This window comes from Chlamydotis macqueenii, unplaced genomic scaffold (genome assembly GCF_036417535.1).
Source record: "Chlamydotis macqueenii isolate bChlMac1 unplaced genomic scaffold, bChlMac1.mat HAP1_SCAFFOLD_210, whole genome shotgun sequence".
In the NCBI taxonomy this organism is placed as follows: Eukaryota; Metazoa; Chordata; class Aves; order Otidiformes; family Otididae; genus Chlamydotis; species Chlamydotis macqueenii.
This window is the reverse complement of record NW_028239103.1, coordinates 74625-142719: the sequence shown is the minus strand read 5'-3', so window position 1 is coordinate 142719 and position 68095 is coordinate 74625.

The window sequence follows — 68095 nt, the reverse complement described above, 5'->3', positions numbered from 1 at the left end:
CGAAGCCCTGTTGGTCAGGGAAAGCCCGGAGCTCCGATGTCTGTGGTGCTGTAGATGAGCTGCCAGTGGCCGGTGAGGAACTGCAAGAGCTTGACTGGCTGGCACTTTCGGTGTGGGATCAATTGTCCGACGTTTTTGATTTTTCAGGGTTTTTTTTCAGTGACCAACTAGGTGCAGCTGGTGGTAAATGTCGAAGGCCTGTTGGTCAGGGAAAGCCCAGAGCCGCGATGTCTGTGGTGCTGTAGATGCACTGGGAATGGCCGGTGAGGAGCAGCAAGAGCTTGAGTTGCTGGCACTTTCAGTGTGGGACGAATCGTCTGACGTTTTTGATTTTTCAGGGTTTTATTTCAGTGGGCGCCCAGGTGCAGCTGGTGGTAAATGTCGAAGCCCTGTTGGTCAGGGAAAGCCCAGAGCCCCGATGTCTGTTGTGCTGTAGATGCGCTGGGAATGGCCGGTGTTCAGCAGCTAGAGCTTGACTGTCTGGCACTTTTGGTCTGGGAGCAATCGTCCGACGTTCGTCATTTTTCAGGGTTTTTTTTCAGTGGGCGCCCAGGTGCAGCTGGTGGTAAACGTTGAAGCCCTGTTGGTCAGGGAAAGCCCGGAGCCCCGATGTCTGTGGTGCTGTAGATGCGCTGGGAATGGCCGGTGTTCAGCAGCTAGAGCTTGACTGTCTGGCACTTCTGGTGTGGGAGCAATCGTCGGACGTTCGTGATTTTTCGGGGTTCTTTTCAGTGGGAGCCCAGGTGCAGCTGGTGGTAAATGTCGAAGCCCTGATGGTCAGGGAAAGCCCGGAGCCCCGATGTCTGTGGTGCTGTAGATGCACTGCCACTGTCCGGTGAGGAGCAGCAAGAGCTTCACTGGCTGGCACTTTTGGTGTGGGAGCAATCGTCCGACGTTCGTCATTTTTCAGGGTTTTTTTTCAGGGGGCGCCCCGGTTCAGCTAGTGGTAAACGTCGAAGCCCTGTTGGTCAGGGAAAGCGCAGAACCCCGATGTCTGTGGTGCTGTAGATGCGCTGCCAAAGTCCGGTCAGGAGCAGCAAGAGCTTGACTGGCTGGCACTTTCGGTGTGGGAGCAATCGTCCGACGTTCGTGATTTTTCGGGGTTTTATTTCAGTGGGCGCCCAGGTTCAGCTGGTGGTAAACGTCGAAGCCCTGTTGGTCAGGGAAAGCCCGGAGCCACGATGTCTGTGGTGCTGTAGATGCGCTGGGAATGGCCGCTGAGGAGCAGCAAGAGCTTGTGTTGCTGGCACTTTTGGTGTGGGAGCAATTGTCCGACGTTCGTGATTTTTCGGGGTTTTATTTCAGTGGGCGCCCAGGTGCAGCGGGTGGTAAACATCGAAGCCCTGTTGGTCAGGGAAAGCGTAGAGCCCCGATGTCTGTGGTGCTGTAGATGCGCTGGGAATGGCCGCTGAGGAGCAGCAAGAGCTTGAGTTGCTGGCACTTTCGGTGTGGGAGCAATTGTCCGACGTTCGTGATTTTTCGGGGTTCTTTTCAGTGGGCGCCCAGGTTCAGCTGGTGGTAAATGTCGAAGCCCTGTTGGTCAGGGAAAGTCCAGAGCCCTGATGTCTGTGGTGCTGTAGATGCGCTGGGAATGGGCGGTGAGGAGCAGCAAGAGCTTGACAGGCTGGCATTTAAGGTGTGGGAGCAATCGTCCGACGTTCGTGATTTTTCGGGGTTTTATTTCAGTGGGCGCCCAGGTTCAGCTGGTGGTAAACGTCGAAGCCCTGTTGGTCAGGGAAAGCTCGGAGCCCCGATACCTGTGGTGCTGTAGATGCGCTGCCAATGGGCGGTGAGTAGCAGCAAGAGCTTGGCTGGCTGGCACTTTTGGTGTGGGAGCAATCGTCCGACGTTCGTGATTTTTCAGGGTTTTTTTTCAGTGGGTAACCAGGTTCAGCTGGTGGTAAATGTCGAAGCCCTGTTCGTCAGGGAAAGTCCAGAGCCCTGATGTCTGTGGTGCTGTAGATGCGCTGGGAATGGCCGGTAAGTAGCAGCAAGAGCTTGACAGGCTGGCATTTAAGGTGTGGCAGGAATCGTCTGACATTTGTGATTTTTGGGGTTTTTTTTTCAGGGGGCACCCAGGTGCAGCTGGTGGTAAATGTCGAAGCCCTGTTGTTCATGGAAAGCGCAGAACCCCGATGTCTGTGGTGCTGTAGATGCGCTGGGAATGGCCGGTGAGTAGTAGCAAGAGCTTGAGTTGCTGGCACTTTCGGTGTGGGAGGAATCGTCCGACGTTCGTGATTTTTCGGGGTTTTATTTCAGTGGGCGCCCAGGTGCAGCTGGTGGTAAACGTTGAAGCCCTGTCGGTCAGGGAAAGCTCGGAGCCCCGATATCTGTGGTGCTGTAGATGCCCTGCCAATGGCCGGTGAGGAGCAGCAAGAGCTTGACTGGCTGGCACTTTGGGTGTGGGAGCAATCGTCGGACGTTCGTGATTTTTCGGGGTTTTATTTCAGTGGGCGCCCAGGTGCAGCGAGTGGTAAACGTCGAAGCCCTGTTGGTCAGGGAAAGCCCGGAGCCCCGATGTCTGTGGTGATGTAGATGCGCTGGGAATGGCCGGTGTTCAGCAGCTAGAGCTTGACTGTCTGGCACTTTTGGTGTGGGAGCAATCGTCCGACGTTCGTGATTTTTCGGGGTTCTTTTCAGTGGGCGCCCAGGTTCAGCGAGTGGTAAACGTCGAAGCCCTGTTGGTCAGGGAAAGCCCGGAGCCCCGATGTCTGTGGTGCTGTAGATGCACTGCCACTCTCCGGTGAGGAGCAGCAAGAGCTTGACTGGCTGGCACTTTTGGTGTGGGAACAATCGTCCGACGTTCGTGATTTTTCGGGGTTTTACTTTCAGTGGGCGCACAGGTGCAGCTGGTGGTAAATGTCGAAGCCGTGTTGGTCAGGGAAAGCCCGGAGCCCCGATGTCTGTGGTGCTGTAGATGCGCTGGGAATGGGCGGTGAGGAGCAGCAGGAGCTTGAGTTGCTGGCACTTTCAGTGTGGGAGCAATCGTCGGACGTTTGTGATTTTTGGGGATTTTTATTCACTGGGCGCCCAGGTTCAGTAGGTGGTAAACATCGAAGGCCTGTTGGTCAGGGAAAGCCCAGAGCCCCGATGTCTGTGGTGCTGTAGATGCGCTGGGAATGGCCGGTGAGGAGCAGCAAGAGCTTGACAGGCTGGCATTTAAGGTGTGGCAGGAATCGTCCGACGTTCGTGATTTTTGGGGTTTTTTTTTCAGGGGGCACCCAGGTGCAGCTGGTGGTAAATGTCGAAGCCCTGTTGGTCAGGGAAAGCCCGGAGCCCCGATGTCTGTGGTGCTGTAGATGCACTGCCAAAGTCCGGTGAGGAGCAGCAAGAGCTTGACAGGCTGGCACTTTCGGTGTGGGAGCAATCGTCCGACGTTCGTGATTTTTCGGGGTTCTTTTCAGTGGGAGCCCAGCTGCAGCGAGTGGTAAACGTCGAAGCCCTGTTGGTCAGGGAAAGCCCGGAGCCCCGATGTCTGTGGTGCTGTAGATGCGCTGGGAATGGGCGGTGAGGAGCAGCAAGAGCTTGACAGGCTGGCACTTTCGGTGTGGGAGCAATCGTCCGACGTTTTTGATTTTTCAGGGTTTTTTTTCAGTGGGAGCCCAGGTGCAGCTGGTGGTAAATGTCGAAGCCCTGTTCGTCAGGGAAAGTCCAGAGCCCTGATGTCTGTGGTGCTGTAGATGCGCTGGGAATGGCCGGTGAGTAGCAGCAAGAGCTTGACAGGCTGGCATTTAAGGTGTGGCAGGAATCGTCCGACATTTGTGTTTTTTGGGGTTTTTTTTTCAGGGGGCACCCAGGTGCAGCTGGTGGTAAATGTCGAAGCCCGGTTCGTCAGGGAAAGCCCGGAGCCCCGATGTCTGTGGTGCTGTAGATGCGCTGCCAATGGGCGATGAGGAGCAGCAAGAGCTTGACTTGCTGGCACTTTCGGTGTGGGAGCAATCGTCCGACGTTCGTGATTTTTCGTTTATTTTTTTCAGTGGGCGCCCAGGTTCAACTGGTGGTAAACGTCGAAGGCCTGTTGGTCAGGGAAAGCGCAGAGCCCCGATGTCTGTGGTGCTGTAGATGCACTGCCAATAGCCGGTGAGGAGCAGCAAGAGGCTCACATGCTGGCACTTTCGTTGTGGGTGCAATCGTCCGACGTTCGTGATTTTTGCGGGTTTTTTTTCAGTGGGCGCCCAGGTGCAGCTGGTGGTAAACGTCGAAGCCCTGTTGGTCAGGGAAAGCCCGGAGCCCCGATGTCTGTGGTGCTGTAGATGCACTGGGAATGGCCGGTGAGGAGCAGCAAGAGCTTGACAGGCTGGCATTTAAGGTGTGGCAGGAATCGTCCGACATTTGTGATTTTTGGAGTTTTTTTTTCAGGCGGCACCCAGGTGCAGCTGGTGGTAAACGTCGAAGCCCTGTTGGTCAGGGAAAGCCCGGAGCCCCGATGTCTGTGGTGCTGTAGATGCGCTGGGAATGGCCGGTGATGAGCAGCAAGAGCTTGACTGGCTGGCACTTTCGGTGTGGGAGCAATCGTGCGATGTTCGTGATTTTTCGTTTATTTTTTTCAGTGGGCGCCCAGTTGCAGCTGGTGGTAAACGTGGAAGCCCTGTTGGTCAGGGAAAGCCCGGAGCCCCGATGTCTGTGGTGCTGTAGATGCACTGCCACTGTCCGGTGAGGAGCAGCAAGAGCTTGACTGGCTGGCACTTTTGGTGTGGGAGCAATCGTCCGACGTTCGAGATTTTTCGGGGTTTTATTTCAGTGGGCGCCCAGGTGCAGCTGGTGGTAAATGTCGAAGCCCTGTTGGTCAGGGAAAGCCCGGAGCCCCGATGTCTGTGGTGCTGTAGATGCGCTGGGAATGGCCGGTGATGAGCAGCAAGAGCTTGAGTTGCTGGCACTTTCGGTGTGGGAGCAATCGTCCGACGTTTGTGATTTTTCGTTTATTTTTTTCAGTGGGCGCCCAGGTGCAGCGGGTGGTAAACGTCGAAGGCCTGTTGGTCAGGGAAAGCCCGGAGCCCCGATGTCTGTGGTGCTGTAGATGCGTTCGGAATGGGCGGTGAGGAGCAGCAAGAGCTTGACTGGCTGGCACTTTCAGTGTGGGAGTAACAGTCCGACGTTCGTGATTTTTCGGGGTTTTATTTCAGTGGGCGCCCAGGTTCAGCTGGTGGTAAACGTCGAAGCCCAGTTGGTCAGGGAAAGCCCGGAGCCCCGATGTCTGTGGTGTTGTAGATGCGCTGGGAATGGGAGGTGAGTAGCAGCAAGAGCTTGAGTTGCTGGCACTTTCAGTGTGGGAGCAATCGTCCGACGTTCGTGATTTTTCGGGGTTTTATTTCAGTGGGCGCCCAGGTGCAGCTGGTGCTAAACGTTGAAGCCCTGTTGGTCAGGGAAAGCTCGGAGCCCCGATGTCTGTGGTGCTGTAGATTCCCTGCCAATGGCCGGTGAGTAGCAGCAAGAGCTTGACAGGCTGGCACTTTTGGTGTGGGAGCAATCGTCCGATGTTCGTGATTTTTCGTTTATTTTTTTCAGTGGGCGCCCAGGTGCAGCTGGTGGTAAACGTCGAAGCCCAGTTGGTCAGGGAAAGCCCGGAGTCCCGATGTCTGTGGTGCTGTAGATGCGCTGCCAATGGCCGGTGAGGAGCAGCAAGAGCTTGAGTTGCTGGCACTTTCAATGTGGGAACAATCGTCCGACGTTCGTGATTTTTTGGGTTTTTTTTCCAGTGGGCGCCCAGGTTCAGCTGGTGGTAAACGTCGAAGCCCTGTTGGTCAGGGAAAGCCCGGAGCCCCGATGTCTGTGGTGCTGTAGATGCACTGGGAATGGCCGGTGAGGAGCAGCAAGAGCTTGAGTTGCTGGCACTTTCAGTGTGGGACGAATCGTCTGACGTTTTTGATTTTTCAGGGTTTTTTTTCAGTGGGTAACCAGGTGCAGCTGGTGGTAAATGTCGAAGCCCTGTTGGTGAGGGAAAGCCCGGAGCCGCGATGTCTGTGGTGCTGTAGATGCGCTGGGAATGGGCGGTGAGGAGCAGCAAGAGCTTGTGTTGCTGGCACTTTCGGTGTGGGAGCAATCGTCCGATGTTTGTGATTTTTCGGGGCTTTACTTTCAGTGGGCGCCCAGGTGCAGCTGGTGGTAAACGTTGAAGCCCTGTTGGTCAGGGAAAGCCCGGAGCCCCGATGTCTGTGGTGCTGTAGATGCCCTGCCAATGGGCGGTGAGTAGCAGCAAGAGCTTGAGTTGCTCCCAGTTTCGGTGTGGGAGCAATCGTCCGATATTCATGATTTTTCGTTTATTTTTTTCAGTGGGCGCCCAGGTGCAGCTGGTGGTAAACGTCGAAGCCCTGTTGGTCAGGGAAAGCCCGGAGCCCCGATGTCTGTGGTGCTGTAGATGCACTGCCAAAGTCCGGTGAGGAGCAGCAAGAGCTTGAGTTGCTGGCACTTTCGTTGTGGGAGCAATCGTCCGACGTTCGTGATTTTTCGGGGTTTTATTTCAGTGGGAGCCCAGGTGCAGCTGGTGGTAAATGTCGAAGCCCTGTTGGTCAGGGAAAGCCCGGAGCCCCGATGTCTGTGGTGCTGTAGATGCGCTGCCACTCTCCGGTGAGGAGCAGCAAGAGCTTGAGTTGCTGGCACTTTCGTTGTGGGAGCAATCGTCCGACGTTTGTGATTTTTCGGGGTTTTATTTCAGTGGGCGCCCAGGTGCAGCTGGTGGTAAATGTCGAAGCCCTGATGGTCAGGGAAAGCCCGGAGCCGCGATGTCTGTGGTGCTGTAGATGCGCTGCCAATGGCCGGTGAGGAGCAGCAAGAGCTTGACTGGCTGGCACTTTCAATGTGGGAACAATCGTCCGACGTTCGTGATTTTTCGGGTTTTTTTTCCAGTGGGCGCCCAGGTTCAGCTGGTGGTAAACGTCGAAGCCCTGTTGGTCAGGGAAAGCCCGGAGCCCCGATGTCTGTGGTGCTGTAGATGCGCTGGGAATGGGCGGTGAGGAGCAGCAAGAGCTTGACTGGCTGGCACTTTCGTTGTGGGAGCAATCGTCCGACGTTCGTGATTTTTTGGGCTTTTATTTCAGTGGGAGCCGAGGTGCAGCTGGTGGTAAATGTCGAAGCCCTGATGGTCAGGGAAAGCCCGGAGCCCCGATGTCTGTGGTGCTGTAGATGCACTGCCAAAGTCCGGTGAGCAGCAGCAAGAGCTTGACTGGCTGACACTTTGGGTGTGGGCGCAATCGTCGGACGTTCGTGATTTTTCGGGGTTTTATTTCAGTGGGCGCCCAGGTTCAGCTGGTGGTAAACTTCTAAGACCTGTTGGTCAGGGAAAGCCCGGAGCCCCGATGTCTGTGGTGATGTAGATGCGCTGGGAATGGCCGGTGTTCAGCAGCTAGAGCTTGACTGTCTGGCACTTTTGGTGTGGGAGCAATCGTCCGACGTTCGTGATTTTTCGGGGTTCTTTTCAGTGGGAGCCCAGGTTCAGCGAGTGGTAAACGTCGAAGGCCTGTTGGTCAGGGAAAGCCCGGAGCCCAATGTCTGTGGTGCTGTAGATGCACTGCCACTGTCCGGTGAGGAGCAGCAAGAGCTTGACTGGCTGGCACTTTTGGTGTGGGAGCAATCGTCCGACGTTCGTCATTTTTCAGGGTTTTTTTTCAGTGGGCGCCCAGGTGCAGCTGGTGGTAAATGTCGAAGGCCTGTTGGTCAGGGAAAGCCCGGAGCCACGATGTCTGTGGTGCTGTAGATGCGCTGCCAATGGCCGGTGAGGAGCAGCAAGAGCTTGGCTGGCTGGCACTTTCGTTGTGGGAGCAATCGTCCAACGTTCGTGATTTTTCGGGGTTTTACTTTCAGTGGGCGCACAGGTGCAGCTGGTGGTAAATGTCGAAGCCATGTTGGTCAGGGAAAGCCCGGAGCCCCGATGTCTGTGGTGCTGTAGATGCGTTGGGAATGGCCGGTGAGGAGCAGCAAGAGCATGACAGGCTGGCATTTAAGGTGTGGCAGGAATCGTCCGACGTTTGTGATTTTTGGGGTTTTTTTTTCAGGGGGCACCCAGGTGCAGCTGGTGGTAAATGTCGAAGCCCGGTTGGTCAGGGAAAGCCCGGAGCCCCGATGTCTGTGGTGCTGTAGATGCGCTGGGAATGGCTGGTGAGGAGCAGCATAGCTTGACAGGCTGGCACTTTCGGTGTGGGAGCAATCGTCCGATGTTCGTGATTTTTCGTTTATTTTTTTCAGTGGGCGCCCAGGTTCAACTGGTGGTAAACGTCGAAGCCCTGTTCGTCAGGGAAAGCTCAGAGCCCCGATGTCTGTGGTGCTGTAGATTCGCTGGGAATGGCCGGTGAGGAGCAGCAAGAGCTTGTGTTGCTGGCACTTTCGGTGTGGGAGCAATCGTCCGATGTTCGTGATTTTTCGGGGTTTTACTTTCAGTGGGCGCCCAGGTTCAGCTGGTGGTAAACGTCGAAGCCCTGTTGGTCACGGAAAGCCCGGAGCCCCGATATCTGTGATGCTGTAGATGCGCTGGGAATGGGCGGTGAGGAGCAGCAAGAGCTTGACTGTCTGGCACTTTCGGTGTGGGAGCAATCGTCCGATGTTCGTGATTTTTAGTTTATTTTTTTCAGTGGGCGCCCAGGTTCAGCTGGTGGTAAACGTCGAAGCCCTGTTGGTCAGGGAAAGCGCAGAACCCCAATGTATGTGGTGCTGTAGATGCACTGCCAAAGTCTGGTGAGTAGCAGCAAGAGCTTGAGTTGCTGGCACTTTCGGTGTGGGAGCAATCGTCCGACGTTCGTGATTTTTCGGAGTTTTATTTCAGTGGGCGCCCAGGTGCAGCTGGTGGTAAATGTCGAAGCCCTGTTGGTCAGGGAAAGCCCGGAGCCCCGATGTCTGTGGTGCTGTAGATGCGCTGCCAATGGTCGGTGAGGAGCAGCAAGAGGCTGACATGCTGGCACTTTCGGTGTGGGAGCAATCGTCCGACGTTCGTGATTTTTGGGGTTTTTTTCAGTGGGCGCCCAGGTGCAGCTGGTGGTAAACGTTGAAGCCCTGTTCGTCAGGGAAAGCCCAGAGCCCCGATGTCTGTGGTGCTGTAGATGCACTGGGAGTGGCCGGTGAGGAGCAGCAAGAGCTTGACTGGCTGGCACTTTCGTTGTGGGAGCAATCGTCTGACGTTCGTGATTTTTCGGGGTTTTATTTCAGTGGGCGCCCAGGTGCAGCTGGTGGTAAACGTTGAAGCCCTGTTGGTCAGGGAAAGCTCGGAGCCCCGATGTCTGTGGTGCTGTAGATGCCCTGCCAATGGGCGGTGAGTAGCAGCAAGAGCTTGACTGGCTGGCACTTTCGGTGTGGGAGCAATCGTCCGATGTTCGTGATTTTTCGTTTATTTTTTTCAGTGGGCGCCCAGGTGCAGCTGGTGGTAAACGTCGAAGCCCTGTTGGTCAGGGAAAGCCCGGAGCCCCGATGTCTGTGGTGCTGTAGATGCGCTGCCAAAGTCCGGTGAGGAGCAGCAAGAGCTTGAGTTGCTGGCACTTTCGGTGTGGGAGCAATCGTCTGACGTTCGTGATTTTTCGGGTTTTTTTTCCAGTGGGCAACCAGGTGCAGCTGGTGGTAAACGTCGAAGCCCTGTTTGTCAGGGAAAGCCCGGAGCCCCGATGTCTGTGGTGCTGTAGATGCGCTGGGAATGGCCGGTGAGGAACAGCAGGAGCTTGTGTTGCTGGCACTTTCGGTGTGGGTGCAATCGTCCGACGTTCGTGATTTTTCGGGGTTCTTTTCAGTGGGAGCCCAGGTGCAGCGAGTGGTAAACGTCGAAGCCCTGTTGGTCAGGGAAAGCCTGGAGCCCCGATGTCTGTGGTGCTGTAGATGCGCTGGGAATGGCCGGTGAGGAGCAGCAAGAGCTTGACTGGCTGGCACTTTTGGTGTGGGAGCAATTGTCCGATGTTCGTGATTTTTCTTTTATTTTTTTCAGTGGGCGCCCAGGTTCAGCTGGTGGTAAACGTCGAAGCCCTGTTGGTCAGGGAACGCGCAGAACCCCGATGTCTGTGGTGCTGTAGATGCGCTGCCAATGGCCGGTGAGGAGCAGCAAGAGCTTGACTGGCTGGCACTTTCAGTGTGGGAGCAATAGTCCGACGTTTGTGATTTTTCGGGGTTTTTTTCAGTGGGCACCCAGGTGCAGGTGATGGTAAATGTCGAAGCCCTCTTGGTCAGGGAAAGCGTAGAACCCCGATGTCTGTGGTGCTGTAGATGCACTGCCAAAGTCCGGTGAGTAGCAGCAAGAGCTTGACTGGCTGGCACTTTCGGTGTGGGAGGAATCGTCCGACGTTCGTGATTTTTCAGGGTTTTATTTCAGTGGGCGCCCAGGTGCAGCTGGTGGTAAACATCGAAGCCCTGTTGGTCAGGGAAAGCTCGGAGCCCCGATATTTGTGGTGGTGTAGATGCGCTGCCAATGGCCGGTGAGGAGCAGCAAGAGCTTGACTGTCTGGCACTTTTGGTGTGGGAGCAATCGTCCGACGTTCGTGATTTTTGGAGGTTTTATTTCAGTGGGCGCCCAGGTTCAGCTGGTCGTAAACGTTGAAGCCCAGTTGGTCAGGGAAAGCCCGGAGCCCCGATGTCTGTGGTGCTGTAGATGCGCTGGGAATGGCCGGTGAGGAGCAGCAAGAGCTTGTGTTGCTGGCACTTTCGGTGTGGGTGCAATCGTCCGACGTTCGTGATATTTCGGGGTTCTTTTCAGTGGGAGCCTAGGTGCAGCGAGTGGTAAACGTCGAAGCCCTGTTGGTCAGGGAAAGCCCGGAGCTCCGATGTCTGTAGTGCTGTACATGAGCTGCCAGTGGCCGGTGAGGAACTGCAAGAGCTTGACTGGCTGGCACTTTGGGTGTGGGATCAATTGTCCGACGTTTTCGATTTTTCAGGGTTTTTTTTCAGTGGCCAACTAGGTGCAGCTGGTGGTAAATGTCGAAGGCCTGTTGGTCAGGGAAAGCCCAGAGCCGCGATGTCTGTGGTGCTGTAGATGCGCTGCCAATGGCCGGTGAGGAGCAGCAAGAGCTTGACTGGCTGGCACTTTCAGTGTGGGAGCAATAGTCCGACGTTTGTGATTTTTCGCGTTTTTTTTCAGTGGGCACCCAGGTGCAGCTGGTGGTAAACGTCGAAGCCCTGTTGTTCAGGGAAAGCGCAGAACCCCGATGTCTGTGGTGCTGTAGATGCACTGCCAAAGTCCGGTGTGTAGCAGCAAGAGCTTGAGTTGCTGGCACTTTCGGTGTGGGAGGAATCGTCCGACGTTCGTGATTTTTCGGGGTTTTATTTCAGTTGGCGCCCAGTTGCAGCTGGTGGTAAACGTCGAAGCCCTGTTGGTCAGGGAAAGCCCGGAGCCCCGATGTCTGTGGTGCTGTAGATGCGCTGGGAATGGCCGGTGAGAAGCAGCAAGAACTTGTGTTGCTGGCACTTTCGGTGTGTGAGCAATCGACCGATGTTCGTGATTTTTTGGGGGTTCTTTTCAGTGGGCGCCCAGGTGCAGCTGGTGGTAAACGTCGAAGCCCTGTTCGTCAAGGAAAGTCCAGAGCCCCGATGTCAGTGGTGCTGTAGATGCGCTGGCAATGGCTGGTGAGGAGTAGCTACAGCTTGACAGGCTGGCACTTTCGGTGTTGGAGCAATCGTCCGACGTTCGTGATTTTTCGGGGTTTTTTTTCAGTGGGCGCCCAGGTTCAGCTGGTGGTAAACGTCGAAGCCCTGTTGGTCAGGGAAAGCCCGGAGCCCCGATGTCTGTGGTGCTGTAGATGCGCTGCCAATGGGCGGTGAGTAGCAGCAAGAGCTTGAGTTCCTGGCACTTTCGTTGTGGGAGCAATCGTCCGACGTTCGTGATTTTTCGGGGTTTTATTTCAGTGTGCGCCCAGGTGCAGCTGGTGGTAAATGTCGAAGCCCTGTTGGTCAGGGAAAGCCCGGAGCCCCGATGTCTGTGGTGCTGTAGATGCGCTGGGAATGGGCGGTGAGGAGCAGCAAGAGCTTGACTGGCTGGCACTTTCGTTGTGGGATCAATCGTCTGATCTTCGTGATTTTTCGTTTACTTTTTTCAGTGGGCGCCCAGGTTCAGCTGGTGGTAAACGTCGAAGCCCTGTTGGTCAGGGAAAGCCCGGAGCCCCGATGTCTGTGGTGCTGTAGATGCGCCTCCAATGGCCGGTGAGGAGCAGCAAGAGCTTGACAGGCTGGCATTTAAGGTGTGGCAGGAATCGTCCGACATTTGTGATTTTTGGGGTTTTTTTTTCAGGGGGCACCCAGGTGCAGCTGGTGGTAAATGTCGAAGCCCTGTTGGTCAGGGAAAGCCCGGAGCCACGATGTCTGTGGTGCTGTAGATGCGCTGCCCATGGCCCGTGAGTAGCAGCAAGAGCTTGACTGACTGGGACTTTTGGTGTGGGAGCAATCGTCCGACGTTCGTGATTTTTCGTGGTTTTAATTTCAGTGGGCGCCCAGGTGCAGCTGGTGATAAATGTCGAAGCCCTGTTGGTCTGGGAAAGCCCGGAGCCCCGATGTCTGTGGTGCTGTAGATGCGCTGCCAATGGCCGGTGAGGAGCGGCAAGAGCTTGACAGGCTGGCATTTAAGGTGTGGCAGAAATCGTCCGATATTTGTGATTTTTGGGGTTTTTTTTTTCAGGGGGCACCCAGGTGCAGCTGGTGGTAAATGTCGAAGCCCGGTTGGTCAGGGAAAGCCCGGAGCCCCGATGTCTGTGGTGCTGTAGATGCGCTGCCCATGGCCGGTGAGGAGCAGCAAGAGCTTGACTGGCTGGCACTTTTGGTGTGGGAGCAATCATGCGATGTTCGTGATTTTTCGTTTACTTTTTTCAGTGGGTGCCCAGGTGCAGCTGGTGGTAAACGTTGAAGCCCTGTTGATCAGGGAAAGCGCAGAACCCCGATGTCTGTGGTGCTGTAGATGCACTGCCAAAGTCCGGTGAGTAGCAGCAAGAGCTTGAGTTGCTGGCACTTTCGGTGTGGGAGCAATCGTCCGACGTTTGTGATTTTTCGGGGTTTTTTTCAGCGGGCTCCGAGGTGCAGCTGGTGGTAAACGTCGAAGCCCTGTTGGTCAGGGAAAGCCCGGAGCCCCGATGTCTGTGGTGCTGTAGATGCGCTGCCAATGGCCGGTGAGGAGCAGCAAGAGCTTGACTGGCTGGCACTTCAGGTGTGGGAGCAATCGTCCGACGTTCGTGATTTTTCGGAGTTTTATTTCAGTGGGCGCCCAGGTGCAGCTGGTGGTAAATGTCGAAGCCCTGTTGGTCAGGGAAAGCCCGGAGCCCCGATGTCTGTGGTGCTGTAGATTCACTGCCCATGGCCGGTGAGGAGCAGCAAGAGCTTGAGTTGCTGGCACTTTTGTTGTGGGAGCAATCGTCCAACGTTTTTGATTTTTCAGGGTTTTTTTTCAGTGGGTAACCAGGTGCAGCTGGTGGTAAATGTCGAAGCCCTGTTGGTCAGGGAAAGCCCGGAGCCGTGATGTCTGTGGTGCTGTAGATGCGCTGGGAATGGCCGGTGAGGAGCAGCAAGAGCTTGACTGACTGGGACTTTCGGTGTGGGAGCAATCGTCCGACGTTTGTGATATTTGGGGATTTTTTTTCCAGTGGGCGCCCAAGTTCAGCTGGTAGTAAACTTCTAAGCCCTGTTGGTCAGGGAAAGCCCGGAGCCCCGATGTCTGTGGTGCTGTAGATGCGCTGGGAATGGCCGGTGAGGAGCAGCAAGAGCTTGACTGGCTGGCACTTTCGTTGTGGGAGCAATCGTCCGACGTTCGTGATTCTTCGGGGTTTTACTTTCAGTGGGCGCCCAGGTTCAGCTGGTGGTAAACTTCTAAGCCCTGTTGGTCAGGGAAAGCCCGGAGCCCCGATGTCTGTGGTGCTGTAGATGCGCTGCCAATGGGCGGTGAGGAGCAGCAAGAGCTTGTGTTGCTGGCACTTTTGGTGTGGGAGCAATCGTCGGACGTTTGTGATTTTTGGGGATTTTTATTCACTGGGCGCCCAGGTTCAGCTGGTGGTAAACGTCTAAGCCCTGTTGGTCAGGGAAAGCCCGGAGCCCCGATGTCTGTGGTGCTGTAGATGCGCTGGGAACGGCCGGTGAGGAGCAGCAAGAGCTTGTGTTGCTGGCACTTTCGGTGTGGGAGCAATCGACCGACGTTCGTGATTTTTCGGGGTTCTTTTCAGTGGGAGCCCAGGTGCAGCTGGTGGTAAACGTCGAAGCCCTGTTGGTCAGGGAAAGCCCGGAGCCCCGATGTCTGTGGTGCTGTAGATGCGCTGGGAATGGGCGGTGAGGGGCAGCCAGAGCTTGACTGGCTGGCACTTTCGGTGTGGGAGCAATCGTCCGACGTTCGTGATTTTTTAGGGTCTTACTTTCAGTGGGCGCCCAGGTTCAGCTGGTGGTAAACGTCGAAGCCCTGTTGGTCACGGAAAGCCCGCAGCCCCGATATCTGTGATGCTGTAGATGAGCTGCCAATGGCCGGTGAGGAGCAGCAAGAGCTTGACTGTCTGGCACTTTCGGTGTGGGAGCAATCGTCCGACGTTCGTGATTTTTCGGGGTTTTTTTTCAGTGGGCGCCCAGGTTCAGCTGGTGGTAAACGTCGAAGCCCTGTTGTTCAGGGAAAGCGCAGAACCCCAATGTCTGTGGTGCTGTAGATGCACTGCCAAAGTCTGGTGAGGAGCAGCAAGAGCTTGACTGGCTGGCACTTTCGGTGTGGGAGCAATCGTCCGACGTTTGTGATTTTTCATTTATTTTTTTCAGTGGGCGCCCAGGTGCAGCGGGTGGTAAACGTCGAAGCCGTGTTCGTCAGGGAAAGCCCAGAGCCCTGATGTCTGTGGTGCTGTAGATGCGCTGGGAATGGGCGGTGAGGCGCAGCAAGAGCTTGACAGGCTGGCATTTAAGGTGTGGCAGGAATCGTCCGACATTTGTGATTTTTCGGGGTTTTTTTTCAGTGGGCGCCCAGGTGCAGCTGGTGGTAAATGTCGAAGCCCTGTTCGTCAGGGAAAGCCCAGAGCCCCGATGTCTGTGGTGCTGTAGATGCGCTGGGAATGGCCGGTGAGGAGCAGCAAGAGCTTGAGTTGCTGGCACTTTCGGTGTGGGAGCAATCGTCCGACGTTTTTGATTTTTCAGGGTTTTTTTTCAGTGCGTAACCAGGTGCAGCTGGTGGTAAATGTCGAAGGCCTGTTGGTCAGGGAAAGCCCGGAGCCCCGATGTCTGTGGTGCGGTAGATGCACTGCCAAAGTCCGGTGAGGAGCAGCAAGAGCTTAAGTTGCTGGCACTTTCGATGTGGGTGCAATCGTCTGACGTTCGTGATTTTTGGGGTTTTTTTTCAGTGGGCAACCAGGTGCAGCTGGTGGTAAACGTCGAAGCCCTGTTGGTCAGGGAAATCCCGGAGCCCCGATGTCTGTGGTGCTGTAGATGCGCTGCCAATAGCCGGTGAGGAGCAGCAAGAGGCTGACATGCTGGCACTTTCGATGTGGGTGCAATCGTCTGACGTTCGTGATTTTTGGGGTTTTTTTTTCACTGGGCGCCCAGGTGCAGCTGGTGGTAAATGTCGAAGCCCTGTTGGTCAGGGAAAGCCCGGAGCCCCGATGTCTGTGGTGCTGTAGATGCGCTGCCAATGGCCGGTGAGGAGCAGCAAGAGCTTGACTGGCTGGCACTTTCAGTGTGGGAGCAATAGTCCGACGTTTGTGATTTTTGGGGGTTTTATTTCAGTGGGCGCCCAGGTTCAGCTGGTGGTAAACGTCGAAGCCCTGTTGGTCAGGGAAAGCCCGGAGCCCCGATGTCTGTGGTGCTGTAGATGCGCTGGGAATGGCCGGTGAGGAACAGCAAGAGCTTGACAGGCTGGCACTTTCGGTGTGGGAGCAATCGTCCGACGTTCGTGATTTTTCGGGGTTTTATTTCAGTGGGCACCCAGGTGCAGCTGGTGGTAAACGTCGAAGCCCTGTTGGTCAGGGAAAGCTCGGAGCCCCGATGTCTGTGGTGCTGTAGATGCCCTGCCAATGGGCGGTGAGGAGCAGCAAGAGCTTGAGTTGCTGGCACTTTCAGTGTGGGAATAATCGTCCGATGTTCGTGATTTTTAGTTTATTTTTTTCAGTGGGCGCCCAGGTTCAGCTGGTGGTAAATGTCGAAGCCCTGTTGGTCAGGGAAAGCGCAGAAACCCAATGTCTGTGGTGCTGTAGATGCACTGCCAAAGTCTGGTGAGTAGCAGCAAGAGCTTGAGTTGCTGGCACTTTCGTTGTGGGAGCAATCGTCTGACGTTCGTGATTTTTCGGAGTTTTATTTCAGTGGGCGCCCAGGTGCAGCTGGTGGTAAACGTTGAAGCCCTGTTGGTCAGGGAAAGCTCGGAGCCCTGATGTCTGTGGTGCTGTAGATGCACTGCCAAAGTCCGGTGAGTAGCAGCAAGAGCTTGAGTTGCTGGCACTTTCGTTGTGGGAGCAATCGTCCGACGTTCGTGATTTTTCGGGGTTTTATTTCAGTGGGCGCCCAGGTGCAGCTGGTGGTAAACGTCGAAGCCCTGTTGGTCAGGGAAAGCCTGGAGCCCCGATGTCTGTGGTGCTGTAGATGCGCTGCCAAAGTCTGGTGAGTAGCAGCAAGAGCTTGAGTTGCTGGCACTTTCGTTGTGGGAGCAATCGTCTGACGTTCGTGATTTTTCGGAGATTTATTTCAGTGGGCGCCCAGGTGCAGCTGGTGGTAAACGTTGAAGCCCTGTTGGTCAGTGAAAGCTCGGAGCCCCGATGTCTGTGGTGCTGTAGATGCCCTGCCAATGGGCGGTGAGTAGCAGCAAGAGCTTGAGTTGCTGGCAGTTTCGGTGTGGGAGCAATCGTCCGATATTCATGATTTTTCGTTTATTTTTTTCAGTGGGCGCCCAGGTGCAGCTGGTGGTAAACGTCGAAGCCCTGTTCGTCAGGGAAAGCCCGGAGCCGCGATGTCTGTGGTGCTGTAGATGCACTGCCAAAGTCCGGTGAGTAGCAGCAAGAGCTTGAGTTGCTGGCAGTTTCGTTGTGGGAGCAATCGTCCGACGTTCGTGATTTTTCGGGGTTCTTTTCAGTGGGCGCCCAGGTGCAGCTGGTGGTAAACGTCGAAGCCCTGTTGGTCAGGGAAAGCCCGGAGCTCCGATGTCTGTGGTGCTGTAGATGAGCTGCCAGTGGCCGGTGAGGAACTGCAAGAGCTTGACTGGCTGGCACTTTCGGTGTGGGATCAATTGTCCGACGTTCGTGATTTTTCGGGGTTCTTTTCAGTGGGAGCCCAGGTGCAGCTGGTGGTAAATGTCGAAGCCCTGTTTGTCTGGGAAAGCCCAGAGCCCCGATGTCTGTGGTGCTGTAGATGCGCTGGGAATGGGAGTTGAGGAGCAGCAAGAGCTTGAGGTGCTGGCACTTTCGGTGTGGGAGCAATCGTCCGATGTTCGTGATTTTTTGGGGGTTCTTTTCAGTGGGCGCCCAGGAGCAGCCGGTGGTAAACGTCAAAGCCGTGTTCGTCAGGGAAAGTCCAGAGCCCTGATGTCTGTGGTGCTGTAGATGCGCTGGGAATGGCCGGTGAGGAGCAGCAAGAGCTTGACTGGCTGGCACTTTCGGTGTGGGAGCAATCGTCCGACGTTTGTGATTTTTCGTTTATTTTTTTCAGTGGGCGCCCAGGTGCACCTGGTGGTAAATGTCGAAGCCCTGTTGTTCAGGGAAAGCGCAGAACCCCGATGTCTGTGGTGCTGTAGATGCACTGCCAAAGTCCGGTGAGTAGCAGCAGGAGCTTGAGTTGCTGGCACTTTCGGTGTGGGAGCAATCGTCCGACGTTTGTGATTTTTCGTTTATTTTTTTCAGTGGGCGCCCAGGTGCAGCTGGTGGTAAATGTCGAAGCCCTGTTGGTCAGGGAATGCCCGGAGCCCCGATGTCTGTGGTGCTGTAGATGCGCTGGGAATGGCCGGTGAGGAGCAGCAAGAGCTTGAGTTGCTGGCACTTTTGGTGTGGGAGCATTCGTCCGACGTTTTTGATTTTTCAGGGTTTTTTTTCAGTGGGTAACCAGGTGCAGCTGGTGGTAAATGTCGAAGCCCTGTTGGTCAGGGAAAGCCCGGAGCCGCGATGTCTGTGGTGCTGTAGATGCGCTGGGAATGGCCGGTGAGGAGCAGCAAGAGCTTGACTGGCTGGCACTTTCGGTGTGGGAGCAATCGTCCGACGTTCGTGATTTTTTAGGGTCTTACTTTCAGTGGGCGCCCAGGTTCAGCTGGTGGTAAACGTCGAAGCCCTGTTGGTCACGGAAAGCCCGCAGCCCCGATATCTGTGATGCTGTAGATGAGCTGCCAATGGCCGGTGAGGAGCAGCAAGAGCTTGACTGTCTGGCACTTTCGGTGTGGGAGCAATCGACCGATGTTCATGATTTTTCGGGGTTTTTTTTCAGTGGGCGCCCAGGTTCAGCTGGTGGTAAACGTCGAAGCCCTGTTGTTCAGGGAAAGCGCAGAACCCCAATGTCTGTGGTGCTGTAGATGCACTGCCAAAGTCTGGTGAGGAGCAGCAAGAGCTTGACTGTCTGGCACTTTCGGTGTGGGAGCAATCGTCCGACGTTCGTGATTTTTCGGGGTTTTTTTTCAGTGGGCGCCCAGGTGCAGCTGGTGGTAAACGTCGAAGCCCTGTTGTTCAGGGAAAGCGCAGAACCCCAATGTCTGTGGTGCTGTAGATGCACTGCCAAAGTCTGGTGAGGAGCAGCAAGAGCTTGACTGGCTGGCACTTTCGGTGTGGGAGCAATCGTCCGACGTTTGTGATTTTTCATTTATTTTTTTCAGTGGGCGCCCAGGTGCAGCGGGTGGTAAACGTCGAAGCCCTGTTGGTCAGGGACAGCCCAGAGCCCTGATGTCTGTGGTGCTGTAGATGCGCTGGGAATGGGCGGTGAGGCGCAGCAAGAGCTTGACAGGCTGGCATTTAAGGTGTGGCAGGAATCGTCCGACATTTGTGATTTTTCGGGGTTTTTTTTCAGTGGGCGCCCAGGTGCAGCTGGTGGTAAATGTCGAAGCCCTGTTCGTCAGGGAAAGCCCAGAGCCCCGATGTCTGTGGTGCTGTAGATGCGCTGGGAATGGCCGGTGAGGAGCAGCAAGAGCTTGAGTTGCTGGCACTTTCGGTGTGGGAGCAATCGTCCGACGTTTTTGATTTTTCAGGGTTTTTTTTCAGTGCGTAACCAGGTGCAGCTGGTGGTAAACGTCGAAGCCCTGTTGGTCAGGGAAATCCCGGAGCCCCGATGTCTGTGGTGCGGTAGATGCACTGCCAAAGTCCGGTGAGGAGCAGCAAGAGCTTAAGTTGCTGGCACTTTCGATGTGGGTGCAATCGTCTGACGTTCGTGATTTTTGGGGTTTTTTTTCAGTGGGCAACCAGGTGCAGCTCGTGGTAAACGTCGAAGCCCTGTTGGTCAGGGAAATCCCGGAGCCCCGATGTCTGTGGTGCTGTAGATGCGCTGCCAATAGCCGGTGAGGAGCAGCAAGAGGCTGACATGCTGGCACTTTCGATGTGGGTGCAATCGTCTGACGTTCGTGATTTTTGGGGTTTTTTTTTCACTGGGCGCCCAGGTGCAGCTGGTGGTAAATGTCGAAGCCCTGTTGGTCAGGGAAAGCCCGGAGCCCCGATGTCTGTGGTGCTGTAGATGCGCTGGGAATGGCCGGTGAGGAGCAGCAAGAGCTTGACTGGCTGGCACTTTCAGTGTGGGAGCAATAGTCCGACGTTTGTGATTTTTGGGGGTTTTATTTCAGTGGGCGCCCAGGTTCAGCTGGTGGTAAACGTCGAAGCCCAGTTGGTCAGGGAAAGCCCGGAGCCCCGATGTCTGTGGTGCTGTAGATGCGCTGGGAATGGGAGGTGAGGAGCAGCAAGAGCTTGAGTTGCTGGCACTTTCAGTGTGGGAGCAATCGTCCGACGTTCGTGATTTTTCAGGGTTTTATTTCAGTGGGCGCCCAGGTGCAGCTGGTGGTAAACGTCGAAGCCCTGTTGGTCAGGGAAAGCTCGGAGCCCCGATGTCTGTGGTGCTGTAGATGCCCTGCCAATGGGCGGTGAGGAGCAGCAAGAGCTTGAGTTGCTGGCACTTTCAGTGTGGGAATAATCGTCCGATGTTCGTGATTTTTCGTTTATTTTTTTCAGTGGGCGCCCAGGTTCAGCTGGTGGTAAACGTTGAAGCCCTGTTGTTCAGGGAAAGCACAGAACCCCGATGTCTGTGGTGCTGTAGATGCACTGCCAAAGTCTGGTGAGTAGCAGCAAGAGCTTGAGTTGCTGGCACTTTCGTTGTGGGAGCAATCGTCTGACGTTCGTGATTTTTCGGAGTTTTATTTCAGTGGGCGCCCAGGTGCAGCTGGTGGTAAACGTTGAAGCCCTGTTGGTCAGGGAAAGCTCGGAGCCCTGATGTCTGTGGTGCTGTAGATGCACTGCCAAAGTCCGGTGAGTAGCAGCAAGAGCTTGAGTTGCTGGCACTTTCGTTGTGGGAGCAATCGTCCGACGTTCGTGATTTTTCGGGGTTTTATTTCAGTGGGCGCCCAGGTGCAGCTGGTGGTAAACGTCGAAGCCCTGTTGGTCAGGGAAAGCCCGGAGCCCCGATGTCTGTGGTGCTGTAGATGCGCTGCCAAAGTCTGGTGAGTAGCAGCAAGAGCTTGAGTTGCTGGCACTTTCGTTGTGGGAGCAATCGTCTGACGTTCGTGATTTTTCGGAGATTTATTTCAGTGGGCGCCCAGGTGCAGCTGGTGGTAAACGTTGAAGCCCTGTTGGTCAGGGAAAGCTCGGAGCCCCGATGTCTGTGGTGCTGTAGATGCCCTGCCAATGGGCGGTGAGTAGCAGCAAGAGCTTGAGTTGCTGGCAGTTTCGGTGTGGGAGCAATCGTCCGATATTCATGATTTTTCGTTTATTTTTTTCAGTGGGCGCCCAGGTGCAGCTGGTGGTAAACGTCGAAGCCCTGTTCGTCAGGGAAAGCCCGGAGCCGCGATGTCTGTGGTGCTGTAGATGCACTGCCAAAGTCCGGTGAGTAGCAGCAAGAGCTTGAGTTGCTGGCACTTTCGTTGTGGGAGCAATCGTCCGACGTTCGTGATTTTTCGGGGTTCTTTTCAGTGGGAGCCCAGGTGCAGCTGGTGGTAAACGTCGAAGGCCTGTTGGTCAGGGAAAGCTCGGAGCCCCGATGTCTGTGGTGCTGTAGATGAGCTGCCAGTGGCCGGTGAGGAACTGCAAGAGCTTGACTGGCTGGCACTTTCGGTGTGGGATCAATTGTCCGACGTTTTTGATTTTTCAGGGTTTTTTTTCAGTGGCCAACTAGGTGCAGCTGGTGGTTAATGTCGAAGGCCTGTTGGTCAGGGAAAGCCCAGAGCCGCGATGTCTGTGGTGCTGTAGATGCGCTGCCAATGGCCGGTGAGGAGCAGCAAGAGCTTGAGTTGCTGGCACTTTCAGTGTGGGAGCAATCGTCTGACGTTTTTGATTTTTCAGGGTTTTTTTTCAGTGGGTAACCAGGTGCAGCTGGTGGTAAATGTCGAAGCCCTGTTGGTGAGGGAAAGCCCGGAGCCCCGATGTCTGTGGTGCTGTAGATGCGCTGGGAATGGCCGGTGAGGAGCAGCAAGAGCTTGACTGGCTGGGACTTTCGGTGTGGGAGCAATCGTCCGACGTTTGTGATTTTTCGGGGTTTTTTTTCAGTGGGCGCCCAGGTTCAGCTGGTAGTAAACGTCGAAGCCCTGTTGGTCAGGGAAAGCCCGGAGCCCCGATGTCTGTGGTGCTGTAGATGCGCTGGGAATGGGCGGTGAGGAGCAGCAAGAGCTTGTGTTGCTGGCACTTTCGGTGTGTGAGCAATCGACCGATGTTCGTGATTTTTCGGGGTTTTACTTTCAGTGGGCGCCCAGGTTCAGCTGGTGGTAAACGTCGAAGCCCTGTTGGTCACGGAAAGCCCGGAGCCCCGATATCTGTGATGCTGTAGATGCGCTGCCAATGGCCGGTGAGGAGCAGCAAGAGCTTGACTGTCTGGCACTTTCGGTGTGGGAGCAATCGTCCGATGTTCGTGATTTTTAGTTTATTTTTTTCAGTGGGCGCCCAGGTTCAGCTGGTGGTAAACGTCGAAGCCCTGTTGGTCAGGGAAAGCCCGGAGCCCCGATGTCTGTGGTGCTGTAGATGCACTGCCAAAGTCTGGTGAGTAGCAGCAAGAGCTTGAGTTGCTGGCACTTTCGTTGTGGGAGCAATCGTCTGACGTTCGTGATTTTTCGGAGTTTTATTTCAGTGGGCGCCCAGGTGCAGCTGGTGGTAAATGTCGAAGCCCTGATGGTCAGGGAAAGCCCGGAGCCCCGATGTCTGTGGTGCTGTAGATGTGCTGCCAATGGCCGGTGAGGAGCAGCAAGAGCTTGAGTTGCTGGCACTTTCGTTGTGGGAGCAATCGTCCGACGTTCGTGATTTTTCGGGTTTTTTGTCCAGTGGGCGCCCAGGTGCAGCTGGTGGTAAACGTCGAAGCCCTGTTGGTCAGGGAAAGCCCGGAGCCCCGATGTCTGTGGTGCTGTAGATGTGCTGCCAATCGCCGCTGAGGAGCAGCAAGAGCTTGACTGGCTGGCACTTTGGGTGTGGGAGCAATCGTCGGACGTTCGTGATTTTTCGGGGTTTTATTTCAGTGGGCGCCCAGGTTCAGCTGGTGGTAATCGTCGAAGCCCAGTTGGTCAGGGAAAGCCCGGAGCCCCGATGTCTGTGGTGCTGTAGATGCGCTGGGAATGGCCGGTGTTCAGCAGCTAGAGCTTGACTGTCTGGCACTTTTGGTGTGGGAGCAATCGTCCGACGTTCGTGATTTTTCGGGGTTCTTTTCAGTGGGAGCCCAGGTGCAGCTGGTGGTAAACGTCGAAGGCCTGTTGGTCAGGGAAAGCCCAGAGCCCCGATGTCTGTGGTGCTGTAGATGCGCTGGGAATGGCCGGTGAGGAGCAGCAAGAGCTTGAGTTGCTGGCACTTTCGGTGTGGGAGGAATCGTCCGACGTTCGTGATTTTTCGGGGTTTTATTTCACTGGGCTCCCAGGTTCAGCTGGTGGTAAACGTCGAAGCCCTGTTGGTCAGGGAAAGCCCGGAGCCCCGATGTCTGTGGTGCTGTAGATGCGCTGCCAATGGCCGGTGAGGAGCAGCAAGAGGTTGACTGGCTGGCACTTTTGGTGTGGGAGCAATCGTCCGACGTTCGTGATTTTTCGGGGTTCTTTTCAGTGGGAGCCCAGGTTCAGCGAGTGGTAAACGTCGAAGGCCTGTTGGTCAGGGAAAGCCCGGAGCCCCGATGTCTGTGGTGCTGTAGATGCGCTGGGAATGGCCGGTGAGGAGCAGCAAGAGCTTGACTGGCTGGCACTTTCGGTGTGGGAGCAAACGTGCGATGTTCGTGATTTTTCGTTTATTTTTTTCAGTGGGCGCCCAGGTTCAGCTGGTGGTAAACGTTGAAGCCCTGTTGTTCAGGGAAAGCGCAGAACCCCGATGTTTGTGGTGCTGTAGATGCACTGCCAAAGTCCGGTGAGTAGCAGCAAGAGCTTGAGTTGCTGGCACTTTCGGTGAGGGAGGAATCGTCCGACGTTCGTGATTTTTCGGGGTTTTATTTCAGTGGGCCCCCAGGTTCAGCTGGTGGTAAACTTCTAAGCCCTGTTGGTCAGGGAAAGCCCGGAGCCCCGATGTCTGTGGTGCTGTAGATGCGCTGGGAATGGCCGGTGTTCAGCAGCTAGAGCTTGACTGTCTGGCACTTTTGGTGTGGGAGCAATCGTCCGACGTTCGTGATTTTTCGGGGTTCTTTTCAGTGGGAGCCGAGGTGCAGCTGGTGGTAAATGTCGAAGCCCTGATGGTCAGGGAAAGCCCGGAGCCCCGATGTCTGTGGTGCTGTAGATGCGCTGGGAATGGCCGGTGTTCAGCAGCTAGAGCTTGACTGGCTGGCACTTTCGGTGTGGGAGCAATCGTCCGACGTTCGTGATTTTTCAGGGTTTTACTTTCAGTGGGCGCACAGGTGCAGCTGGTGGTAAACGTCGAAGCCCTGTTGGTCAGGGAAAGCCCGGAGCCCCGATGTCTGTGGTGCTGTAGATGCGCTGGGAATGGGCGGTGAGGAGCAGCAAGAGCTTGAGTTGCTGGCACTTTCAGTGTAGGAGCAATCGTCGGACGTTTGTGATTTTTGGGGATTTTTATTCACTGGGCGCCCAGGTTCAGCTGGTGGTAAACGTCGAAGCCCTGTTGGTCAGGGAAAGCCCGGAGCCCCGATGTCTGTGGTGCTGTAGATGCGCTGGGAATGGGCGGTGAGTAGCAGCAAGAGCTTGAGTTGCTGGCACTTTCGGTGTGGGAGCAATCGTCCGATGTTCATGATTTTTCCTTTATTTTTTTCAGTGGGCGCCCAGGTGCAGCTGGTGGTAAACGTCGAAGCCCTGTTGGTCAGGGAAAGCCCGGAGCTCCGATGTCTGTGGTGCTGTAGATGCGCTGCCAATGGCCGGTGAGGAGCAGCAAGACCTTGACAGGCTGGCACTTTCGTTGTGGGAGCAATCGTCCGACGTTCGTGATTTTTCGGGGTTTTATTTCAGTGGGCTCCCAGGTGCAGCTGGTGGTAAATGTCGAAGCCCTGTTGGTCAGGGAAAGCCCGGAGCCGCGATGTCTGTGGTGCTGTAGATGCGCTGCCAATGGCCGGTGAGGAGCAGCAAGAGCTTGACTGGCTGGCACTTTCGGTGTGGGAGCAATCGTCCGACGTTTGTGATTTTTCGTTTATTTTTTTCAGTGGGCGCCCAGGTGCAGCGGGTGGTAAACGTTGAAGCCCAGTTGGTCAGGGAAATCTCGGAGCCCCGATGTCTGTGGTGCTGTAGATGCCCTGCCAATGGGCAGTGAGTAGCAGCAAGAGCTTGAGTTGCTGGCAGTTTCGGTGTGGGAGCAATCGTCCGATATTCATGATTTTTCGTTTATTTTTTTCAGTGGGCGCCCAGGTGCAGCTGGTGGTAAACGTCGAACGCTGTTCGTCAGGGAAAGCCTGGAGCCCCGATGTCTGTGGTGCTGTAGATGCACTGCCAAAGTCCGGTGAGTAGCAGCAAGAGCTTGAGTTGCTGGCACTTTCGTTGTGGGAGCAATCGTTCGACGTTCGTGATTTTTCGGGTTTTTTTTCCAGTGGGCGCCCAGGTTCAGCTGGTGGTAAACGTCGAAGCCCTGTTGGTCAGGGAAAGCCCGGAGCCCCGATGTCTGTGGTGCTGTAGATGTGCTGCCAATCGCCGCTGAGGAGCAGCAAGAGCTTGACTGGCTGGCACTTTGGGTGTGGGAGCAATCGTCGGACGTTCGTGATTTTTCGGGGTTTTATTTCAGTGGGCGCCCAGGTTCAGCTGGTGGTAAACGTCGAAGCCCAGTTGGTCAGGGAAAGCCCGGAGCCCCGATGTCTGTGGTGCTGTAGATGCGCTGGGAATGGCCGGTGTTCAGCAGCTAGAGCTTGACTGTCTGGCACTTTTGGTGTGGGAGCAAACGTGCGATGTTCGTGATTTTTCGTTTATTTTTTTCAGTGGGCGCCCAGGTTCAGCTGGTGGTAAACGTTGAAGCCCTGTTGTTCAGGGAAAGCGCAGAACCCCGATGTCTGTGGTGCTGTAGATGCACTGCCAAAGTCCGGTGAGTAGCAGCAAGAGCTTGAGTTGCTGGCACTTTCAGTGTGGGAGCAATCGTCCGACGTTCGTGATTTTTCGGGGTTTTATTTCAGTGGGCGCCCAGGTGCAGCTGGTGGTAAATGTCGAAGCCCTGTTGGTCAGGGAAAGCCCGGAGCCCCGATGTCTGTGGTGCTGTAGATGCGCTGCCAAAGTCCGGTGAGGAGTAGCAAGAGCTTGACTGGCTGGCACTTTTGGTGTGGGAGCAATCGTCCGACGTTCGTGATTTTTGGGGGTTTTATTTCAGTGGGCGCCCAGGTTCAGCTGGTTGTAAACGTCGAAGCCCAGTTGGTCAGGGAAAGCCCGGAGCCCCGATGTCTGTGGTGCTGTAGATGCGCTGCCAGTGGCCGGTGAGGAGCAGCAAGAGCTTGAGTTGCTGGCACTTTCGGTGTGGGAGCAATTGTCCGACGTTTTTGATTTTTCAGGGTTTTTTTTCAGTGGGTAACCAGGTGCAGCTGGTGGTAAATGTCGAAGGCCTGTTGGTCAGGGAAAGCCCGGAGCCCCGATGTCTGTGGTGCTGTAGATGCGCTGCCAATGGGCGGTGAGGAGCAGCAAGAGCTTGAGTTGCTGGCACTTTCAGTGTGGGAGCAATCGTCCGACGTTCGTGATTTTTCGGGGTTTTATTTCAGTGGGCGCCCAGGTGCAGCTGGTGGTAAATGTCGAAGCCCTGTTGGTCAGGGAAAGCCCGGAGCCCCGATGTCTGTGGTGCTGTAGATGCACTGCCAAAGTCCGGTGAGGAGCAGCAAGAGCTTGACTGGCTGGCACTTTCGGTGTGGGAGCAATCGTCCGACGTTCGTGATTTTTGGGGGTTTTATTTCAGTGGGAGCCCAGGTTCAGCTGGTGGTAAATGTCGAAGCCCTGTTGGTCAGGGAAAGCCCGGAGCGCCGATGTCTGTGGTGCTGTAGATGCGCTGGGAATGGCCGGTGAGGAGCAGCAAGAGCTTGACTGGCTGGCACTTTCAGTGTGGGAGCAATCGTCCGACGTTCGTGATTTTTCGGGGTTTTATTTCAGTGGGCGCCCAGGTGCAGCTGGTGGTAAACGTCGAAGCCCTGTTGGTCAGGGAAAGCCCGGAGCCCCGATGTCTGTGGTGCTGTAGATGCGCTGCCAAAGTCCGGTGAGGAGCAGCAAGAGCTTGAGTTGCTGGCACTTTTGGTGTGGGAGCAATCGTCCGATGTTCGTGATTTTTCTTTTATTTTTTTCAGTGGGCGCCCAGGTGCAGCTGGTGGTAAATGTCGAAGCCCTGTTGGTCAGGGAAAGCCCGGAGCCCCGATGTCTGTGGTGTTGTAGATGCGCTGGGAATGGCCGGTGAGGAGCAGCAAGAGCTTGACTGGCTGGCACTTTCGGTGTGGGAGCAATCGTCCGATGTTCGTGATTTTTCTTTTATTTTTTTCAGCGGGCGCCCAGGTTCAGCTGGTGGTAAACGTCGAAGCCCTGTTGGTCAGGGAAAGCGCAGAACCCCGATATCTGTGGTGCTGTAGATGCGCTGGGAATGGCCGGTGAGGAGCAGCAAGAGCTTGACTGGCTGGCACTTTCGGTGTGGGAGCAATCGTCCGACGTTCGTGATTTTTCGGGTTTTTTTTCCAGTGGGCGCCCAGGTTCAGCTGGTGGTAAACGTCGAAGCCCTGTTGGTCAGGGAAAGCCCGGAGCCCCGATGTCTGTGGTGCTGTAGATGCGCTGGGAATGGCCGGTGAGGAGCAGAAAGAGCTTGTGTTGCTGGCACTTTCGGTGTGGGAGCAATCGTCCGACGTTCGTGATTTTTCGGGGTTCTTTTCAGTGGGAGCCCAGGTGCAGCGAGTGGTAAACGTCGAAGCCCTGTTGGTCAGGGAAAGCCCAGAGACCCGATGTCTGTGGTGCTGTAGATGCACTGCCAATGGGCGGTGAGGAGCAGCAAGAGCTTGACTGGCTGGCACTTTCGGTGTTGGATCAATTGTCCGACGTTTTTGATTTTTCAGGGTTTTTTTTCAGTGGCCAACTAGGTGCAGCTGGTGGTAAATGTCGAAGGCCTGTTGGTCAGGGAAAGCCCAGAGCCGCGATGTCTGTGGTGCTGTAGATGCGCTGCCAATGGCCGGTGAGGAGCAGCAAGAGCTTGACTGGCTGGCACTTCTGGTGTGGGAGCAATCGTCCGACGTTCGTGATTTTTCGGGGTTTTTTTCAGTGGGCACCCAGGTGCAGCTGGTGGTAAACGTCGAAGCCCTGTTGGTCAGGGAACGCCCGGAGCCCCGATGTCTGTGGTGCTGTAGATGCGCTGCCAATGGCCGGTGAGGAGCAGCAAGAGGTTGACTGTCTGGCACTTTTGGTGTGGGAGCAATCGTCCGATGTTTGTGATTATTCGGGGTTTTTTTTCAGTGGGCGCCCAGGTGCAGCTGGTGGTAAACGTCGAAGCCCTGTTGGTCAGGGAAAGCCCGGAGCCCCGATGTCTGTGGTGCTGTAGATGCACTGCCAAAGTCCGGTGAGGAACAGCAAGAGCTTGACTGGCTGGCACTTTCGGTGTGGGAGGAATCGTCCGACGTTCGTGATTTTTGGGGGTTTTATTTCAGTGGGCGCCCAGGTTCAGCTGGTGGTAAATGTCGAAGCCCTGTTGGTCAGGGAAAGCCCGGAGCCCCGATGTCTGTGGTGCTGTAGATGCGCTGGGAATGGCCGGTGTTCAGCAGCTAGAGCTTGACTGTCTGGCACTTTTGGTGTGGGAGCAATCGTCCGACGTTCGTCATTTTTCAGGGTTTTTTTTCAGTGGGCGCCCAGGTTCAGCTGGTGGTAAACGTCGAAGGCCTGTTGGTCAGGGAAAGCCCGGAGCCCCGATGTCTGTGGTGCTGTAGATGCGCTGGGAATGGGAGGTGAGTAGCAGCAAGAGCTTGACTGGCTGGCACTTTCGGTGTGGGAGCAATTGTCCGACGTTTGTGATTTTTCGTTTATTTTTTTCAGTGGGCGCCCAGGTGCAGTGGGTGGTAAACGTCGAAGCCCTGTTCATCAGGGAAAGCCCGGAGCCCCGATGTCTGTGGGGCTGTAGATGGGCTGGCAATGGCCGGTGAGGAGCAGCAAGAGCTTGACTGGCTGGCACTTTCGGTGTGCGATCAATCGTCCGACGTTCATGATTTTTGGGGGTTTTATTTCAGTGGGGGCCCAGGTTCAGCTGGTGGTAAACGTCGAAGCCCAGTTGGTCAGGGAAAGCCCGGAGCCCCGATGTCTGTGGTGCTGTAGATGCGCTGGGAATGGGAGGTGAGTAGCAGCAAGAGCTTGAGTTGCTGGAACTTTCAGTGTGGGAGCAATCGTCCGACGTTCGTGATTTTTCGGGGTTTTATTTCAGTGGGCGCCCAGGTGCAGCTGGTGGTAAATGTCGAAGCCCTGTTGGTCAGGTAAATCCTGGAGCCGCGATGTCTGTGGTGCTGTAGATGCGCTGCCAATGGACGGTGAGGAACAGCAAGAGCTTGACTGTCTGGCACTTTCGGTGTGGGAGCAATCTTAGGACGTTTGTGATTTTTGGGGATTTTTATTCACTGGGCGCCCAGGTTCAGCTGGTGGTAAACGTTGAAGCCCTGTTGGTCAGGGAAAGCCCGGAGCCGCGATGTCTGTGGTGCTGTAGATGCGCTGGGAATGGCCGGTGAGGAGCAGCAAGAGCTTGTGTTGCTGGCACTTTCGGTGTGGGAGCAATCGTCCGACGTTCGTGATTTTTCGGGGTTTTATTTCAGTGGGCTCCCAGGTGCAGCTGGTGGTAAATGTCGAAGCCCTGTTGGTCAGGGAAAGCCCGGAGCCGCGATGTCTGTGCTGCTGTAGATGTGCTGCCTATGGCCGGTGAGGAGCAGCAAGAGCTTGACTGGCTGGCACTTTCGGTGTGGGAGTAATAGTCCGATGTTCGTGATTTTTCGTTTATTTTTTCCAGTGGGAGCCCAGGTTTAGCTAGTTGTAAACTTCGAAGCCCTGTTGGTCAGGGAAAGCCCGGAGCCCCGATGTCTGTGGTGCTGTAGATGCGCTGGGAATGGCCGGTGAGGAGAAGCAAGAGCTTATGTTGCTGGCACTTTCGGTGTGGGAGCAATCGTCCGACGTTCGTGATTTTTCGGGGTTTTATTTCACTGGGCGCCCCGGTTAAGCTGGTGGTAAACGTCTAAGCCCTGTTGGTCAGGGAAAGCCCGGAGCCCCGATGTCTGTTGTGCTGTAGATGCGCTGGGAATGGCCCGTGAGGAGCAGCAAGAGCTTGTGTTGCTGGTACTTTCGGTGTGGGAGCAATCGTCCGACGTTTTTGATTTTTCAGGGATTTTTTTCAGTGGGTGCCCAGGTGCAGCTGGTGGTAAACGTCGAAGCCCTGTTGGTCAGGGAAGGCCCGGAGCCCCGATGTCTGTGGTGCTGTAGATGCGCTGGGAATGGCTGGTGAGGAGCAGCAAGAGCTTGACAGGCTGGCACTTTCGGTGTGGGAGCAATCGTCCGACGTTTTTGATGTTTCAGGGTTTTTTTTCAGTGTGCGCCCAGCTGCAGCTGGTGGTAAACGTCGAAGCCCTGTTGGTCAGCGAAAGCCCGGAGCCCCGATGTCTGTGGTGCTGTAGATGCGCTGGGAATGGCTGGTGAGGAGCAGCAAGAGCTTGACAGGCTGGCACTTTCGGTGTGGGAGCAATCGTCCGACGTTTTTGATGTTTCAGGGTTTTATTTCAGTGGGCGCCCAGGTTCAGCTGGTGGTAAATGTCGAAGCCCTGTTGGTCAGGGAAAGCCCGGAGCCCCGATGTCTGTAGTGCTGTAGATGCGCTGGGAATGGCCGGTGAGTAGCAGCAAGAGCTTGAGTTGCTGGCACTTTCGGTGTGGGAGTAATCGTCCGATGTTCGTGATTTTTCGGGGTTCTTTTCAGTGGGAGCCCAGGTGCAGCGGGTGGTAAACGTCGAATCCCTGTTAGTCAGGGAAAGCCCGGAGCCCTGATATCTGTGGTGCTGTAGATGCACTGCCAATGCCCGGTGAGGAGCAGGAAGAGCTTGACTGGCTGGCACTTTTGGTGTGGGAGCAATCGTCCGACGTTTGTGATTTTTCGGGGTTCTTTTCAGTGGGAGCCCAGGTGCAGCGGGTGGTAAACGTCGAAGACCTGTTGGTCAGGGAAAGCCCGGAGCCCCGATGTCTGTGGTGCTGTAGATGCGCCTCAAATGGCCGGTGAGGAGCAGCAAGAGCTTGACTGGCTGGCACTTTCGCTGTGGGAGCAATCGTCCGACTTTTGTTATTTTTCGTTTATTTTTTTCAGTGGGCGCCCAGGTGCACCTGGTGGTAAATGTCGAAGCCCTGTTGGTCAGGGAAAGCCCAGAGCCGCGATGTCTGTGGTGCTGTAGATGCGCTGGGAATGGGCGGTGAGGAGCAGCAAGAGCTTGAGTTGCTGGCACTTTCGGTGTGGGAGCAATCGTCCGACGTTCGTGATTTTTCGGGGTTTTATTTCAGTGGGCGCCCAGGTGCAGCTGGTGGTAAACGTCGAAGCCCTGTTGGTCAGGGAAAGCCCGGAGCCCCGGTATCTGTGGTGCTGTAGATGCGCTGGGAATGGCTGGTGAGAAGCAGCAAGAGCTTGACTGGCTGGCACTTTTGGTGTCGGAGCAATCGTCCGACGTTTCTGATTTTTCGGGGTTCTTTTCAGTGGGCGCCCAGGTGCAGCTGGTGGTAAACGTCGAAGCCCTGTTGGTCAGGGAAAGCCCGGAGCCCCGATGTCTGTGATGCTGTAGATGCGCTGGGAATGGCCGGTGAGGAGCAGCAAGAGCTTGACAGGCTGGCACATTCGGTGTGGGAGCAATCGTCCGACGTTCGTGATTTTTCAGGGTATTTTTTCAGTGGGCGACCAGGTACACCTGGTGGTAAACGTCGAAGCCCTTTTGGTCAGGGAAAGCCCAGAGCCGCGATGTCTGTGGTGCTGTAGATGCGCTGGGAATGGCCGGTGAGGAGCAGCAAGAGCTTGACTGGCTGGCACTTTCAGTGTGGGAGCAATCGTCCGACGTTCGTGATTTTTCGGGGTTTTTTTTCAGTGGGAGCCGAAGTGCAGCTGGTGGTAAACGTCGAAGCCCTGTTGGTCAGGGAAAGCCCGGAGCCCCGATGTCTGTGGTGCTGTAGATGCGCTGCCCATGGCCGGTGAGGAGCAGCAAGAGCTTGACTGTCTGGCACTTTGGGTGCGCGAGCAATCGTCGGACGTTTGTGATTTTTGGGGATTTTTATTCACTGGGCGCCCAGGTTCAGCTGGTGGTAAACGTCGAAGCCCTGTTGGTCAGGGAAAGCCCAGAGCCGCGATGTCTGTGGTGCTGTAGATGCGCTGGGAATGGCCGGTGAGGAGCAGCAAGAGCTTGTGTTGCTGGCACTTTCGGTGTGGGAGCAATCGTGCGACGTTCGTGATTTTTCGGGGTTCTTTTCAGTGGGAGCCCAGGTGCAGCGAGTGGTAAACGTCGAAGCCCTGTTGGTCAGGGAAAGCCCAGAACCCCGATGTCTGTGGTGCTGTAGATGCCCTGCCAGTGGCCGCTGAGGAGCAGCAAGAGCTTGAGCTTCTGGCATTTTCGGTGTGGGAGCAATCGTCCGACGTTCGTGATTTTTCGGGGTTCTTTTTAGTGGGCGCCCTGGTGCAGCTAGTTGTAAACATCGAAGGCCTGTTGGTCAGGGAAAGCCCAGAGCCCCGATGTCTGTGGTGCTGTAGATGCGCTGCCAATGGCCGGTGAGGAGCACAAAGAGGTTGAGTTGCTGGCACTTTCGGTGTGGGAGGAATCGTCCGACGTTTGTTATTTTTCGGGGTTTTATTTCAGTGGGCGCCCAGGTGCAGCTGGTGGTAAACGTCGAAGCCCTGTTGGTCAGGGAAAGCCCGGAGCCCCGATGTCTGTGGTGCTGTAGATGCGCTGCCAATGGCCGGTGAGGAGCAGCAAGAGCTTGACTGGCTGGCACTTTTGGTGTGGGAGCAATCGTCCGACGTTCGTGATTTTTCATTTATTTTTTTCAGTGGGCGCCCAGGTTCAGCTGGTGGTAAACGTCGAAGCCCTGTTGGTCAGGGAAAGCGGAGAACGCCGATGTCTGTGGTGCTGTAGATGCGCTGCCAATGGCCGGTGAGGAGCAGCAAGAGCTTGACTGGCTGGCACTTTTGGTGTGGGAGCAATCGTCCGACGTTTGTGATTATTCGGGGTTTTTTTTCAGTGGGAGCCCAGGTGCAGCTGGTGGTAACAGTCAAAGCCCTGTTGGTCAGGGAAAGTCCACAGCCCTGATGTCTGTGGTGCTGTAGATGCGCTGGGAATGGCCGGTGAGGAGCAGCAAGAGCTTGACTGGCTGGCACTTTTCGTGTGGGAGCAATCGTCCGACGTTTGTGATTTTTCGGGGTTCTTTTCAGTGGGAGCCCAGGTGCAGCTGGTGGTAAATGTCGAAGCCCTGTTTGTCTGGGAAAGCCCAGAGCCCCGATGTCTGTGGTGCTGTAGATGCGCTGGGAATGGGAGGTGAGGAGCAGCAAGAGCTTGAGTTGCTGGCACTTTCGGTGTGGCAGGAATCGTCCGACATTTGTGATTTTTCGGGGTTTTTTTTCAGTGGGCGCCCAGGTGCAGCGGGTGGTAAACGTCGAAGCCCTGTTGGTCAGGGAAAGTCCAGAGCCCCGATGTCTGTGGTGCTGTTAATGCGCTGCCAATGGCCGGTGAGGAGCAGCAAGAGCTTGAGTTGCTGGCACTTTCACTGTGGGAGCAATCGTCCGATGTTCGTGATTTTTCGTTTATTTTTTTCAGTGGGCGCCCAGGTGCAGCTGATGGTAAATGTCGAAGCCCTGTTGTTCAGGGAAAGCGCAGAACCCCGATGTCTGTGGTGCTGTAGATGCACTACCAAAGTCCGGTGAGTAGCAGCAGGAGCTTGAGTTGCTGGCACTTTCGGTGTGGGAGCAATCGTCCGACTGTCGTGATTTTTCGGGGTTTTACTTTCAATGGGCGCCCAGGTTGAGCTGGTGGTAAACGTCGAAGCCCTGTTGGTCAGGGAAAGCCCGGAGCCCCGATGTCTGTGGTGCTGTAGATGCGCTGCCAATGGCCGGTGAGGAGCAGCAAGAGCTTGACTGTCTGGCACTTTGGGTGTGGGAGCAATCGTCGGACGTTTGTGATTTTTGGGGATTTTTATTCACTGGGCGCCCAGGTTCAGCTGGTGGTAAACGTCGAAGCCCTGTTGGTCAGGGAAAGCCCAGAGCCCCGATGTCTGTGGTGCTGTAGATGCACTGGGAATGGCCGGTGAGGAGCAGCAAGAGCTTGGCTGGCTGGCACTTTCGGTGTGGGAGCAATCGTCCGATGTTCGTGATTTTTCGTTTAGTTTTTTCAGTGGGCGCCCAGGTGCAGCTGGTGGTAAACGTCGAAGCCCTGTTGGTCAGGGAAAGCCCGGAGCCCCGATGTCTGTGGTGCTGTAGATGCGCTGGGAATGGCCGGTGAGGGGTAGCAAGAGCTTGAGTTGCTGGCACTTTTGGTGTGGGAGCAATCGTCCGACGTTCGTGATTTTTCGGGGTTTTATTTCAATGGGAGCCCAGGTGCAGCTGGTGGTAAACGTCGAAGCCCTGTTCGTCAGGGAAAGCCCGGAGCCCCGATGTCTGTGGTGCTGTAGATGCGCTGCCAATGGCCGGTGAGGAGCAGCAAGAGCTTGACTGGCTGGCACTTTCGGTGTGGGAGCAATCGTCCGACGTTCGTGATTCTTCGCGGTTTTACTTTCAGTGGGCGCCCAGGTGCAGCTGGTGGTAAATGTCGAAGCCCTGTTGGTCAGGGAAAGCCCGGAGCCCCGATGTCTGTGGTGCTGTAGATGCGCTGGGAATGTGCGGTGAGGAGCAGCAAGAGCTTGACAGGCTGGCATTTAAGGTGTGGCAGGAATCGTCCGACATTTGTGATTTTTGGGGTTTTTTTTTCAGGGGGCGCCCAGGTTCAGCTCGTGTTAAAAGTCGAAGCCCTGTTGGTCAGGGAAAGCCCGGAGCCCCGATGTCTCTGGTGCTGTAGATGCGCTGCCAATGGCCGGTGAGTAGCAGCAAGAGCTTGAGTTGCTGGCACTTTCGGTGTGAGATCAATCATCCGACGTTTTTGATTTTTCAGGGTTTTTTTTCAGTGGGCAATCAGGTGCAGCTGGTGGTAAACGTCGAAGCCCTGTTGGTCAGGGAAAGCCCGGAGCCCCGATGTCTGTGGTGCTGTAGATGGGCTGGGAATGGCCGGTGAGGAGCAGCAAGAGCTTGACTGGCTGGCACTTTTGCTATGGGAACAATCGTCCGATGTTCGTGATTTTTCTTTTATTTATCTCAGCGGGTTCCCAGGTTCAGCTGGTGGTAAACGTCGAAGCCCTGTTGGTCAAAGAAAGCGCAGAACCCCGATGTCTGTGGTGCTGTAGATGCACTGCCAAAGTCCGGTGAGTAGCAGCAAGAGCTTGAGTTGCTGGCACTTTCGGTGTGGGAGGAATCGTCCGACGTTCGTGATTTTTCGGGATTTTTTTTCAGTGGGCGCCCAGGTGCAGCTGGTGGTAAACTTCGAAGCCCTGTTGGTCAGGGAAAGCCCGGAGCCCCGATGTCTGTGGTGCTGTAGATGCGCTGGGAATGGCCGGTGAGGAGCAGCAAGAGCTTGAGCTGCTGGCACTTTCGGTGTGGGAGGAATCGTCCGACGTTCGTGATTTTTCGGGGTTTTATTTCAGTGGGCGCCCAGGTGCAGCTGGTGGTAAACGTCGAAGCCCTGTTGGTCAGGGAAAGCCCGGAGCCGCGATGTCTGTGGTGCTGTAGATGCGCTGGGAATGGGAGGTGAGTCGCAGCAAGAGCTTGACTGGCTGGCACTTTCGGTGTGGGAGCAATCGTCCGACGTTCGTGATTTTTCGGGGTTTTATTTCAGTGGGCGCCCAGGTGCAGCTGGTGGTAAACGTCGAAGCCCTGTTGGTCAGGGAAAGCCCGGAGCCCCGATGTCTGTGGTGCTGTAGATGCGCTGCCAATGGCCGGTGAGGAACAGCAAGAGCTTGACTGGCTGGCACTTTCGGTGTGGGATCAATCGTCCGACGTTTTTGATTTTTCAGGGTTTTTTTTTCAGTGGGCAACCAGGTGCAGCTGGTGGTAAACGTCGAAGCCCTGTTGGTCAGGGAAAGCCCGGAGCCGCGATGTCTGTGGCGCTGTAGATGCGCTGGGAATGGCTGGTGAGGAGCAGCAAGAGCTTGACTGGCTGGCACTTTTGCTGTGGGAGGAATCGTCCGACGTTCGTGATTTTTCTTTTATTTTTTTCAGCGGGCGCCCAATTTCAGCTGGTGGTAAACGTCGAAGCCCTGTTGGTCAGGGAAAGCCCGGAGCCCCGATGTCTGTGGTGCTGTAGATGCGCTGCCAATGGGAGGTGAGGAGCAGCAAGAGCTTGACTGTCTGGCACTTTTGGTGTGGGAGCAATCGTCCGACGTTTTTGATTTTTCAGGGTTTTTTTTCAGTGGGCAACCAGGTGCAGCTGGTGGTAAATGTCAAAGGCCTGTTGGTCAGGGAAAGCCCGGAGCCGCGATGTCTGTGGTGCTCTAGATGCGCTGGGAATGGGCGGTCAGGAGCAGGAAGAGCTTGTGTTGCTGGCACTTTCGGTGTGGGAGCAATCGTCCGATGTTCATGATTTTTCGTTTATTTTTTTCAGTGGGTGCCGAGGTGCAGCGGGTGGTATAACGTCAAAGCCCTGTTGGTCAGGGAAAGCCCGGAGCCCCGATGTCTGTGGTGCTGTAGATGCGCCGCCAATGGCCGGTGAGGAGCACAAAGAGCTTGACTGGCTGGCACTTTCGGTGTGGGAGCAATCGTCTGATGTTTGTGATTTTGGGGGTTTTTTTTTTCAGTGGGTGCCCAGGTGCAACTGGTGGTAAACGTCGAAGCCCTGTTGGTCAGGGAAAGCCCGGATCCCCGATGTCTGTGGTGCTGTAGATGCGCTGGGAATGGCCGGTGAGGGGTAGCAAGACTTTGAGGTGCTGGCACTTTTGGTGTGGGAGCAATCGTCCGACGTTCGTGATTTTTCGGGGTTTTATTTCAGTGGGAGCCCAGGTGCAGCTGGTGGTAAACGTCGAAGCCCTGTTCGTCAGGGAAAGCCCGGAGCCCCGATGTCTGTGGTGCTGTAGATGCGCTGGGAATGGCCGGTGAGGGGTAGCAAGAGCTTGAGTTGCTGGCACTTTTGGTGTGAGAGCAATCGTCCGACGTTCGTGATATTTGGGGATTTTTTTTCCAGTGGGCGCCTAGGTTCAGCTGGTAATAAACTTCTAAGCCCTGTTGGTCAGGGAACGCCCGGAGCCCCGATGTCTGTGGTGCTGTAGATGCGCTGGGAATGGAAGGTGAGGAGCACCTACAGCTTGACTGGCTGGCAATTTCGGTGTGGGAGCAATCGTCCGACGTTCGTGATTTTTCGGGGTTCTTTTCAGTGGGCGCCCAGGTTCAGCTGGTGGTAAATGTCGAAGGCCTGTTGGTCAGGGAAAGCCCGGAGCCCCGATGTCTGTGGTGCTGTAGATGCGCTGCCAATGGCTGGGGAGGAGCAGCAAGAGCTTGACTGGCTGGCACTTTCGGTGTGGGAGCAATTGTCCGACGTTCGTGATTTTTCGGGGTTTTATTTCAGTGGGCGCCCAGGTGCAGCTGGTGGTAAACCTCGAAGCCCTGTTGGTCAGGGAAAGCCCGGAGCCCCGATGTCTGTGGTGCTGTAGATGCGCTGCCAATGGCCGGTGAGGAGCAGCAAGAGCTTGACTGGCTGGCACTTTCGTTGTGGGAGCAATCGTCCGACGTTCGTGATTTTTCGGGCTTTTATTTCAGTGGGCGCCCAGCTGCAGCTGGTGGTAAACGTCGAAGCCCTGTTGGTCAGGGAAAGCCCGGAGCCCCGATGTCTGTGGCGCTGTAGATGCGCTGGGAATGGCTGGTTAGAAGCAGCATGAGCTTGACTGGCTGGCACTTTTGGTGTGGGAGCAATCGTCCGACGTTCGTGATTTTTCGGGGTTATTTTCAGTGGGAGCCCAGGTTCAGCGAGTGGTAAACGTCGAAGCCCTTTTGGTCAGGGAAAGCCCGGAGCCCTGATGTCTGTGGTGTTGTAGATGCACTGCCACTGTCCGGTGAGGAGCAGCAAGAGCTTGACTGGCTGGCACTTTGGGTGTGGGAGCAGTCGTCCGACATTCGTGATTTTTCGGGGTTTTATTTCAGTGGGCGCCCAGGTGCAGCTGGTGGTAAATGTCGAAGGCCTGTTGGTCAGGGAAAGCCCGGAGCCACGATGTCTGTGGTGCTGTAGATGCGCTGCCAATGGCCGGTGAGGAGCAGCAAGAGCTTGACTGGCTGGCACTTTTGGTGTGGGAGCAATCGTCCGACGTTTGTGATTTTTCGGGGTTTTTTTCAGTGGGCGCACAGGTGCAGCTGGTGGTAAACGTCGAAGCCCTGTTGGTCAGGGAAAGCCCGGAGCCGTGATGTCTGTGGTGCTGTAGATGCACTGCCAAAGTCCGGTGAGGAACAGCAAGAGCTTGAGTTGCTGGCACTTTCTGTGTGGGAGGAATCGTCCGACGTTTGTGATTTTTCGGGGTTTTATTTCAGTGGGCGCCCAGGTTCAGCTGGTGGTAAACATCGAAGCCCTGTTTGTCAGGGAAAGCCCGGAGCCCCGATGTCTGTGGTGCTGTAGATGCGCTGCCAGTGGCCGGTGAGGAGCAGCAAGAGCTTGACTGGCTGGAACTTTCGGTGTGGGAGCAATTGTCCGATGTTCGTGATTTTTCGGGGTTCTTTTCAGTGGGAGCCCAGGTTCAGCGAGTGGTAAACGTCGAAGGCCTGTTGGTCAGGGAAAGCCCGGAGCCCCGATGTCTGTGGTGCTGTAGATGCGCTGCCAAAGTCCGGTGAGGAGCAGCAAGAGCTTGAGTTGCTGGCACTTTCGGTGTGGGAGCAATCGTCCGATGTTCGTGATTTTTCGGGGTTCTTTTCAGTTGGCGCCCAGGCTCAGCTGGTGGTAAACGTCGAAGCCCTGTTGGTCCGGGAAAGCCCAGAGCCCCGATGTCTGTGGTGCTGTAGATGCGCTGCCAATGGCCGGTGAGGAACAGCAAGAGCTTGAGTTGCTGGCACTTTCGGTGTGGGATCAATCGTCCGACGTTTTTGATTTTTCAGGGTTTTTTTTTCAGTGGGCAACCAGGTGCAGCTGGTGGTAAATGTCGAAGCCCTGTTGGTCAGGGAAAGCTCGGAGCCCCGATGTCTGTGGTGCTGTAGATTCCCTGCCAATGGCCGGTGAGTAGCAGCAAGAGCTTGACAGGCTGGCACTTTTGGTGTGGGAGCAATCGTCCGATGTTCGTGATTTTTTGGGTTTTTTTTCCAGTGGGCGCCCAGGTTCAGCTGGTGGTAAACGTCGAAGCCCTGTTGGTCAGGGAAAGCCCGGAGCCCCGATGTCTGTGGTGCTGTAGATGCGCTGGGAATGGCCGGTGTTCAGCAGCTAGAGCTTGACTGTCTGGCACTTTTGGTGTGGGAGCAATCGTCCGACGTTCGTGATTTTTCGGGGTTCTTTTCAGTGGGAGCCGAGGTGCAGCTGGTGGTAAATGTCGAAGCCCTGATGGTCAGGGAAAGCCCGGAGCCCCGATGTCTGTGGTGCTGTAGATGCGCTGGGAATGGCCGGTGTTCAGCAGCTAGAGCTTGACTGGCTGGCACTTTCGGTGTGGGAGCAATCGTCCGACGTTCGTGATTTTTCAGGGTTTTACTTTCAGTGGGCGCACAGGTGCAGCTGGTGGTAAACGTCGAAGCCCTGTTGGTCAGGGAAAGCCCACAGCCCCGATGTCTGTGGTGCTGTAGATGCGCTGGGAATGGGCGGTGAGGAGCAGCAAGAGCTTGAGTTGCTGGCACTTTCAGTGTAGGAGCAATCGTCGGACGTTTGTGATTTTTGGGGATTTTTATTCACTGGGCGCCCAGGTTCAGCTGGTGGTAAACGTCGAAGCCCTGTTGGTCAGGGAAAGCCCGGAGCCCCGATGTCTGTGGTGCTGTAGATGCGCTGGGAATGGCCGGGGAGGAGCAGCAAGAGCTTGACTGGCTGGCACTTTTGGTGTGGGAGCAATCGTCCGACGTTCGTGATTCTTCGGGGTTTTACTTTCAGTGGGCGCCCAGGTTCAGCTGGTGGTAAACGTCGAAGCCCTGTTGGTCAGGGAAAGCCCGGAGCCCCGATGTCTGTGGTGCTGTAGATGCGCTGCCAATAGCCGGTGAGGAGCAGCAAGAGCTTGAGTTGCCCACACTTTCAGTGTGGGAGCAATTGTCCGACGTTTTTGATTTTTCAGGGTTTTTTTTCAATGGGTAACCAGGTGCAGCTGGTGGTAAATGTCGAAGCCCTGTTGGTCAGGGAAAGTCCGGAGCCCCGATGTCTGTGGTGCTGTAGATGCGCAGGGAATGGCCGGTGAGGAGCAGCAAGAGCTTCATTGGCTGGCACTTTTGCTGTGGGAGCAATCGTCCGACGTTCGTGATTTTTCTTTATTTTTTTCAGTGGACGCGCAGGTTCAGCGGGTGGTAAACGTCGAAGCCCTGTTGGTCAGGGAAAGCCCAGAGCCGCGATGTCTGTGGTGCTGTAGATGCGCTGCCAATGGCCGGTGAGGAGCAGCAAGAGCTTGACTGTCTGGCACTTTCGGTGTGGGTGCAATCGTCCGACGTTCGTGATTTTTGGGGTTTTTTTCAGCGGGCGCCCAGGTGCAGCTGGTGGTAAACGTTGAAGCCCTGTTGGTCAGGGAAAGCTCGGAGCCCCGATGTCTGTGGTGCTGTAGATGCACTGGGAGTGTCCGGGGAGGAGCAGCAAGAGCTTGACTGGCTGGCACTTTCGTTGTGGGAGCAATCGTCCGACGTTTGTGATTTTTCGCGGTTTTATTTCAGTGGGCGCCCAGGTGCAGCTGGTGGTAAACGTTGAAGCCCTGTTGGTCAGGGAAAGCTCGGAGCCCCGATGTCTGTGGTGCTGTAGATGCCCTGCCAATGGGCGGTGAGTAGCAGCAAGAGCTTGAGTTGCTGGCACTTTCGGTGTGGGAGCAATCGTCCGATGTTCATGATTTTTCGTTTATTTTTTTCAGTGGGCGCCCAGGTGCAGCTGGTGGTAAACGTCGAAGCCCTGTTCGTCAGGGAAAGCCCGGAGCCCCGATGTCTGTGGTGCTGTAGATGCGCTGGGAATGGCCGGTGAGGAGCAGCAAGAGCTTGTGTTGCTGGCACTTTCGGTGTGGGAACAATCGTCCGACGTTCGTGATTTTTCGGGGTTTTTTTTCAGTGGGCGCCCAGGTGCAGCTGGTGGTAAACGTCGAAGCCCTGTTGGTCAGGGAAAGCCCAGAGCCCCGATGTCTGTGGTGCTGTAGATGCGCTGGGAATGGCCGGTGAGGAGCAGCAAGAGCTTGACAGGCTGGCACTTAAGGTGTGGGAACAATCGTCCGACGTTCGTGATTTTTGGGGGTTTTATTTCAGTGGGAGCCCAGGTTCAGCTGGTGTTAAATGTCGAAGCCCTGTTGGTCAGGGAAAGCCCGGAGCCGCGATGTCTGTGGTGCTGTAGATGCGCTGGGAATGGCCGGTGAGGAGCAGCAAGAGGTTGACTGGCTGGCACTTTCAGTGTGGGAGCAATCGTCCGACGTTCATGATTTTTCGGGGTTTTATTTCAGTGGGCGCCCAGGTGCAGCTGGTGGTAAACGTCGAAGCCCTGTTGGTCAGGGAAAGCCCGGAGCCCCGATATCTGTGGTGCTGTAGATGCGCTGCCAAAGTCCGGTGAGGAGCAGCAAGAGCTTGAGTTGCTGGCACTTTTGGTGTGGGAGCAATCGTCCGATGTTCGTGATTTTTCTTTTATTTTTTTCAGTGGGCGCCCAGGTGCAGCTGGTGGTAAACGTCGAAGGCCTGTTGGTCAGGGAAAGCGCAGAACCCCGATGTCTGTGGTGCTGTAGATGCGCTGGGAATGGCCGGTGAGGAGCAGCAAGAGCTTGAGTTGCTGGCACTTTCAGTGTGGGATCAATCGTCCGACGTTTTTGATTTTTCAGGGTTTTTTTTCAGTGGGTAACCAGGTTCAGCTGGTGGTAAATGTCGAAGCCCTGTTGGTCAGGGAAAGCCCACAGCCCTGATGTCTGTGGTGTTGTAGATGCGCTGGGAATGGCCGGTGAGGAGCAGCAAGAGCTTGACTGCCTGGCACTTTCGGTGAGGGAGGAATCGTCCGACGTTCGTGATTTTTCTTTTATTTTTTTCAGCGGGCGCCCAGGTTCAGCTGGTGGTAAACGTCGAAGCCCTGTTGGTCAGGGAAAGCGCAGAACCCCGATATCTGTGGTGCTGTAGATGCGCTGGGAATGGCCGGTGAGGAGCAGCAAGAGCTTGACTGGCTGGCACTTTCGGTGTGGGAGCAATCGTCCGACGTTCGTGATTTTTCAGGGTTTTTTTTCAGTGGGTAACCAGGTGCAGCTGGTGGTAAATGTCGAAGCCCTGTTGGTCAGGGAAAGCCCAGAGCCCCGATGTCTGTGGTGCTGTAGATGCGCTGGGAATGGGCGGTGAGGAGCAGCAAGAGCTTGAGTTGCTGGCACTTTCGGTGTGGGAGCAATCGTCCGACGTTCGTGATTTTTCGGGGTTTTACTTTCAGTGGGCGCCCAGGTTCAGCTGGTGGTAAACGTCGAAGCCCTGTTGGTCAGGGAAAGCCCGGAGCCCCGATGTCTGTGGTGCTGTAGATGAGCTGCCAATGGCCGGTGAGGAGCAGCAAGAGCTTGACTGTCTGGCACTTTCGGTGTGGGAGCAATCGTCCGATGTTCGTGATTTTTCTTTTATTTTTTTCAGCGGGCGCCCAGGTTCAGCTGGTGGTAAACGTCGAAGCCCTGTTGGTCAGGGAAAGCGCAGAACCCCGATATCTGTGGTGCTGTAGATGCGCTGGGAATGGCCGGTGAGGAGCAGCAAGAGCTTGACTGGCTGGCACTTTCAATGTGGGAACAATCGTCCGACGTTCGTGATTTTTCGGGTTTTTTTTCCAGTGGGCGCCCAGGTTCAGCTGGTGGTAAACTTCGAAGCCCTGTTGGTCAGGGAAAGCCCGGAGCCCCGATGTCTGTGGTGCTGTAGATGCGCTGGGAATGGCCGGTGAGTAGCAGCAAGAGCTTGTGTTGCTGGCACTTTCGGTGTGGGAGCAATCGTCCGACGTTCGTGATTTTTCGGGGTTCTTTTCAGTGGGAGCCCAGGTGCAGCGAGTGGTAAACGTCGAAGCCCTGTTGGTCAGGGAAAGCCCGGAGCTCCGATGTCTGTGGTGCTGTAGATGCACTGCCAAAGTCCGGTGAGGAGCAGCAAGAGCTTGACTGGCTGGCACTTTCGGTGTTGGATCAATTGTCCGACGTTTTTGATTTTTCAGGGTTTTTTTTCAGTGGCCAACTAGGTGCAGCTGGTGGTAAATGTCGAAGGCCTGTTGGTCAGGGAAAGCCCAGAGCCGCGATGTCTGTGGTGCTGTAGATGCGCTGCCAATGGCCGGTGAGGAGCAGCAAGAGCTTGACTGGCTGGCACTTCTGGTGTGGGAGCAATCGTCCGAGGTTCGTGATTTTTCGGGGTTTTTTTCAGTGGGCACCCAGGTGCAGCTGGTGGTAAACGTCGAAGCCCTGTTGGTCAGGGAACGCCCGGAGCCCCAATGTCTGTGGTGCTGTAGATGCGCTGCCAATGGCCGGTGAGGAGCAGCAAGAGGTTGACTGTCTGGCACTTTTGGTGTGGGAGCAATCGTCCGATGTTTGTGATTATTCGGGGTTTTTTTTCAGTGGGCGCCCAGGTGCAGCTGGTGGTAAACGTCGAAGCCCTGTTTGTCAGGGAAAGCCCGGAGCCCCGATGTCTGTGGTGCTGTAGATGCACTGCCAAAGTCCGGTGAGGAGCACCAAGAGCTTGACTGGCTGGCACTTTCGGTGTGGGAGGAATCGTCCGACGTTCGTGATTTTTGGGGGTTTTATTTCAGTGGGCGCCCAGGTGCAGCTGGTGGTAAATGTCGAAGCCCTGTTGGTCAGGGAAAGCCCGGAGCCCCGATGTCTGTGGTGCTGTAGATGCGCTGGGAATGGCCGGTGTTCAGCAGCTAGAGCTTGACTGTCTGGCACTTTTGGTGTGGGAGCAATCGTCCGACGTTCGTCATTTTTCAGGGTTTTTTTTCAGTGGGCGCCCAGGTTCAGCTGGTGGTAAACGTCGAAGGCCTGTTGGTCAGGGAAAGCCCGGAGCCCCGATGTCTGTGGTGCTGTAGATGTGCTGCCAATGGCCGGTGAGGAGCAGCAAGAGCTTGAGTTGCTGGCACTTTCGGTGTGGGAGCAATCGTCCGACGTTCGTGATTTTTCGGGGTTTTATTTCAGTGGGCGCCCAGGTGCCGCTGGTGGTAAACGTTGAAGCCCTGTTGGTCAGGGAAAGCTCGGAGCCCCGATGTCTGTGGTGCTGTAGATGCCCTGCCAATGGGCGGTGAGTAGCAGCAAGAGCTTTACTGTCTGGCACTTTCGGTGTGGGAGCAATCGTCCGATGTTCGTGATTTTTCGTTTATTTTTTTCAGTGGGCGCCCAGGTTCATCTGGTGGTAAACGTCGAAGCCCTGTTGGTCAGGGAAAGCCCGGAGCCCCGATGTCTGTGGTGCTGTAGATGCGCTGCGAATGGCCGGTGAGGAGCAGCAAGAGCTTGACTGGCTGGCACTTTCAATGTGGGAAAAATCGTCCGACGTTCGTGATTTTTGGGGGTTTTATTTCAGTGGGCGCCCAGGTTCAGCTGGTGGTAAACGTCGAAGCCCTGTTGGTCAGGGAAAGCCCGGAGCCCCGATGTCTGTGGTGCTGTAGATGCGCTGGGAATGGCCGGTGAGGAGCAGCAAGAGCTTGACTGGCTGGCACTTTCGGTGTGGGAGCAATCGTCCGATGTTCATGATTTTTCGTTTATTTTTTTCAGTGGGCGCCCAGGTGCAGCTGATGGTAAATGTCGAAGCCCTCTTGGTCACGGAAAGCGTAGAACCCCGATGTCTGTGGTGCTGTAGATGCACTGCCAAAGTCCGGTGAGTAGCAGCAAGAGCTTGAGTTGCTGGCACTTTCGGTGTGGGAGGAATCGTCCGACGTTCGTGATTTTTCGGGGTTTTTTTTCCGTGGGCGCCCAGGTGCAGCGGGTGGTAAACGTCGAAGCCCTGTTGGTCAGGGAAAGCCCGGAGCCGCGATGTCTGTGGTGCTGTAGATGCGCTGCCAATGGGCGGTGAGGAGCAGCAAGACCTTGACAGGCTGGCACTTTCGTTGTGGGAGCAATCGTCCGACGTTCGTGATTTTTCGGGGTTTTATTTCAGTGGGCGCCCAGGTGCAGCTGGTGGTAAATGTCGAAGCCCTGTTGGTCAGGGAAAGCCCGGAGCCGCAATGTCTGTGGTGCTGTAGATGCGCTGGCAATGGCCGGTGAGGAGCAGCAAGAGCTTGACTGGCTGGCACTTTCGGTGTGGGAGCAATCGTCCGACGTTTGTGATTTTTCGTTTATTTTTTTCAGTGGGCGCCCAGGTGCAGCGGGTGGTAAACGTCGAAGCCCAGTTGGTCAGGGAAAGCCCGGAGCCCCGATGTCTGTGGTGCTGTAGATGCGCTGGGAATGGCCGGTGAGGAGCAGCAAGAGCTTGACTGTCTGGCACTTTTGGTGTGGGAGCAATCGTCCGATGTTTGTGATTATTCGGGGTTTTTTTTCAGTGGGAGCCCAGGTGCAGCTGGTGGTAAACGTTGAAGCCCTGTTGGTCAGGGAAAGCCCGGAGCCCCGATGTCTGTGGTGCTGTAGATGCACTGCCAAAGTCCGGTGAGGAGCAGCAAGAGCTTGACTGGCTGGCACTTTGGGTGTGGGAGCAATCGTCCGACGTTCGTGATTTTTGGGGGTTTTATTTCAGTGGGTGACCAGGTGCAGCTGGTGGTAAATGTCGAAGCCCTGTTGGTCAGGGAAAGCCCGGAGCCCCGATGTCTGTGGTGCTGTAGTTGCGCTGCCAATGGCCGGTGAGGAGCAGCAAGAGCTTGAGTTGCTGGCACTTTCGGTGTGGGAGCAATCGTCCGACGTTTGTGATTTTTCAGGGTTTTTTTTCAGTGTGTAACCAGGTGCAGCTGGTGGTAAATGTCGAAGCCCTGTTGGTCAGGGAAAGCCCGGAGCCGCGATGTCTGTGGTGCTGTAGATGCGCTGGGAATGGCCGGTGAGGAGCAGCAAGAGCTTGATTTGCTGGCACTTTCGGTGTGGGAGCAATCGTGCGATGTTCGTGATTTTTCGTTTATTTTTTTCAGTGGGCGCCCAGGTGCAGCTGGTGGTAAACGTTGAAGCCCTGTTGTTCAGGGAAAGCCCGGAGCCCCGATGTCTGTGGTGCTGTAGATGCACTGCCAAAGTCCGGTGAGTACCAGCAAGAGCTTGAGTTGCTGGCACTTTCGGTGTGGGAGGAATCGTCCGACGTTCGTGATTTTTCGGGGTTTTACTTTCAGTGGGCGCCCAGGTGCAGCTGATGGTAAATGTCGAAGCCCTGTTCATCAGGGAAAGCCCGGAGCCCCGATGTCTGTGGTGCTGTAGATGGGCTGGCAATGGCCGGTAAGGAGCAGCAAGAGCTTGACTGGCTGGCACTTTCGGTGTGCGAGCAATCGTCCGACGTTCGTGATTCTTCGGGGTTTTACTTTCAGTGGGCGCCCAGGTGCAGCTGGTGGTAAATGTCGAAGCCCTGTTGGTCAGGGAAAGCCCGGAGCCCCGATGTCTGTGGTGCTGTAGATGCGCTGCCAATGGGCGGTGAGGAGCAGCAAGACCTTGACAGGCTGGCACTTTCGTTGTGGGAGCAATCGTCCGACGTTCGTGATTTTTCGGGGTTTTATTTCAGTGGGCGCCCAGGTGCAGCTGGTGGTAAATGTCGAAGCCCTGTTGGTCAGGGAAAGCCCGGAGCCCCGATGTCTGTGGTGCTGTAGATGCGCTGGGAATGGCCGGTGAGGAGCAGCAGGAGCTTGAGTTGCTGGCACTTTCGGTGTGGGAGCAATCGTCCGACGTTCGTGATTCTTTGGGGTTTTACTTTCAGTGGGCGCCCAGGTTCAGCTGGTGGTAAACGTCGAAGCCCTGTTGGTCAGGGAAAGCCCGGAGCCCCGATGTCTGTGGTGCTGTAGATGCGCCTCCAATGGCCGGTGAGGAGCAGCAAGAGCTTGACTGGCTGGCACTTTCAGTGTGGGATCAATCGTCCGACGTTTTTGATTTTTCAGGGTTTTTTTTCAGTGGCCAACTAGGTGCAGCTGGTGGTAAACGTCGAAGCCCTGTTGGTCAGGGAAAGCCCGGAGCCCCGATGTCTGTGGTGCTGTAGATGCGCTGGGAATGGCCGGTGAGGAGCAGCAAGAGCTTGACTGGCTGGCACTTTCAGTGTGGGAGCAATCGTCCGATGTTCGTGATTTTTCGGGGTTTTATTTCAGTGGGCGCCCAGGTTCAGCTGGTGGTAAATGTCGAAGGCCTGTTGGTCAGGGAAAGCCCGGAGCCCCGATGTCTGTGGTGCTGTAGATGCACTGCCACTGTCCGGTGAGGAGCAGCAAGAGCTTGACAGGCTGGCACTTTTGGTGTGGGAGCAATAGTCCGACGTTAGTCATTTTTCAGGGTTTTTTTTCAGTGGGCAACTAGGTGCAGCTGGTGGTAAATGTCGAAGCCCTGTTGGTCAGGGAAAGCCCGGAGCCCCGGTGTCTGTGGTGCTGTAGATGCGCTGGGAATGGCCGGTGAGTAGCAGCAAGAGCTTGACAGGCTGGCATTTAAGGTGTGGCAGGAATCGTCCGACATTTGTGATTGTTGGAGTTTTTTTTTCAGGCGGCACCCAGGTGCAGCTGGTGGTAAACGTCGAAGCCCTGTTGGTCAGGGAAAGCCCGGAGCCCCGATGTCTGTGGTGCTGTAGATGCGCTGGGAATGGCCGGTGAGGAGCAGCAAGAGCTTGACTGGCTGGCACTTTCAATGTGGGAACAATCGTCCGACGTTCGTGATTTTTTGGGTTTTTTTTCCAGTGGGCGCCCAGGTTCAGCTGGTGGTAAACTTCGAAGCCCTGTTCGTCAGGGAATGCCCGGAGCCCCGATGTCTGTGGTGCTGTAGATGCGCTGGGAATGGCCGGTGAGGAGCAGCAAGAGATTGTGTTGCTGGCAATTTCGGTTTGGGTGCAATCGTCCGACGTTCGTGATTTTTCGGGGTTTTTTTCAGTGGGAGCCCAGGTGCAGCGAGTGGTAAACGTCGAAGCCCTGATGGTCAGGGAAAGCCCGGAGCTCCGATGTCTGTGGTGCTGTAGATGAGCTGCCAGTGGCCGGTGAGGAACTGCAAGAGCTTGACTGGCTGGCACTTTCGGTGTGGGATCAATTGTCCGACGTTTTTGATTTTTCAGGGTTTTTTTTCAGTGGCCAACTAGGTGCAGCTGGTGGTAAATGTCGAAGTCCTGTTGGTCAGGGAAAGCCCAGAGCCGCGATGTCTGTGGTGCTGTAGATGCGCTGCCAATGGCCGGTGAGGAGCAGCAAGAGCTTGAGTTGCTGGCACTTTCAGTGTGGGATCAATCGTCCGACGTTTTTAATTTTTCAGGGTTTTTTTTCAGTGGTCAACCAGGTGCAGCGGGTGGTAAATGTCGAAGCCCTGTTGGTCAGGGAAAGCCCGGAGCCCCGATGTCTGTGGTACTGTAGATGCGCTGCCAATGGGCGGTGAGTAGCAACAAGAGCTTGACTGGCTGGCACTTTCGCTGTGGGACCAATCGTCCGACGTTTGTTATTTTTCGTTTATTTTTTTCAGTGGGCGCCCAGGTTCAGCTGGTGGTAAACGTCGAAGCCCAGTTGGTCAGGGAAAGCCCGGAGCCCCGATGTCTGTGGTGCTGTAGATGCACTGCCAAAGTCCGGTGAGTAGCAGCAGGAACTTGAGTTGCTGGCACTTTCGCTGTGCGAATAATCGTCCGACGTTCGTGATTCTTCGGGGTTTTACTTTCAGTGGGCGCCCAGGTTCTGCTGGTGGTAAACTTCTAAGCCCTGATGGTCAGGGAAAGCCCGTAGCCCCGATGTCTGTGGGGCTGTAGATGCGCTGGCAATGGCCCATGAGGAGTATCAGTAGCGTGACCCGATGACAATTAAGGTGTGGGAGCAATCGTCCGACATTTGTGATTTTTGGGGATTTTTTTTAGGTGGGCGCCCAGGTGCAGCTGGTGGTAAACGTCGAAGCCCTGTTGGTCAGGGAAAGCCCGGAGCCCCGGTGTCGGTGGTGCTGTAGATGCGCTGGGAATGGCCGGTGAGGAGCAGCAAGAGCTTGACTGGCTGGCACTTTTGGTGTGGGAGCAATCGTCCGACGTTCGTGATTTTTCATTTATTTTTTTCAGTGGGCGCCCAGGTGCAGCTGGTGGTAAATGTCGAAGCCCTGTTGTTCAGGGAAAGCGGAGAACCCCGATGTCTGTGGTGCTGTAGATGCACTGCCAAAGTCCGGTGAGTAGCAGCAAGAGCTTGAGTTGCTGGCACTTTCGGTGTGGGAGCAATTGTCCGACGTTTGTGATTTTTCGGGGTTTTATTTCAGTGGGCGCCCAGGTGCAGCGGGTGGTAAACGTCGAAGCCCTGTTGGTCAGGGAAAGCGTAGAGCCCCGATGTCTGTGGTGCTGTAGATGCGCTGGGAATGGCCGGTGAGGAGCAGCAAGAGCTTGACTGGCTGGCACTTTGGGTGTGGGAGCAATCGTCCGACGTTTGTGATTATTCGGGGTTTTTTTTCAGTGGGAGCCCAGGTGCAGCTGGTGGTAACAGTCAAAGCCCTGTTGGTCAGGGAAAGCCCGGAGCCCCGATGTCTGTGGCGCTGTAGATGCGCTGCCCATGGCCGCTGAGGAGCAGCAAGAGCTTGTGTTGCTGGCACTTTTGGTGTGGGAGCAATTGTCCGACGTTCGTGATTTTTCGGGGTTCTTTTCAGTGGGCGCCCAGGTTCAGCTGGTGGTAAACGTCGAAGCCCTGATCGTCAGGGAAAGTCCAGAGCCCTGATGTCTGTGGTGCTGTAGATGCGCTGGGAATGGGCGGTGAGGAGCAGCAAGAGCTTGACAGGCTGGCATTTAAGGTGTGGCAGGAATCGTCCAACGTTTGTGATTTTTCGGGGTTTTTTTTCAGTGGGCGCCCAGGTGCAGCTGGTGGTAAACATCGAAGCCCTGTTGGTCAGGGAAAGCCCGGAGCCCCAATGTCTGTGGTGCTGTAGATGCACTGCCAATGTCCGGTGAGTTGCAGCAGGAGCTTTAGTTGCTGGCACTTTCGGTGTGGGAGTAATCGTCCGACGTTCGTGATTTTTCGGGGTTTTTTTTCAGTGGGAGCGCAGGTGCACCTGGTGGTAAACGTCGAAGCCCTGTTGGTCAGGGAAAGCCCGGAGCCGCGATGTCTGTGGTGCTGTAGATGCACTGCCAAAGTCCGGTGAGAAGCAGCATGAGCTTGAGTTGCTGGCACTTTCGGTGTGGGAGCAATCGTCTGATGTTCGTGATATTTCGTTATTTTTTTCAGTGGGCGCCCAGGTGCAGCTGATGGTAAACGTCGAAGGCCTGTTGGTCAGGGAAAGCCCGGAGCCCCGATGTCTGTGGTGCTGTAGATGCGCTGCCAATGGCCGGTGAGCAGCAGCAAGAGCTTGACTGGCTGGCACTTTCGGTGTGGGAGCAATCGTCCGTCGTTTTTAATTTTTCAGGGTTTTTTTTCAGTGGGCGCCCAGGTTCAGCTGGTGGTAAACTTCTGAGCCCTGTTGGTCAGGGAAAGCCCGGAGCCCCGATGTCTGTGGTGCTGTAGATGCGCTGCCAATGGCCGGTGTTCAGCAGCTAGAGCTTGACTGTCTGGCACTTCTGGTGTGGGAGCAATCGTCCGACGTTCGTGATTTTTCGGGGTTCTTTTCAGTGGGAGCCCAGGTTCAGCGAGTGGTAAACGTCGACGCCCTGTTGGTCAGGGAAAGCCCGGAGCCCCGATGTCTGTGGTGCTGTAGATGCGCTGCCAATGGCCGGTGAGGAGCAGCAAGAGCTTGACTGGCTGGCACTTTCGGTGTGGGAGTGTCCTGGGTTTGGCTAGGATAGAGTTAATATTTACCTGAGCTGGGTGGAGAACTGAAGCTGGTAGCCCCTATGGCTGGGATAGTTCAATAATTAGCTAACAGCTGGGGTTAATTTACCCAAATTAGCCAAAGGGCTATTCCATCCCATCTGACATCATGCTCAGTATGTAAGTGAGGAGGGTGCTGAAGGGAGGCCCTTGCTAGTTGGAAGAGACTGGATGTGGAGTTCTGTTGTGAGTTATTGTACTGTATTTGTGTTCCATCACTGTCTTGTTTTCTTCTGTCATTACTGTTAAATTTACTTTTTGTTCAATCTCAACCCGCGTGTTTGGTTTTTTTTTTCCCTGGTTTTTTTTTGTTTGTCAAATCTCCTCCTATTCTCTCAGAGAGTGGGGGGAGTGAGAGAGAGACTGCGTAGTCTGGTCCGCGTTGGGGCTGAACTACGACAGTTATTTTGGCGCCCAACGTGGGGCTCGAGGAATTTGAGGTAAGGATTGAGTTTAATTGGGAGCAGTAACGGGCAAAACAGGGACTGAACTTGACAAAAGAGCAAAATGATTATGGGGAATTTATGTTCTGATTGTGGTGAAGGGATAAGTGGTGAATTGTTTGTTAATTGTCTACCCACTGTTGGTGTTGTGAGGATATTATTTTGATTTTGGTGCGGGGAATTCTATTTTCTTCTGTTGATGTGTGTGTATTTTATTTATAATACTTAAATACGTAATTCGCAGAGGCGAGGGGTGGAATGTTCTGGTTTTGTTAGTGAGGGGGGGCCTAAGGTGGCAGCTTCTGTAGGAAACTGCTAGAAGTCGCTCCCCTTTGTTCAGTGGACTCGGCCGGGCCTAGGGCGGACCCGCTGCTGGCCAAGGCCAAGCCAATTGGTAGCAGAATGTCCCCTGATAACGCCTCTGCGATAACGTATTTAAATAGGGGAAAACAGGAAAAAGAGGGAGGAGAAGATGTGAAGCAGCTGAGCGGGGGGCAGAGAGGGGGAAGCGCGAGCCTCGTGGGCCTTGCAGGCCTCACCCTCTGGCCTCCCGCCGGGCAGCCGACTGGGCCCAACTCGGCCCGGCCTGGCTGCAAGAAGTGGAGAGGAGATGAGAAGTGAATAAGATGTAAAAAGGATCCTGAGAGGCGTCTGCCAGCCTGTTGTGAGGAACGGCTGCAGACGCCAAGGTCAGTGAAGGAGGAGGGGGAGGAGTAATGCGGCTCCTGGCCAAGATTCCTCTGCAACTCGTGGTGACGACCATGGTGGAGCAGGTTGTCCCCCTGCAGCCCATGGAGGTCCACGGAGGGGCAGAGATCCACCTGCAGCCCGTGGAGGACCCCACGCCGGAGCAGGTGGAGGCCTGAAGGAGGCTGTGCCCCGTGGAGGGCCCGCTGGGACAGCTGCTCTAGAGGGACTGCACCCCGTGGAAGAGATGACCCACGCCGGAGCAGTTTCACGAAGGACTGTGGCCCGTGGGAGGGACCCCACGCTGGAGCAGAGGAGGAATGCGAGGAGGTCTTCCCCCGACGATGATACAGAGGCGTAAAACAACGCGTGATGAACTGACAGCGACCCCCATTCCCTTTTCCAACCCCCCGTGCCGCTCGGGAGGGGAAGGTAGGAGAGATAATGTTAAGCCCGGGAAGAGGGAGGGGTGGGGGGAGGTTATCTTGTTCCCTGTCTCATTCTCCTGCTAATTTTAGAAATAAATGAATAGTTTTCCCCAAGTCGAGTCTGTTTTGCCCGTGACGGTAACTTTAAGGATTTCTCCCCGTCCTTATCTCAAACCTTGAGCCGTTTTTCTTATATAATCTCCTCGTATTCTCTCGGAAGGTGGGGGGAACGAGAGACAGACTGCGTAGTCTAGTCTGATCGGGGCTGAACTACGACAGGGAGCAATCGTCGGACGTTTGTGATTTCTGGGGATTTTTTTTCAGTGGACGCCCAGGTTCAGCGGGTGGTAAATCTCGAAGCCCTGTTGGTCAGGAAAATCCCGGAGCCCCGATATCTGTGGTGCTGTAGATGCGCTGGGAATGGGCGGTGAGGAGCAGCAAGAGCTTGACTGACTGGCACTTTCGGTGTGGGAGCAATCGTCTGATGTTCGTGATTTTTCTGGGTTTTTTCCAGTGGGCACCCAGGTGCAGCGGGTGGTAAATGTCGAAGCCGTGTTGGTCAGTGAAAGCCCGGAGCCCCGATGTCTGTGGTGCTGTAGATGCACTGCCAAAGTCTGGTGAGGAGCAGCAAGAGCTTGACAGGCTGGCACTTTCGTTGTGGGAGCAATCGTCCGATGTTCGTGATTTTTCGGGGTTTTACTTTCAGTGGGCGCCCAGGTGCAGCTGGTGGTAAACGTCGAAGCCCTGTTCATCAGGGAAAGCTCGGAGCCCCGATGTCTGTGGTGCTGTAGATGCGCTGGGAATGGCCGGTGAGGAGCAGCAAGAGCTTGACTGGCTGGCACTTTGGGTGTGGGAGCAATCGTCGGACGTTCGTGATTTTTCGGGGTTTTATTTCAGTGGGCGCCCGGGTTCAGCTGGTGGTAAACGTCGAAGCCCTGTTGGTCAGGGAAAGCCCGGAGCCCCGATGTCTGTGGTGCTGTAGATACACTGCCAATGGCCGGTGTTCAGCAGCTAGAGCTTGACTGTCTGGCACTTGTGGTGTGGGAGCAATCGTCCGACGTTCGTCATTTTTCAGGGTTTTTTTTCAGTGGGCAACCAGGTGCAGCTGGTGGTAAACGTTGAAGCCCTGTTGTTCAGGGAAAGCCCGGAGCCCCGATGTCTGTGGTGCTGTAGATGCACTGCCAAAGTCCGGTGAGTAGCTGCAAGAGCTTGACTGGCTGGCACTTTTAGTGTGGGAGCAATCGTCCGACGTTCGTGGTTTTTCGGAGTTTTATTTCAGTGGGAGCCCAGGTTCAGGTGGTGGTAAACGTCGAAGCCCTGTTGGTCAGGGAAAGCCCGGAGCCCCAATGTCTGCGGTGTTGTAGATGCGCTGGGAATGGCCGGTGAGGAGCAGCAAGAGCTTGACAGGCTGGCATTTAAGGTGTGGCAGGAATCGTCCGACGTTTGTGATTTTTGGGGTTTTTTTTTCAGGGGGCACCCAGGTGCAGCTGGTGGTAAATGTCGAAGCCCGGTTCGTCAGGGAAAGCCCGGAGCCCCGATGTCTGTGGTGCTGTAGATGCGCTGCCAATGGCCGGTGAGTAGCAGCAAGAGCTTGAGTTGCTGGCACTTCAGGTGTGGGAGCAATCGTCCGACGTTCGTGATTTTTCGGGGTTTTACTTTCAGTGGGTGCCCAGGTTCAGCGAGTGGTAAACGTCGAAGCCCTGTTCATCAGGGAAAGCCCGGAGCCCCGATGTCTGTGGTGCTGTAGATGCGCTGGGAATGGGCGGTGAGGGGCAGCAAGAGCTTGACAGGCTGGCACTTTTGGTGTGGGAGCAATCGTCCGATGTTCCTGATTTTTCGTTTATTTTTTTCAGTGGGCGCCCAGGTGCAGCTGGTGGTAAACGTCGAAGCCCTGTTATTCAGGGAAAGCGCAGAACCCCGATGTCTGTGGTGCTGTAGATGCGCTGGGAATGGGCGGTGAGGAGCAGCAAGAGCTTGACAGGCTGGCACTTTTGGTGTGGGAGCAATCGTCCGACGTTCGTGATTTTTCAGGGTTTTATTTCAGTTGGCGCCCAGGTGCAGCTGGTGGTAATCGTCGAAGTCCTGTTGGTCAGGGAAAGCCCAGAGCCACGATGTCTGTGGTGCTGTAGATGCGCTGGGAATGGGCGGTGAGGAGCAGCATGAGCTTGACTGGCTGGCACTTTCGGTGTGGGAGCAATCTTCTGATGTTCGTGGTATTTCGTTTATTTTTTCCAGTGGGCGCCCAGGTTCAGCTGGTGGTAAACGTCGAAGCCCTGTTTGTCAGGGAAAGCCCGGAGCCCCGATGTCTGTGGCGCTGTAGATGCGCTGCCAATGGCCGGGGAGGAGCAGCAAGAGCTTGACTGGCTGGCACTTTTGGTGTGGGAGCAATCGTCCGATGTTCGTGATTTTTCGTTTATTTTTTTCAGTGGGCGCCCAGGTGCAGCTGGTGGTAAACGTCGAAGCCTGTTTCGTCAGGGAAAGCCCGGAGCCCCGATGTCTGTAGTGCTGTAGATACGCTGGGAATGGCCGGTGAGTAGCAGCAAGAGCTTGAGTTGCTGGCACTTTCGGTGTGGGAGTAATCGTCCGACGTTCGTGATTTTTCGGGGTTCTTTTCAGTGGGAGCCCAGGTGCAGCTGGTGGTAAACGTCGAAGCTCTGATCGTCACGGAAAGTCCAGAGCCCTGATGTCTGTGGTGCTGTAGATGCGCTGGGAATGGCCGGTGAGGAGCAGCAAGAGCTTGACTGGCTGGCACTTTTGGTGTGGGAGCAATCGTCCGACGTTCGTGATTTTTCATTTATTTTTTTCAGTGGGAGCCCAGGTGCAGCTGGTGGTAAATGTCGAAGCCCTGTTGGTCAGGGAAAGCCCGGAGCCCCGATGTCTGTGGCGCTGTAGATGCGCTGCCCATGGCCGCTGAGGAGCAGCAAGAGCTTGTGTTGCTGGCACTTTTGGTGTGGGAGCAATTGTCCGACGTTCGTGATTTTTCGGGGTTCTTTTCAGTGGGCGCCCAGGTTCAGCTGGTGGTAAACGTCGAAGCCCTGATCGTCAGGGAAAGTCCAGAGCCCTGATGTCTGTGGTGCTGTAGATGCGCTGGGAATGGGCGGTGAGGAGCAGCAAGAGCTTGACAGGCTGGCATTTAAGGTGTGGCAGGAATCGTCCAACGTTTGTGATTTTTCGGGGTTTTTTTTCAGTGGGCGCCCAGGTGCAGCTGGTGGTAAACATCGAAGCCCTGTTGGTCAGGGAAAGCCCGGAGCCCCGATGTCTGTGGTGCTGTACATGCGCTGCCAATGGCTGGTGAGCAGCAGCAAGAGCTTGGCTGGCTGGCACTTTCGGTGTGGGAGCAATCGTCCGTCGTTTTTAATTTTTCAGGGTTTTTTTTCAGTGGGCGCCCAGGTTCAGCTGGTGGTAAACTTCTGAGCCCTGTTGGTCAGGGAAAGCCCGGAGCCCCGATGTCTGTCATGCTGTAGATGCGCGGCCAATGGCCGGTGAGGAGCAGCAAGAGCTTGACAGGCTGGCACTTTCGGTGTGGGAGCAATCGTCCGACGTTCGTGATTTTTCGGGGTTTTACTTTCAGTGGGTGCCCAGGTTCAGCGAGTGGTAAACGTCGAAGCCCTGTTGGTCAGGGAAAGCTCGGAGCCCCGATGTCTGTGGTGCTGTAGATGCGCTGCCAATGGCCGGTGAGGAGCAGCAAGAGCTTGACTGGCTGGCACTTTTGGTGTGGGAGCAATCGTCCGATGTTTGTGATTATTCGGGGTTTTTTTTTAGTGGGAGCCCAGGTGCAGCTGGTGGTAAACGTCGAAGCCCTGTTGGTCAGGGAAAGCCCGGAGCCCCGATGTCTGTGGTGCTGTAGATGCGCTTCCAATGGCCGGTGAGGAGCAGCAAGAGCTTGACTGGCTGGCACTTTCGGTGTGGGAGCAATCGTCCGACGTTTGTTATTTTTCGGGGTTTTATTTCAGTGGGCGCCCAGGTGCAGCTGGTGGTAAATGTCGAAGCCCTGTTGGTCAGGGAAAGCCCGGAGCCCCGATGTCTGTGGTGCTGTAGATGCGCTGAGAATGGGAGGTGAGTAGCAGCAAGAGCTTGACTGGCTGGCACTTTCGGTGTGGGAGCAATTGTCCGACGTTTGTGATTTTTCGTTTATTTTTTTCAGTGGGCGCCCAGGTGCAGTGGGTGGTAAACGTCGAAGCCCTGTTCATCAGGGAAAGCCCGGAGCCCCGATGTCTGTGGGGCTGTAGATGGGCTGGCAATGGCCGGTGAGGAGCAGCAAGAGCTTGACTGGCTGGCACTTTTGTTGTGCGATCAATCGTCCGACGTTCATGATTTTTGGGGGTTTTATTTCAGTGGGGGCCCAGGTTCAGCTGGTGGTAAACGTCGAAGCCCAGTTGGTCAGGGAAAGCCCGGAGCCCCGATGTCTGTGGTGCTGTAGATGCGCTGGGAATGGCCGGTGAGGAGCAGCAAGAGCTTGAGTTGCTGGAACTTTCAGTGTAGGAGCAATCGTCCGACGTTCGTGATTTTTCGGGGTTTTATTTCAGTGGGCGCCCAGGTGCAGCTGGTGGTAAATGTCGAAGCCCTGTTGGTCAGGTAAATCCCGGAGCCCCGATGTCTGTGGTGCTGTAGATGCGCTGCCAATGGACGGTGAGGAACAGCAAGAGCTTGACTGTCTGGCACTTTCGGTGTGGGAGCAATCTTAGGACGTTTGTGATTTTTGGGGATTTTTATTCACTGGGCGCCCAGGTTCAGCTGGTGGTAAACGTTGAAGCCCTGTTGGTCAGGGAAAGCCCGGAGCCCCGATGTCTGTGATGCTGTAGATGCGCTGGGAATGGCCGGTGAGGAGCAGCAAGAGCTTGACAGGCTGGCACTTTGGGTGTGCGAGCAATCGTCGGACGTTCGTGATTTTTCGGGGTTTTATTTCAGTGGGCGCCCAGGTGCAGCTGGTGGTAAACGTCGAAGCCCTGTTGGTCAGGGAAAGCCCGGAGCCCCGATATCTGTGATGCTGTAGATGCGCTGGGAATGGCCGGTGAGGAGCAGCAAGAGCTTGACAGGCTGGCACTTTCGGTGTGGGAGTAATAGTCCGATGTTCGTGATTTTTCATTTATTTTTTCCAGTGGGAGCCCAGGTTTAGCTAGTTGTAAACGTCGAAGCCCTGTTGGTCAGGGAAAGCCCGGAGCCCCGATGTCTGTGGTGCTGTAGATGCGCTGGGAATGGCCGGTGAGGAGAAGCAAGAGCTTATGTTGCTGGCACTTTCGTTGTGGGAGCAATCGTCCGACGTTCGTGATTTTTCGGGGTTTTATTTCACTGGGCGCCCCGGTTCAGCTGGTGGTAAACGTCTAAGCCCTGTTGGTCAGGGAAAGCCCGGAGCCCCGATGTCTGTTGTGCTGTAGATGCGCTGCCAATGGCCGGTGAGGAACACAAAGAGGTTGAGTTGCTGGCGCTTTCGGTGTGGGAGGAATCGTCCGACGTTTGTGATTTTTCGGGGTTTTATTTCAGTGGGCGCCCAGGTGCAGCTGGTGGTAAACGTCGAAGCCCTGTTGGTCAGGGAAAGCCCGCAGCCCCGATGTCTGTGGTGCTGTAGATGCGCTGGGAATGGCCGGTGAGGAGCAGCAAGAGCTTGACTGGCTGGCACTTTTGGTGTGGGAGCAATCGTCCGACGTTCGTGATTTTTCATTTATTTTTTTCAGTGGGCGCCCAGGTTCATCTGGTGGTAAACGTCGAAGCCCTGTTGGTCAGGGAAAGCGGAGAACACCGATGTCTGTGGTGCTATAGATGCGCTGCCAATGGCCGGTGAGGAGCAGCAAGAGCTTGACTGGCTGGCACTTTTGGTGTGGGAGCAATCGTCCGACGTTTGTGATTATTCGGGGGTTTTTTTCAGTGGGAGCCCAGGTGCAGCTGGTGGTAACAGTCAAAGCCCTGTTGGTCAGGGAAAGTCCAGAGCCCTGATGTCTGTGGTGCTGTAGATGCGCTGGGAATGTGCGGTGAGGAGCAGCAAGAGCTTGACAGGCTGGCATTTAAGGTGTGGCAGGAATCGTCCAACATTTGTGATTTTTCGGGGTTTTTTTTCAGTGGGCGCCCATGTGCAGCTGGTGGTAAACGTCGAACCCCTGTTTGTCAGCGAAACCCCGGAGCCCCGATGTCTGTGGTGCTGTAGATGCGCTGCCAATGGCCGGTGAGGAGCAGCAAGAGCTTGTGTTGCTGGCACTTTTGGTGTGGGAGCAATCGTCGGACGTTTGTGATTTTTGGGGATTTTTATTCACTGGGCGCCCAGGTTCAGCTGGTGGTAAACTTCTAAGCCCTGTTGGTCAGGGAAAGCCCGGAGGCCCGATGTCTGTGGTGCTGTAGATGCACTGCCCATGGCCGGTGAGGAGCAGCAAGAGCTTGACAGGCTGGCCTTTAAGGTGTGGCAGGAATCGTCCGACATTTGTGATTTTTCGGGGTTTTTTTTCAGTGGGCGCCCAGGTGCCGCTGGTGGTAAACGTCGAAGCCCTGTTGGTCAGGGAAAGCCCGGAGCCCCGATGTCTGTGGTGCTGTAGATGCGCTGCCAATGGCCGGTGAGGAGCAGCAAGAGCTTGACTGGCTGGCACTTTTCGTGTGGGAGCAATCGTCCGACGTTTGTGATTTTTCGGGGTTCTTTTCAGTGGGAGCCCAGGTGCAGCTGGTGGTAAATGTCGAAGCCCTGTTTGTCTGGGAAAGCCCAGAGCCCCGATGTCTGTGGTGCTGTAGATGCGCTGGGAATGGGAGGTGAGGAGCAGCAAGAGCTTGAGTTGCTGGCACTTTCGGTGTGGCAGGAATCGTCCGACATTTGTGATTTTTCGGGGTTTTTTTTCAGTGGGCGCCCAGGTGCAGCTGGTGGTAAACGTCGAAGCCCTGTTGGTCAGGGAAAGCCCGGAGCCCCGATGTCTGTGGTGCTGTTAATGCGCTGCCAATGGCCGGTGAGGAGCAGCAAGAGCTTGAGTTGCTGGCACTTTCACTGTGGGAGCAATCGTCCGATGTTCGTGATTTTTCGTTTATTTTTTTCAGTGGGCGCCCAGGTGCAGCTGATGGTAAATGTCGAAGCCCTGTTGTTCAGGGAAAGCGCAGAACCCAGATGTCTGTGGTGCTGTAGATGCGCTGGGAATGGCCGGTGAGGAGCAGCAAGAGCTTGACAGGCTGGCATTTAAGGTGTGGCAGGAATCGTCCGACATTTGTGATTTTTGGGGTTTTTTTTTCAGGGGGCGACCAGGTTCAGCTCGTGTTAAAAGTCGAAGCCCTGTTGGTCAGGGAAAGCCCGGAGCCCCGATGTCTGTGGTGCTGTAGATACGCTGCCAATGGCCGGTGAGTAGCAGCAAGAGCTTGAGTTGCTGGCACTTTCGGTGTGAGATCAATCATCCGACGTTTTTGATTTTTCAGGGTTTTTTTTCAGTGGGCAATCAGGTGCAGCTGGTGGTAAACGTCGAAGCCCTGTTGGTCAGGGAAAGCCCGGAGCCCCGATGTCTGTGGTGCTGTAGATGGGCTGGGAATGGCCGGTGATTAGCAGCAAGAGCTTGACTGGCTGGCACTTTTGCTATGGGAACAATCGTCCGATGTTCGTGATTTTTCTTTTATTTTTCTCAGCGGGTGCCCAGGTTCAGCTGGTGGTAAACGTCGAAGCCCTGTTGGTCAAAGAAAGCGCAGAACCCCGATGTCTGTGGTGCTGTAGATGCACTGCCAAAGTCCGGTGAGTAGCAGCAAGAGCTTGAGTTGCTGGCACTTTCGGTGTGGGAGGAATCGTCCGACGTTCGTGATTTTTCGGGATTTTTTTTCAGTGGACGCCCAGGTGCAGCTGGTGGTAAACGTCGAAGCCCTGTTGGTCAGGGAAAGCCCGGAGCCCCGATGTCTGTGGTGCTGTAGATGCGCCTCCAATGGCTGGTGAGGAGCAGCAAGAGCTTGACTGGCTGGCACTTTCGGTGTGGGAGGAATCGTCCGACGTTCGTGATTTTTCGGGGTTTTATTTCAGTGGGCGCCCAGGTGCAGCTGGTGGTAAATGTCGAAGCCCTGTTGGTCAGGGAATGCCCGGAGCCCCGATGTCTGTGGTGCTGTAGATGCGCCTCCAATGGCTGGTGAGGAGCAGCAAGAGCTTGACTGGCTGGCACTTTTGTTGTGGGAGCAATCGTCCGACGTTCATGATTTTTCGGGGTTTTATTTCAGTGGGCGCCCAGGTGCAGCGGGTGGTAAACGTCGAAGCCCTGTTGGTCAGGGAAAGCCCGGAGCCCCGATGTCTGTGGTGCTGTAGATGCGCTGGGAATTGCTGGTGAGAAGCAGCATGAGCTTGACTGGCTGGCACTTTCGGTGTGGGAGCACTCGTCTGATGTTCGTGATATTTCGTTTATTTTTTCCAGTGGGCGCCCAGGTGCAGCTGGTGGTAAACGTCGAAGCCCTGTTCGTCAGGGAAAGCTCGGAGCCCCGATGTCTGTCGTGCTGTAGATGGGCTGGCAATGGCCGGTGAGGAGCAGCATGAGCTTGACTGTCTGGCACTTTTGGTGTGAGAGCAATCGTCCGACGTTCGTGTTTTTCGGTGTTCTTTTCAGTGGGAGCCCAGGTGCAGCGAGTGGTAAACGTCGAAGCCCTGTTCGTCAGGGAATGCCCGGAGCCCCGATGTCTGTGGTGCTGTAGATGCACTGCCACTGCCCGGTGAGGAGCAGCATGAGCTTGACTGGCTGGCACTTTTGGTGTGGGAGCAATCGTCCGACGTTCGTCATTTTTCAGGGTTTATTTTCACTGGGCAACCAGGTGCAGCTGGTGGTAAATATCAAAGGCCTGTTGGTCAGGGAAAGCCCGGAGCCACGATGTCTGTGGTGCTGTAGATGCACTGCCAAAGTCCGGTGAGGAACAGCAAGAGCTTGAGTTGCTGGCACTTTCTGTGGGGGAGGAATCGTCCGACGTTTGTGATTTTTCGGGGTTTTATTTCAGCGGGCGCCCAGGTTCAGCTGGTGGTAAACGTCGAAGCCCTGTTGGTCAGGGAAAGCGCAGAACCCCGATGTTTGTGGTGCTGTAGATGCACTGCCAAAGTCCGGTGAGGAGCAGCAAGAGTTTGAGGTGCTGGCACTTTTGGTGTGGGAGCAATCGTCCGACGTTCGTGATTTTTCGGGGTTTTATTTCAGTGGGCGCCCAGGTGCAGCGGGTGGTAAACGTCGAAGCCCTGTTCGTCAGGGAAAGCCCGGAGCCCCGATGTCTGTGGTGCTGTAGATGCGCTTCCAGTGGCCGGTGAGGAGCAGCAAGAGCTTGAGTTGCTGGCATTTTCGGTGTGGGAGCAATCGTCCGATGTTCGTGATTTTTCGGGGTTTTATTTCAGTGGGAGCCCAGGTGCAGCTGGTGGTAAACGTCGAAGCCCTGTTGGTCAGGCAAAGCCCGGAGCCCCGATGTCTGTGGTGCTGTAGATGCGCTTCCAATGGCCGGTGAGGAGCAGCAAGAGCTTGACTGGCTGGCACTTTCGGTGTGGGAGCAATCGTCCGACGTTTGTGTTTTTTTCGGGTTTTTTTTTTAATGGGCACCCATGTTCAGCTGGTGGTAAACGTCGAAGTGCTGTTAGTCAGGGAAAGTCCGGAGCCCAAATGTCTGTGGTGCTGTAGATGCGCTGGGAATGGGCGGTGATTAGCAGCAAGAGCCTGACTGGCTGGCACTTTCGGTGTGGGAGAAATCGTCCGATCTTCGTGATTTTTCAAGGTTTTTTTTCAGTGGGTGCCCAGGTGCAGCTGCTGGTAAACGTCTAAGCCCTGTTGGTCATGGAAAGCCCGGAGCCCCGATGTCTGTGGTGCTGTAGATGCGCTGGGAATGGGCGGTGAGCAGCAGCAAGAGCTTGTGTTGCTGGCACTTTCAATGTGGGAGCAATCGTCCGATGTTCCTGATTTTTCGGGGTTTTTTTCAGTGGGCGCACAGGTGCAGCTGGTGGTAAACGTCGAAGCCCTGTTGGTCAGGGAAAGCTCGGAGCCCCGATGTCTGTGGTGCTGTAGATGCGCTGGGTATGGGCAGTGAGCAGCAGCAAGAGCTTGTGTTGCTGGCACTTTCAATGTGGGAGCAATCGTCCGATGTTCCTGATTTTTAGGGGTTTTTTTCAGTGGGCGCCCAGGTGCAGCTGGTGGTAAACGTCGAAGCCCTGTTGGTCAGGGAAAGCTCGGAGCCCCGATGTCTGTGGTGCTGTAGATGCGCTGCCAATGGCCGGTGAGGAGCAGCAAGAGCTTGACTGGCTGGCACTTTTGGTGTGGGAGCAATCGTCCGACGTTCGTGATTTTTCATTTATTTTTTTCAGTGGGCGCCCAGGTGCGGCTGGTGGTAAACGTCGAAGCCCTGTTGGTCAGGGAAAGCGCAGAACACCGATATCTGTGGTGCTGTAGATGCACTGCCAAAGTCCGGTGACTAGCAGCAAGAGCTTGACTGTCTGGCACTTTTGGTGTGGGAGGAATCGTCCGACGTTTGTTATTTTTCGGGGTTTTATTTCAGTGGGCGCCCATTTGCAGCTGGTGGTAAACATCGAAGCCCTGTTGGTCAGGGAAAGCCCGGAGCCCCGATGTCTTTGGTGCTGTAGATGTGCTGCCAATGGCCGGGGACGAGCAGCAAGAGCTTGATAGGCTGGCACTTTCGGTGTGGCAGGAATCGTCCGACGTTTTTGATTTTTCAGGGTTTTTTTTCAGTGGGCAACCAGGTGCAGCTGGTGGTAAATGTCAAAGGCCTGTTGGTCAGGGAAAGCCCGGATCCGCGATGTCTGTGGTGCTCTAGATGCGCTGGGAATGGGCGGTCAGGAGCAGGAAGAGCTTGTGTTGCTGGCACTTTCGGTGTGGGAGCAATCGTCCGATGTTCATGATTTTTCGTTTATTTTTTTCAGTGGGTGCCGAGGTGCAGCGGGTGGTATAACGTCAAAGCCCTGTTGGTCAGGGAAAGCCCGGAGCCCCGATGTCTGTGGTGCTGTAGATGCGCCGCCAATGGCCGGTGAGGAGCACAAAGAGCTTGACTGGCTGGCACTTTCGGTGTGGGAGCAATCGTCTGATGTTTGTGATTTTGGGGGTTTTTTTTTTCAGTGGGTGCCCAGGTGCAACTGGTGGTAAACGTCGAAGCCCTGTTGGTCAGGGAAAGCCCGGATCCCCGATGTCTGTGGTGCTGTAGATGCGCTGGGAATGGCCGGTGAGGGGTAGCAAGAGCTTGACTGGCTGGCACTTTTGCTGTGGGAGCAATCGTCCGACGTTCGTGATTTTTCTTTTATTTTTTTCAGCGGGCGCCCAGGTTCAGCTGGTGGTAAACGTCGAAGCCCTGTTGGTCAGGGAAAGCGCAGAACCCCGATGTTTGTGGTGCTGTAGATGCACTGCCAAAGTCCGGTGAGGAGCAGCAAGAGTTTGAGGTGCTGGCACTTTTGGTGTGGGAGCAATCGTCCGACGTTCGTGATTTTTCGGGGTTTTATTTCAGTGGGAGCCCAGGTGCAGCTGGTGGTAAACGTCGAAGCCCTGTTGGTCAGGGAAAGCCCGGAGCCCCGATGTCTGTGGTGCTGTAGATGCGCTGGGAATGGCCGGTGAGGGGTAGCAAGAGCTTGAGTTGCTGGCACTTTTGGTGTGAGAGCAATCGTCCGACGTTCGTGATATTTGGGGATTTTTTTTCCAGTGGGCGCCTAGGTTCAGCTGGTAATAAACTTCTAAGCCCTGTTGGTCAGGGAACGCCCGGAGCCCCGATGTCTGTGGTGCTGTAGATGCGCTGGGAATGGAAGGTGAGGAGCACCTACAGCTTGACTGGCTGGCAATTTCGGTGTGGGAGCAATCGTCCGACGTTCGTGATTTTTCGGGGTTCTTTTCAGTGGGCGCCCAGGTTCAGCTGGTGGTAAATGTCGAAGGCCTGTTGGTCAGGGAAGCCCGGAGCCCCGATGTCTGTGGTGCTGTAGATGCGCTGCCAATGGCTGGGGAGGAGCAGCAAGAGCTTGACTGGCTGGCACTTTCGGTGTGGGAGCAATTGTCCGACGTTTTTGATTTTTTAGGGTTTTTTTTTCAGTGGGCGCCCATGTGCAGCTGGTGGTAAATGTCGAAGCCCTGTTGGTCAGGGAAAGCCCGGAGCCGCGATGTCTGTGGTGCTTTAGATGCGCTGGTAATGCCCGGTGAGGAGCAGCTAGAGGTTGACTGTCTGGCACTTTCGGTGTGGGAGCAATTGTCCGACGTTCGTGATTTTTCGGGGTTTTATTTCAGTGGGCGCCCAGGTGCAGCTGGTGGTAAACGTCGAAGCCCTGTTGGTCAGGGAAAGCCCGGAGCCCCGATGTCTGTGGTGCTGTAGATGCGCTGGGAATGGCTGGTGAGAAGCAGCATGAGCTTGACTGGCTGGCATTTAAGGTGTGGCAGGAATCGTCTGATGTTCGTGATATTTCGTTTATTTTTTTTAGTGGGCGCCCATGTGCAGCGGGTGGTAAACGTCGAAGCCCTGTTGGTCAGGGAAAGCCCGGAGCCCCGATGTCTGTGGTGCTGTAGATGCGCTGGGAATGGCCGGTGAGGAGCAGCAAGAGCTTGACTGGCTGGCACTTTCGTTGTGGGAGCAATCGTCCGACGTTCGTGATTTTTCGGGCTTTTATTTCAGTGGGCGCCCAGCTGCAGCTGGTGGTAAACGTCGAAGCCCTGTTGGTCAGGGAAAGCCCGGAGCCCCGATGTCTGTGGCGCTGTAGATGCGCTGGGAATGGCTGGTTAGAAGCAGCATGAGCTTGACTGGCTGGCACTTTTGGTGTGGGAGCAATCGTCCGACGTTCGTGATTTTTCGGGGTTATTTTCAGTGGGAGCCCAGGTTCAGCGAGTGGTAAACGTCGAAGCCCTGTTGGTCAGGGAAAGCCCGGAGCCCCGATGTCTGTGGTGCTGTAGATGCGCTGCCAATGGCCGGTGAGGAGCAGCAAGAGCTTGACTGGCTGGCACTTTTGGTGTGGGAGCAATCGTCCGACGTTTGTGATTTTTCGGGGTTTTTTTCAGTGGGCGCACAGGTGCAGCTGGTGGTAAACGTCGAAGCCCTGTTGGTCAGGCAAAGCCCGGAGCCCCGATGTCTGTGGTGCTGTAGATGCGCTGCCAAAGTCCGGTGAGGAGCAGCAAGAGCTTGAGTTGCTGGCACTTTCGGTGTGGGAGCAATCGTCCGACGTTCGTGATTTTTCGGGGTTTTTTTTCAGTGGGCGCCCAGGTGCAGCTGGTGGTAAACGTCGAAGCCCTGTTGGTCAGGGAAAGCCCGGAGCCCCGATGTCTGTGGTGCTGTTAATGCGCTGCCAATGGCCGGTGAGGAGCAGCAAGAGCTTGAGTTGCTGGCACTTTCACTGTGGGAGCAATCGTCCGATGTTCGTGATTTTTCGTTTATTTTTTTCAGTGGGCGCCCAGGTTCAGCTGGTGGTAAACATCGAAGCCCTGTTGTTCAGGGAAAGCGCAGAACCCAGATGTCTGTGGTGCTGTAGATGCGCTGGGAATGGCCGGTGAGGAGCAGCAAGAGCTTGACAGGCTGGCATTTAAGGTGTGGCAGGAATCGTCCGACATTTGTGATTTTTGGGGTTTTTTTTTCAGGGGGCGACCAGGTTCAGCTCGTGTTAAAAGTCGAAGCCCTGTTGGTCAGGGAAAGCCCGGAGCCCCGATGTCTGTGGTGCTGTAGATACGCTGCCAATGGCCGGTGAGTAGCAGCAAGAGCTTGAGTTGCTGGCACTTTCGGTGTGAGATCAATCATCCGACGTTTTTGATTTTTCAGGGTTTTTTTTCAGTGGGCAATCAGGTGCAGCTGGTGGTAAACGTCGAAGCCCTGTTGGTCAGGGAAAGCCCGGAGCCCCGATGTCTGTGGTGCTGTAGATGGGCTGGGAATGGCCGGTGATTAGCAGCAAGAGCTTGACTGGCTGGCACTTTTGCTATGGGAACAATCGTCCGATGTTCGTGATTTTTCTTTTATTTTTCTCAGCGGGTGCCCAGGTTCAGCTGGTGGTAAACGTCGAAGCCCTGTTGGTCAAAGAAAGCGCAGAACCCCGATGTCTGTGGTGCTGTAGATGCACTGCCAAAGTCCGGTGAGTAGCAGCAAGAGCTTGAGTTGCTGGCACTTTCGGTGTGGGAGGAATCGTCCGACGTTCGTGATTTTTCGGGATTTTTTTTCAGTGGGCGCCCAGGTGCAGCTGGTGGTAAACGTCGAAGCCCTGTTGGTCAGGGAAAGCCCGGAGCCCCGATGTCTGTGGTGCTGTAGATGCGCCTCCAATGGCTGGTGAGGAGCAGCAAGAGCTTGACTGGCTGGCACTTTCGGTGTGGGAGGAATCGTCCGACGTTCGTGATTTTTCGGGGTTTTATTTCAGTGGGCGCCCAGGTGCAGCTGGTGGTAAATGTCGAAGCCCTGTTGGTCAGGGAATGCCCGGAGCCCCGATGTCTGTGGTGCTGTAGATGCGCCTCCAATGGCTGGTGAGGAGCAGCAAGAGCTTGACTGGCTGGCACTTTTGTTGTGGGAGCAATCGTCCGACGTTCATGATTTTTCGGGGTTTTATTTCAGTGGGCGCCCAGGTGCAGCGGGTGGTAAACGTCGAAGCCCTGTTGGTCAGGGAAAGCCCGGAGCCCCGATGTCTGTGGTGCTGTAGATGCGCTGGGAATTGCTGGTGAGAAGCAGCATGAGCTTGACTGGCTGGCACTTTCGGTGTGGGAGCACTCGTCTGATGTTCGTGATATTTCGTTTATTTTTTCCAGTGGGCGCCCAGGTGCAGCTGGTGGTAAACGTCGAAGCCCTGTTCGTCAGGGAAAGCTCGGAGCCCCGATGTCTGTCGTGCTGTAGATGGGCTGGCAATGGCCGGTGAGCAGCAGCAAGAGCTTGACTGTCTGGCACTTTTGGTGTGAGAGCAATCGTCCGACGTTCGTGTTTTTCGGTGTTCTTTTCAGTGGGAGCCCAGGTGCAGCGAGTGGTAAACGTCGAAGCCCTGTTCGTCAGGGAATGCCCGGAGCCCCGATGTCTGTGGTGCTGTAGATGCACTGCCACTGTCCGGTGAGGAGCAGCATGAGCTTGACTGGCTGGCACTTTTGGTGTGGGAGCAATCGTCCGACGTTCGTCATTTTTCAGGGTTTATTTTCACTGGGCAACCAGGTGCAGCTGGTGGTAAATATCAAAGGCCTGTTGGTCAGGGAAAGCCCGGAGCCACGATGTCTGTGGTGCTGTAGATGCACTGCCAAAGTCCGGTGAGGAACAGCAAGAGCTTGAGTTGCTGGCACTTTCTGTGGGGGAGGAATCGTCCGACGTTTGTGATTTTTCGGGGTTTTATTTCAGTGGGCGCCCAGGTGCAGCTGGTGGTAAACGTCGAAGCCCTGTTGGTCAGGGAAAGCGCAGAACCCCGATGTTTGTGGTGCTGTAGATGCACTGCCAAAGTCCGGTGAGGAGCAGCAAGAGTTTGAGGTGCTGGCACTTTTGGTGTGGGAGCAATCGTCCGACGTTCGTGATTTTTCGGGGTTTTATTTCAGTGGGCGCCCAGGTGCAGCGGGTGGTAAACGTCGAAGACCTGTTCGTCAGGGAAAGCCCGGAGCCCCGATGTCTGTGGTGCTGTAGATGCGCTTCCAGTGGCCGGTGAGGAGCAGCAAGAGCTTGAGTTGCTGGCATTTTCGGTGTGGGAGCAATCGTCCGATGTTCGTGATTTTTCGGGGTTCTTTTCAGTGGGCGCCCAGGCTCAGCTGGTGGTAAACGTCGAAGCCCTGTTGGTCAGGGAAAGCGCAGAACCCCGATGTCTGTGGTGCTGTAGATGCACTGCCAAAGTCCGGTGAGTAGCAGCAAGAGTTTAAGTTGCTGGCACTTTTGGTGTGGGAGCAATCGTCCGATGTTCGTGATTTTTCGGGGTTTTATTTCAGTGGGCGCCCAGGTGCAGCTGGTGGTAAATGTCGAAGCCCTGTTTGTCAGGGAAAGCCCAGAGCCCCGATGTCTGTGGTGCTGTAGATGCGCTGGGAATGGGAGGTGAGGAGCAGCAAGAGCTTGAGTTGCTGGCACTTTTGGTGTGGGAGCAATCGTCCGACGTTCGTGATTTTTCGGGGTTTTATTTCAGTGGGAGCCCAGGTGCAGCTGGTGGTAAACGTCGAAGCCCTGTTGGTCAGGCAAAGCCCGGAGCCCCGATGTCTGTGGTGCTGTAGATGCGCTTCCAATGGCCGGTGAGGAGCAGCAAGAGCTTGACTGGCTGGCACTTTCGGTGTGGGAGCAATCGTCCGACGTTTGTGTTTTTTTCGG